Source organism: Dermacentor variabilis, chromosome 11 (genome assembly GCF_050947875.1).
Source record: "Dermacentor variabilis isolate Ectoservices chromosome 11, ASM5094787v1, whole genome shotgun sequence".
NCBI lineage: Eukaryota > Metazoa > Arthropoda > Arachnida > Ixodida > Ixodidae > Dermacentor > Dermacentor variabilis.
In genome coordinates this window covers 46,648,971-46,721,059 of record NC_134578.1, presented here as the reverse complement: position 1 = coordinate 46,721,059, position 72,089 = coordinate 46,648,971, and the positions used below count along the sequence as shown (strand labels likewise).

The 72,089-nt window shown below is 43.1% G+C and overlaps 2 protein-coding genes across 2 annotated transcripts; one reads left to right on the top strand and one right to left on the bottom strand.

The window, feature by feature from the left end:
• The first annotated feature begins 15,920 nt into the window (after window positions 1-15,920).
• Window positions 15,921-33,315, top strand: LOC142564197 (uncharacterized). Its single transcript, XM_075675101.1, has 4 exons — window positions 15,921-16,038; window positions 20,180-20,218; window positions 27,809-28,004; window positions 33,188-33,315. Exons 1-3 carry the CDS (start codon window positions 15,942-15,944, stop codon window positions 27,985-27,987), a joined length of 315 nt encoding a protein of 104 aa, XP_075531216.1. The 5' UTR covers window positions 15,921-15,941; the 3' UTR covers window positions 27,988-28,004; window positions 33,188-33,315.
• Window positions 33,316-51,773: 18,458 nt separating this feature from the next.
• On the bottom strand, window positions 51,774-59,383 carry LOC142563847 (uncharacterized). Its single transcript, XM_075674509.1, has 3 exons — window positions 59,231-59,383; window positions 58,101-58,145; window positions 51,774-52,051 (listed from the first exon to the last, which is right to left on the bottom strand). The coding sequence occupies exons 1-3, from the start codon at window positions 59,352-59,354 to the stop codon at window positions 51,822-51,824; spliced, it is 399 nt and encodes a 132-aa protein (XP_075530624.1). The 5' UTR covers window positions 59,355-59,383; the 3' UTR covers window positions 51,774-51,821.
• Between the last annotated feature and the right edge of the window lie 12,706 nt (window positions 59,384-72,089).

The window sequence follows — 72,089 nt, the reverse complement described above, 5'->3', positions numbered from 1 at the left end:
CCTCGTGTTGCCCTCGCTCGAGTTGGAATATAAGCAGGAAAATGACGGAGCCGCGTCTGTCATTATAAACTGTGGACGTACACATGAAAGGCAGCTCATGCGTGCCATGCCGTCAATCGCCATATTCGAGAAAGAAATAGAATATACTTTGCACGCGTGCAGAAACATTGGATATCAGAATTATCTGTATAGGTTGCCGGAATTTATATTGCTTCTTCCTTAATTTTTTATACATCACTGGATACGGTACAGCGTTCCTTTATTAAAATTGAAATGTTATTTAGGGGGTTTTTCCTTTCCTGCTATCCTTGTGAAACGTTGTGCATGCCCAATTAATCCAGTTGTCATTACGGTTGTAAGCTTAAAGATAAAGGTCCACGACGTATAGATAGGGAAAAAAAACTCATCATATGGTTAGGAGCGCGTGAGGCGAATGTTTAAGGGCTTTCAGCACTATCACGATTTCGCCCAGTCACTTGGGGTTCGAAGGACCCGCTTTTCCTCGAGCATCCATCATCATCAGCCTGGTTACGCCCACTGCAAGGCAAAGGCCTTTCCCATACCTCTGCAACTATCCCGGTCAAGTACTAATTGTGGCCTTGTTGTCCCTGCAATCTCCTTATCTCATCCGCCCACATAACCTTCTACCGCCACCCGTTACGCTTCCCTTCCCTTGGAATCCAGTCCGTAACCCTTAATTACCATCGGTTGTCCTCCCTCCTCAATACATGTCCTGCTCATGCCCACTTCCTTTTCTTGATTTCAACTAAGATGTCATTAACTCGCGTTTGTTCTATCACAGAATCTGCTCTTTTCTTCTCCCTTAACTTTACACCCTCTACTTTTCCTCGACATTTAGGTGTAAAGGATGTTTTCTAAATTTCTTCTTTAAACTATTATCTTCCGATTTCGTACGCTAGTGCTCAACGGATCTCCAAGCATGCACTGATGATGGCATGGTAAAGGGGATAAGTTTCTGAAATAATGAAGGTAGTATAGCGACGACAACGTGACAATGACGACACGAGCACAATTGTGTGACGACGGGTCTATGACGGCATTGGCGTGACGACGATTGTACAAGTTCGCCTTGCGACAATGACACGTAGAGAACGTGATGAAGAAAATCGGATAAAGAAGCTCAAATGAGAACGACGGAACAACCACGACGGCATCAAAACGATGGTGTGACAATGATTCGCATGGCAGTCAATGGATGGCGACGTGCTATGATTACGGCAGCATGAGAACGTCGGTAGGCTAGTGATTGAATGATAACATGATGATTGCGATAGGATGGTGCAGATACATCCCAAAGGCTACTTTCACGACTCCTCTCAGTTTCAGTTTCAGGTAGCTTGTTTAAAAGTTTTCATAATTAGGCATTCTAATTTTATCTTTTCTGAAGAGTACCATATTAGGCAGGGTGCAACGTATACGATCCTACTGATAACGAACGCCATTACCGTGTGATCATGTTTGCTTCCTTCATTCCACTTTTTCTATTCACTATCCTTTTCATCGGCCACATAACCTGGGATACTGTCCTTTCTAACTTCCTAACAGTATCTCCATTGTTGCCTTTTGCGTCAATGAGTTGTCCCAAAAATCTGCTTTTATCCGCCTTCGTCATGGGTTCATCATCGGCAGTCTTCAATTGTACGTCCCCGTTTCTTGATTGTCTGCCCATCTGTATAGCTGTTTGCTTTACCGCCCCTGCATGGTGGTCTGTAGAATAATGATATATATTTTTCCGCCGAGCAAACCAATCCACTTCCGTCTAGCCATTGTTCGACAGTGGTAATCGCACTTTGCAGTGCCTGTTTTATCTGGCAATCATTACACTCCTTTACCCATAGGGTAATATCATCGGTATACGCAGATTGTTTGAAACCCTCAATTTTTTGTAGTTTTGCTGGTATTCTGCATAATGCCATATTAAACAGCATGGGCGATATCACTGCCCCGTGTGGTGAGCCTGCGCTACAAATCTCCGTCTCTTCCGAGACGTGGTCCCCACGGTGACATTTGCCTTTCTGCCGGTTAGGAAGTCACGAACTTAATTGTATGTTCTCCTTCGTAATACTAGCTCTACTAGGCTGCTGAGTATTGTTGTATTTGTTACGCTACCAAGGAGCTTTCTTTGTATTAGGCCAACGATAGCTCTAGTGGATCTGCCTGGTTTGTGCTTGATTTGGTGCTTATGCTAGAGCATCGCATCCTGCGTGGAAAGATTCCTTCTGAAAGCCAGTATCATGGAGAGGAACAGGCCCCTGTGTACGTTGTAGTTGGTTAGTCTAACTAGGACTGCATGCCCTATGAGCTTTACAACTCAAGATGTCAGAGATATGGGTCTCAGATTCTCCACCTGCAAGCACTTGTCTAGCTAAAGTAATAAGATCACGTGTGCCGTCTTCCACTGTTGTGGCATTTGGCCAGTTTTCCAGTATTTATTGATTTATTTTTTCAATTTTGTTGTAGCTGTCGTAGAAGGTCATACTGTGAACCTCTAGCGGCATGGCATACCTTCTTAATATTTTGCTTGTATGCCACCTCGGTTTCATCTCGGTAAAGGTTCCATGTCTTTGCTAGCTCTAATTCATAGTCCATGTTAGTACACATTTCCTCCCATTGCTGCTTAGGTAGCTGTTGTGCATACTGCTCTACGTCTCTGTTTATTCTGGCTATCTTCCTTCTTATTGCCCGCTTTTGACTCCGGCTCTTCCGTCTCCTTTGCAAATATTCCTTAGCCTCGCATATGCGTAGGAGGCAACTATATATGACTTTTAACTGCGCTTTAGGTGGAACTATTTGTGTATCCAAGGTTACATCTGTGGTTAGCTGTTCAGTCCATTCTTGGATGGTTCTAATTTCCCGCTGGTATCCTCTCTGACTTTCCAGAACTTATACCAGCCTAAAATTTTGAGCTTCCGGCCTTCGTTTTTAAGTGGTTCAGCCCTGACTGTTATTTCTGTTACACTGCGGCCGCTGCCCAGATCTAGATGGGTATTTATCTACTGCGTGTCCGTTATGGTTTTGATGAACGTAAGGTCTGGCCTAGTGTCAACGCAAGCACTGGTGTCAATCCTGGTGGGAGCTGAAAGATCAGTTACGATGGTTAAGCTCTTCTATTGTGCGTCTAACCAGAGGTTTCTGCCTTTCGCACTCTCGAATTTGCAGCCCCGTGCTACATGTAAACATTAAACTCGGCCCAATTAGTACAACCCGCTGTGGCGAGGGTTTTACACAATAGCGTAAGGAATTTGTGTTTTTTATGCTGCGGGCTACTGTAGACGTTGAGGAGAAAGAGGCTGTCTGCTAATTTATATGTGGGTATAATTACTATTAAGATATTGTCGATATCCCTAATTCCTTGTCGTGTTGCACGATGGTACAGTTTCGCTTTACTAGATTGTTTATGGCCTTCGTCTCTCCTTCAGCGCCACTAAACGGTTTTTATCCTAAAAATTTGCTATTCCCTGCATTTCTTGTATCATTTGATATCTCGGCTTTCAGCAGTGAGGTGCTGCTGTTGAGGGAATCTTTCGCAATGGTCTCCCCTGAAATTCTATTTTCAGATCACATGTCTGTCACGTCTATACACACCACGCTACCGTTTTCCTTCTCCTCCTGTTAGTACGCGCGGTTTGATGCATGCCGTGGCTTCGTTGTTGTCTCTGTATTCATGTTTTCTTCTTATTATTTTCTATATTCGTGTTTCAATATCCGCGATGCAGTTCATTATCACATGAAGCTGCTGCTGTATTGGCTGCATGGTTTATATGCCCATTTCCTCGATTTTTACAGCGATTCTTTGCCAGCCTTCTTCCTGATATTCAGGGAGTGTACTAACCGGTTTCGTCTCTTTCTCACTTTTCCGCTTTATCCCCCATGGCTTTACGTTTAGCCGGCCTAGCTAAATCCTCCTCCATGTCTGTTTCCCTTTCCTCGGCTACAACTTGTGTCGCATCTCGGTTTTCTGCCGTTTCTTTCCTAATTCTGTTATTTTCATCTTTGAGGTTTGTGTTCTCCTTTCTTAATGTGGCGTAAATTTGACTATACTGTATCATCAACTCGCTAATGTGAGCTAATACTTTCTCTATCTTCTACAGTTTACTTTGACATGTCTGCGCCCCCGCCGGCGTCCCGGAAGCCGGATCCGCTCAGCACAAATGAAAGAGTCTACCAGGGCCGTTGCTGGAGGCTGTTTCTTCTTCGTCACTGTGGGATATGTTACCAGACATTGAGTGGCCCTCTTCTTTTCTCTTAAGTCTAGGGAAGGATCACGATCTGTCTCGTCTTCAAATATTTTCGCTTTTCTTCCTCTCGTAGTATTCTGACTGTTTCCCACCATATGTTTCTCCCGTCCCCAAGTATCTCGGCTCTTGTCCCTCTTCTATTCTTATTATTTGCCCTGTACGACCCTTGGATGTGTTGATATGAGCCCTTTACTTCTTTGGCGGGTATGTAAAGTACATGCTGCCTCCGCTTCTTCCTCCATTCTGGCATTCTCCCAGCGGCGTTTCTTGACCAGGTACGGTAGATTGTACTTGGCCGTACATTTGCAATCCGCCGTAGGGTATTTTCTTGCAGCAGAGCTGTCATATTTCCTCACATTCGTAGCATTGCGGGGGGCTTTCAATTCCGCACCTTCTGCACAACGTCTATTTAGAGATGGGCAGTCTTCAGCTCGGTGACTCAATCCTCCAGACGGGTAACATACGTCGAACCATTTATTATGACTTGAGTTACCGCACGTTATATTTACAGTATCATGGGAACACCGGCGCTGCGACGCAGCCAAGGCATCTCGCAATGCAAATGATAGCTAGTTGTTACCTTAGCCTTGGTAAGGAAGCATTTCTACTGCTATGTTTGGAAGAGTTGCACGTATACAAGAATGAACACAAGAAAAACAAACTAGGTACACGAAAAGAGCGCGAACTACAAACTAATTTTTTTTGTTTTTGAGCTCCATATATATGCAGATAATGGAGCGGAGGTGGAGGAGGGGTAGATGGCAAATCAAGGATGCCTCATGTAGTTGCCTAAAAACGAATAAAATCAGTTGTTCGCGCTCTTTTCGCCTACTTCATTTTTGTTTCTGCGTTCGTACTTTTATACGCACAACTCTTCCTAACATAGCCGAGCACCAACTCGCCCAACAGAACGTTCTAACTTGCAACTGCGCTACTGCTACTGTAGGTCTAGCTGCGCTGTCGATTGATGTCCAGCACGTGTTGTTTAAAAAACAACACATATCTAACCACCGATATGAAAAGGCGGTAGTGGCCATGAGTTGTAGATAGTGTGCACGAACACCAAATTTAGCACGAACATCTCATTGGCAGAGCAACATTCTACAAACTCTCAAAGCTCAGCTGTTTGGACGAGCTTTGACATAGAGGAAAAGAATTCATGCAGCAACTTCTTTGGGAGTTGCATAAGTATGCGTTAGCCTGGTGCCACTTGCTCATCAACAAACAGCCTGGTGCCATTATCAATGTTATGAAACATGATGTGACCAGTACAAACCCTTATCATCCCTTATCGGTCGTCATCAAGCTTATCGACTAGATCAGACCCTTACCAACTCTTATCAAAAAGAAACCTTGTCTGACTCTATCTGAGCCTTATCTCTCCTTATCAACCTTAACAAGCGTGATCCGACCCTTTTCAGCTCTCATCGGACCTTATCAACCTTATCGGTACATATTCCCCTTAACACAATTGCTCCGCCCTATATAAGTCGGTATCGCTCTGTAGCACTTGAAACATTCCTGTCGAACCATAAATCAAGGGTGATGAGACCCATCTAACTCCTCAGCATTCCTTATCAACTCATTACCGGCTTATCTGTTTCAGATGCGCGCTTGAAGCTCATAAGCCTTCAGAGATTGGTGACATTCCACTAGGTAAAGGAACGCCCCAACGGAAGGCGCATCCCGTGACCACCGAAACGCCTGGGGTATTTGGCGCGTTTAGCACCAATTTTCAGAAATTCCGAGTTTCCTGATGTCTACAATGCTCTAAGTCGGCTCCACATTTGATGCTAGACATAACTTTTATTCCACTACCACCAAATCTTTGAAAAAATTCGTCATAGAAACTTTTCTTTCATATTTGTATTGGACTGCCCGTATGACCCTTTTCATATGGGTCATATGTGTTCACCTTCTGAAAGCGTGGTTTGTTTTCTATAGTGGGTAAGGCACCCGGCTTCGAGCGTCGGTTTGAAGATGGGAAACTCGCCACTGTCAGCGTTTTTGCTTTCGAAAGTCTTTCTTTTCTACAATAATTTCTTCCTAACAAATTGTCTTACTTGACCGACGGATGAACACGTTTCCTCGCTGGGTAGGCATAGATGTGCTTACGCAATTAAATCTGGATTCCTATCTGTACATTTTATTGCAGATGACCTGTAAAGAGCTTTAGCGGATTGTTCGTTCGTCAGTACATTCCAGGCTAGAAAAATGTATTGCACATGTTTTACGTTGCTCCCGTGAAGAGGCAAACTTTATCGACTGTTTTATTTTGTAACGTGGGAGGTCCGGCGCAAAATTCTCTGCAATTTAAATAGAGTTACGTATCAATCTTATCACTTTATAGCCGTCCAAACGTGTTTGCATGGACTACAGAAATTGTACCAATGTGCTAGCGTATTCTGCAAATATTTATTTATTTATTTATTTATTTATTTATTTTCAATACTGCTGCTCTCCTTCGTGAGCGTGGCAGTTGGGCAGTACAATAATTCAGCTGTACAATGCAAGGAAATCAAAGTATTGATTATACAAAAAGTAAGAAAACGACATAAGCAGTGCAAGTTATACATAGTACTATACAAGTAAACCATGTTAAGATTAAACGGAATAGTAAATAATAAAAAAGATGTAAAAGAGCAAGATGCTTTATAACAATAGCACAGATATTACTAAGGGCAAGTAATAAAACAGAAATAACTAAAAGAAACTACGAATGTTAGGGAATCATTATGGCAAACGAATAAGCTGTCGAAAATTAGAGTGTTTATTAAAATTTCCTATCGAATAAAGCAATCTGTGCCGGTGTCCCTGCATGCATAATAGGTACTGTTATTCACCCACACTTTTTTTCTATTTGTGAGATAAATTCGGATAATCATTCAATGTTGGTAATAGTAGGATCAAGTTGGTTCCATTCTGCTATCGCGAGCGGGAAAAAAGAATACTTCAACGTGTCATTTTTGCATGTGTATTCTGTAAATGTGTGCGCATGCTTGTTACGTGTAGGTCGAGCCTCGGAGAATGAAATGTATCGGGAGGTATCTATTCTGTAGTTATTTTTAGTAGTTGAAACAAGAATTTTAAGCGAGCGTGTTTCGCTCTTGTGGATAGCGTTTGCAAACCGGACTGGGTTAAAAGATGTGTTGGCGAGTCTGTACGTCTATATTTGTTATGGATGAACCTCACAGCTTTCCTTTGTATTGATTCTAGCTTACTTATGTTAGTCTTTGTATGCGGAAACCAGACTGTGTTAGCGTATTCGAGAACAGGCCTTACAAATGATGTGTAGGCTAGCACCTTCGTTGACTTGGTTGCGAGTGCCAGGCTTCTTTTTAAGAAAAATAGTTTGCGCAGCGCCTTTGAGATTATATTACTGATATGTTTGTCCCATTTGAGCTCCGAGGTTAATGTAACGCCTAGATATTTGTGTTCTTCAACTTTGTTAAGGGGAGTGCCGTTAATTGTGTAAACAATAACTGATGATACCGTTTTCCTGCTTAAAGACATGATCACGGACTTTTGTATGTTTATTTGCATCTGCCATTTGGAGCACCAATCAGCTATGTCAGCTAGAGAATCATTTAATTTAATACGATCATTGTAATTGTTCATTTCTCTGTATATGACGCAGTCGTCTGCGAATAGTTTTATATTGCAATTGATGTTAGCTATGATATCGTTAATATAGAGTAAGAAAAGCAACGGTCCAAGCACCGACCCTTGGGGGACTCCGGATGTTACTGCGACTGTGTTAGAAAGCTTTTTTTCGTAAACCACAAATTGCGAGCAGTTACTCAAGAAACCTTTTATCCAAGCAGAAAGTTCTCCTATACCAAAAACCTTTTCAACTTTAGCTATTAATTTGCTGTGACACACACAGTCGAAAGCCTTGGACAAATCGAATAGAATCAAGTCAGTTTGACCGCGGTTGTTAACTGTAACAGCAAGATCGTGGACTAGTTCCGTTAGTTGGGTTACTGTCGATAGACAACTGCGAAAACCGTGTTGGTTGGGTGAGAAAAGATTAATGCGCTCTAGGAGTACGGTCATGTGCTTTAAGATCATGTGTTCTAGAAGTTTACATGACGTGCTAGTTAGTGAAATGGGTCTGAAATTTGAAGGTAATGTTGTGTCACCTCCCTTGTGGATCGGGATTACCTTTGCAATTTTCCAATCATGAGGTAGATGTGAAGTTTTAAGTGATTTTCGGAAAACTAGGCCAAGATATTTACTACAGCACTCTGCATATCTTTTGAGGAAAGTATTAGGTACGTCGTCGGGGCCACTACCTTTCTTGGGGTCAAGTTTAAGAAGTAGATTGAAAATGCCGGCATCCGTAATGTCTAGTTTAGCGATTTTCGCGTGATGTTGCGTTGCAAATGGCGGAATAATGTTGTCATCTATAGTAAACACTGACCGAAAAAAATCGTTATATGCGTTAGCCTTAGCGGTTTTTTCTTCGGGAAGAGAATGTGATGTAGCATTTTTATTAGTACGAAAGTAATTCCTGAACCTCTGAGGGTTGTTAACAAGAAAATTAGGTAGTGTAACATCAAAGTAGTGCTGTTTAGCACGTTTAGCTTTAAGCTTGAATTCCGCGATGGCATACGGTAATTTCTGAATTTTGGATTCTCCACCACCTTTTGTTTTTATTGCCCTTCGTAACCTTTTCAAACATCGCTTTGCTTGAATAACTTCTCGCGTGATCCATGGATTATTTTTTGGAGGACGCTTTGTTTTTGTAGGTACGTAGTGAGTGATGCAGTAAAGTACAACCGATTTGAAGTGAAACCAAAGGGAATTTACATCTACTGAAGCATCGGAGCGAATTTCTGAAAAATGCTGTAATTCATGAGCGAGGTGCATTAGTATGCTGTTATCATCAGAGTTTTCGAAGTCTGTTACTACAGATACAGAAGAATGAGTGGTTATGCTACCACCAAGAGGCACGATGCACACTGGTACGTCGTGGTCTGATATACCATGAATTAGATTAGTTTTTATGCGATTTATGTCGAAGTGGTTACTGAAAAAGATTAGATCTAGTATGTTCCGAGTATTTCCCTGTGAGCGGCTGGGGCATGAAACGATCTGATGAAGATTGAAGGTTAGCATGAGGTCAAACAATGCATGACTTGAAGCCGGAGAATCTGTTCTCACGCACGTATTCTGTAGAAGGACGAGGGCGTTTTTGAACTCCTGGTTCTAGAATAGAGACATTTATAAATTTCACCACTACATCCGATTTCTCAATGTACCGGTGCTGCGAATCGCTCCTTAAGTTATTTCTTCATTAAAATGGGGCTTTCTTCTGTCGTTTGGCAATATTTAGTCTTTAAGCCAATAAATGCTGCTCGAAGCCTACCGTCGTATACGTTATGTATTATTTAAAATTGAGCGCACTTTAAATATATCATAGAAATTTTACACGGCGTGAAAATAAAACACCAAATGAAAGGCAGCGATATTCGTTCGACAAAGATGAACTTTAAAATGTTAACACGCATGAGCGCTGCTCGGAATTTGAGATTATCAAGCGTAGGGCTCTCCAGCCTGCGAAAGGGTAGCACACGAGCCTGTTGTTTCAAAGGGCTTTTTTGCGCACCAAGTGATCTTTTGTGTTGATGGAGAGACGAATCCTTGTTTTCACAGCCTTACTAGTAACCAGAATACCCTTACCTTACTGACGGCCTTCTGATATCGCACGTCGTTCTCGTTAAAGCAATGATTTTAACCCTTGCACTAGCATTTTTAAACAGATTATTGTTAGACTGAAATTAAGAGAACTTCAAGACACTCTATTGTTGCTTTCTAAAATGTAGCTTTATCTCAGATGTGCACAGAAGTCACCGCTGACGTGAGCTAGACGATGAGTTTTGTTTGAGGTTTCAAATTTGTTCATCGTGGTTGTCCCTGCCTTCTGTTCCCGCATCAAAAAATGAAATTGACGTATAGCGCGTCTGTGACAAGATGCTTGTTCTTTACCTACCAACATTCATATTTTGTTCGTCTTGCTGTGTCAAGTGTTAGATGCATAAAGTTGGGCTGTGTGTTTCGTTAATTTTTCCGCCGTGATGAACAATATCAGTTCGCATCAGGCGACTCCTTCATCCTCCCACTCATCATGCCCAATTCACAGAAAGAGAACCAGATTTCCCGTGCCAGTACTGACGAAACGTGTGCACTTCAGGCGAGGGGCATTTGGGAACCGGACAGACCTACCAGTACATTTTTGCGGTACATTTGCACTTGTTCTTTATTTCGGCGTTTTGTGCCGTACACAAAGGCTCTCAAGGTGGAGACATGTTTATATCTATAACGTATGCCACAGCGTGCAATACCAATGCGAAAGAAGAATTTGTTGTGTACAGCACAATGGCCGAATTCCTGTTGAAATAAAGGCAATATCTGCTGTACACAATTCCAAGCAGCAATACCTTACTAAAGCTAGGTTTTTGCCTAATTATTTATGGAAAACCAGTTATTAAGAAATTGTCTCCTGAAGACATATCAAGGCTATGATCCTGTTTGGTATTTGCTTATTAAGTGTTTCACTTCTAAGGTTATGTTGTGGTCTTTATAATATCACCTTTAGTATATTGAATTCCATGCGGTACTTATCTTTGAAACATTAAACAACATTGATTTTTGCAGTGTGTTTAACCTGTGCATAAGACATTACCGTATTTGACATCGCTCGAGGATTTTTACTACTTCTTTCTTATAGGAAGTCTAAGCTCTTCAAAATTGTGATCTCTTAAGTGAACTTGTTGACGTACTGCTTTAGAAAGTGTCCTGGCTGTGTCTGTACGGTTACCACTGAGTATATGCTTCATTGCCCTCACTGCATTGGTAAGTTGTTTTTGTGACGGAATGATAATCCGAGCAAGAACACGCCTTTCGTTTTGAACTCTGCTTTTTAGAAGAAAAAGCAGCCTTTTCGTCCCAGTTCCTTGGCTATCAGAAATGCGCGGCTTCTCCTTCTCTAATGAAAATGTATCTTGTTTAGCCGAAGTTACTGCGTTCGTATATACTTCGGCCCTACAAGAAAGGACCAATAATGAGGTATGTAATACACTGTCATGAAAAGCAGTTGTTTCCCTGGGAATAAATAGTCATTTTGCCGAAATAATAGTTCAAGAGCCTAACCGTTCTCTACTACAGTGAATGCTTTCAAGTATTCATCCTCCTGTTACCCTCTTTTATGCTTGAATATCAGCAGGACAAGTGTAGGTCATCGTAAACTGTGGACGCTCCTGCGTGCCATGCCGTCCCGTTGCTGCGTGCCATGCCGTCAGTCACCGTATTAGAAAAAGAAATATAATATTTTTTTCACGCGCGTGAAGAACCATCGGTGATCAGAATTATCTAACTACGCTGCCATAAATTATATTGCTGTTCCCTTCATTTTTTTGTGCATCGCTAGATATGTTACCGCGTCCCTTAATTAAAATTGAAATATTACAAGGGTTTGCTCTTGCCTGCTGTCTCTGTGCAACCTTGCGCAGGCCAAACCAGTCAAGTTGTCGTTAAGATTGTTAGTTTACAGAGAAAGAGCCGCAACCTATGAATAGGGAAAATAACTCACCAAATGGCTAAGATTGCGCGAAGCGAATGTGTAGCGGTTTAGACGAAATCTAAATGTCTTCCAATACTTTGGCTTCGAAGGACCAGCTTTTTTACACTTAAATTAATATAATAATTCTTTTAGAGGGCCACAACCACATTCTGAATGTGGGGCATGCTGTAGCCAGGACTGCATAAAATTTGGACCTCGTGGGATTTTTTAAAAGTGCACCTAAATCAAGGGGCACCGGTGTTTTTGCATTTCGCCCTCATGAAAATACGGCTGCGGAGGCCGGGATGAAATCCCGCAACCCTGTGCTAGGCAGCCTAGCACCATAGTCACTAAGCAGCAACGGCGGCATCAACATTTAATTGTAAAGAATGTCTCGTTACTTCTAGATCAAACTATTCCGTTCCAATCTAATGGTCTAGTGCTCACGAGGTTCTCATGCATGAATTCGCACAGTCGAAGGTGCTGTGGTGATGCTGGCATGGTTATGGGAACACATTTCTGAAATAATGAAGATAGTGCAACGATGACAACGCGACCATGTAGGCACAAGGAGAACGGGATGGCCACGTGTCTATGACGACATTGCTTACACTACGACTGTGCGACAAGGACTGCATGGCGATAATGATGCAAAGAGGAGAACATGGCGAGAATCGGATGAAGAATCTCAAATGACTATTAGGGTGCCACGACGACGGTATACAATGATTTGCATGGCAGTGATTGAATGGCGATGCTGCAATGAATGCGGTGACCTGACATCATCGGTAGGCTACTAATTAAATGATGACAGCTTGATTCCTAAAGAATGATGCAAATAGATCACAAAAGCCGCTGTCATGATGCCTTTCAGTTTCAGTTTCACATATGGCGCTTAGCACAGTACACCTCACACTTACCGACCTGTCATAACTTAGGTATCGTTAGCCCATCATGTGAATTGCCACTAATAGACACTTGGTATTCACATACATCTAATACATCGTGACCGCTACCTCCCTTGCAAGGCAGCACGCGCGTTAATCGGTAAAGATTATGACCAGCTCGGACAACGCGTTCTTATTGTAGTTCCTCCGAATTATGTTTTCAAACCATCTGAGAAAGCAACCTCCTTCAGGACTACAGTGATTTGCTGGGTCCCGTAAAGCCGTCACATCGCTTTAGTCACTACTGCACAGCCAATCACAATCCATCAACAATTTGTCGAAGACGCCACGGTGATGGCCTTAACATTCTTGTAAAACACTTTCGTCTGCATGAGGTAGTCTTTCTTCAATACTGCTAAAGAAGCGGCCATCGGTGAAGCATATTTAGTGCAACCCAGGTTAGACGCACCATCTGAGTGATGAACGATGTCTGCAGCGTTCCCATTGGTGTGCCGGCGTAATTAGCTCTGCGTAGTACTTTGAGTTATTTCACTCTAAACCTGCAATATACCGGTGTAAGCTGCAGCGCGTTTCTTCGCAAGCTGCTAGGCATCTATGCGACCATTCAGAACTTTTGCCACATCCTCAGCTGTATCTTTTTCCACGTGGTGATCAATCATCACCAGTGCTGAATTGTCTTTTCTTATGTTTTTGTGATTTGTAAGTTTAAATAAACTACGCAGTGGAATTCATTTCTGTACTTCACTATGAGCTGGTTTCATGTGTTTATTTTTGACAAGGAATAAGTGCCAGGCTTTACAGCGAAGATGTTTACCTCTAGTCCCCATACGCATCCCCCGCATCCGTTTGCAGGTGGGTTAGCCTGGCCGGCTTACGTCCGTATCACGCCGCTTGGACAGGAATGCGTGCCTTTCTGTTTCCGTGAGGGATACGAGGAAGCCAGCCGGACTATGCTGCTGTTGAGCTCACCACAAAGCCTTCTGTCGTGACCTGGCCATTCCTGCAGCATCTGCTTAATTTTGGTGTTAACTTTATTCACGAGCTGATACCTGTCGACTTCGAGTTGTCAGCGTAACCATCAAATCGTTATCAGTGTTCCGTCTGCACATACCGGAAGATAGCTAACGATGGCAGGTCGTGTCATGCATGCTCGAAGCGACTGGATGCACAGAGTCGCGCATTGAGTTGAATATGTGAAAAATTATGCCATTTGGGCAAGTTCTCTGCGGTGACAAAGAATGTTCTTGGCGTCAAAGGTGAAGCTTTTTAATGTCTTGGCTGTGTCCGGCATGCTGCTGGTTACGTCTGCGGGGGGGTAGTAACTACGAAGACGTCAATATTCATTTAATTTAGTCCGGATTACTAACGAAAGTGGAAAAGCCTAATAACCTGCCGACAAAGGTTATAGGCATTGAGACGGCTATTGGCCTAAAGTCGAAAAAGTGGGATGTAGTACTGCGCACAACGGTTCGCCAGCAGACAGAGATAAAAGAACTCCGGAAACGTCTTAACGCTGTCGAGGCACGCAATGACAAAAAAGAAGTAAAACAAATAGCACTAGGCGTAGATAACCTGGAATGGAGAAGCAGAGGACATAATCTTGTAACTCACGGTGTATTGCCAACGGAGAACAAACAATTGTTGAGTAAGCTCAACGAAGTTCCACGACTGGCGAAACTTCCGAACCTGTGCGCAAACAATGTGAAGGCAGTGTATAGATTTCCTGCAAAGTCGGGGATGATCCCTCAGAATTATTGTCCGATTAAACGAACAGCAGCTTAGAGATGATTGGCTGCAGCAATGTAAGGTACTTAGAAGCTCTGATTCCAAAGTGTTAGTTACGAAAAACCTGACCAATTTAAGCAAGTTGTTGCTTCGCTTAGCTAAGGAATGGGCACTTGACGAGGGTTATCAGTATGCATGACGTCATAACGGAAAGCTGAATGTCCGTAGAGCGGTCGGGGAGCAAGCCCATGTCGTCTAAGGGTTACAGCTAGGGGCTACAGGATAGGGCAACGATGGTCAAAATTGTCGTTGTGTGCTGTCGATGATGACAACGGTCGGCGTCGGTATAAATAAATGAGCGGAACGGCAGAACGGGTTACGCAGACCAAATTTGTAGAGCTTAGTTGCTGCGCAGCCAAACGGCGCAAAACCTTTTTTGCGAAAACTGCGCAATAACGACTGTAAACACATGCCCTGTCGGTCCACCGCTTCCACTGAGGACGCACTGCTCACTCTCTTGTTCACATTGGCAGATGTAAGGAGCAAAGAAACGCGCAGAGCGAAATAATGAAGAAAAAAGAAAAAGCTGCGACGTCGGTTTGAAGCCATGAACTGCACCGGAGATTGTAGGGCAATGCCCACGTTGCCCTGCCCGTATGTACAGTGGCGAACCAGCAACGATCACTAAAGATGTTTCAACGCCAAGGAACGCTTGGTGATTTCGGCGTTTACCAAGGGAACCTATTTACGCACATTCCGCTCTAACAACTCTTCGATCACTTATTTATCTCATATAGTCACTTTCTTTCGTTAGGAAAACTAGCCTTCATCTGTTTTAGCCCTGAGCTGTATACAGATTAGCTATGACATTAGTATTGTGCCTCGTGTTTTGCAGCATACGATCTAGGACCAACAATGACGGCAAGATATCCTTCGGTAATGGACAGTTCTGCAAGTATTCTGACCATCCTGAAGGTAATGCGAAGTTTCACGGTATGCAGCCTTGCGGAAGAAGTCTTACATTGGTGCTCTGCTGTGTGATTTAAAATATCAACAGGAAGTGTAGGAAGCACCAGGAAAAAGGTATAAATGAATCCGTCGGATGTGCCTTTACTAAATGTTCGCTCGTACGTCAGACGCACTGTTAAGAAAACGGGCACGCAAACGGTCAAATAGTGCCCTTCGAATGTTTGGCTAGATAATGTAATTGATAATGTTGAGAACTCTTTTTAGAAAGTCAGTATTATTACTTCGACAGATTAGCTGAAGAGTGTAGTATAATTAATGAAAATATAACAGGCGTAGTAAATTTCACCAATATCGATGTCAAGACCTTTCTTTTTTTTCGTGCCATTCCTTTCAGTATGCTTACTGGGAGTCAAAGGTAAAAAAAATTGTTTTTGGTATCACTCACTGCTCGATTATATATAAGGCCACCCCCGCATCTCAGTCTTGATTACCCGTCAGGTTTGATGCTGCACAAACATGCACAAATCAAAGCTCTTAGCAGTTATGAGTTTCACGCTCACCGTACTGCCAGTCGTGATTGGCGCTACGTGGACAAATAAGACAGGAGATGATCGTAAGTCTCTTTTTTATTTGCGTACTATTGTTTATGGTATAAGTACAGAGGGCTAATAGAAGCTGTCATGGTCTTTTATTCTATTCCTTGAGAGAACAAAGCTAATAAATTGTAATAGCTGTTAAGCCGCACGCCCCAATTAACGTTTGCGGACCTTCGTGTGAATCAGACTACCATATATATCTTGTGTACACTTTCTAAAAAACGCATACGATAGGTAACGAAAATATTCCTTTTCGTTCAGGACAACATTCATTTGGGCTAGATGGCGCATACTTGACTTAGGAGGGAACAGCGCCAGCTAAGATGATCACGAGAGGGAGAACAACGCAGGACAAGCGCCATTCCGTGTCGTTCTCCCTCTGGTGATCGTCTTAGTTGGCGCTGTTTCTTCCTAATTCAGTTTCATTTTGTTGTGTGGAACTTTATATGGGCTCTTCATTTCATGAAAGTATTTTGGCGACAGAGGTTACTTCAGTAGATCTGCTTAACCTACCCAAAGTTTTACTACATACTGTGTATTTCCTTGTACAGCTCCGTGCCGCTGTTGCCCTCGAGTGTATTCACCCTATAAAACAGAGAGAGCACAAGGTCATTTAACTGAACAGTGTACGCGGTGCATAGCTGGTAGCCCACACCTATTAAAAATGTTAAATTAGCGGAAATAAAAGTGGACGAAAAACAACTTGCCGCAGGTGAGGAACGATCGCACGTCTTCACATTACGCATGGATGCTTGCGTAAGGGTGGGGATCGTTCTCCCCCTAAGGCAAGTTATTTTTTCGTCCCCTTTCACTTACAGTAATTTATCATTTCCGTTTTCAATTAGTAAGTGCAAGTAATTTCCCCTGAGTTGTCGTCGGTGTCCTTATTTGGTGTCCGTCTTATGTTATGATTACTAAATATCAGGTCGCTTGGTTAACCCCGTTTCTTCTCGTTCATTACATAACGAGGGTCTCTAATCCAGCAACATTGATGCCTTCAGGTAGCACGTGTGGGTTTATCGACTAGTTGCCTTCACCCAAGAAAAAAAAGATCACGTACAGTGGCGAGCAGCCTTGTCTAGAACGCGCCGACGGTGCTCTGCGGAGCAAGTCAGCGTTACCTAACGTTGCGCTCTGGGTTTGAGTTATGCGTCCCGCACGCATGCGCGGCAGAAACGGAGGCATGCCTGCTCATCGCTTCCTTATCCAGCCACCCCTTGCGAGTTCGTTTCGTGCCGCCAGGGACGCGCTGCCTGCAATTGTGACGCTGTGACGGCAGCGAGGGCGTCGCCATGCCGCCGTGTTTCACGAGTGTAAAGAGACGGCCAGGCAAGCAAGCGCGAGTGATAGCAGATCACCGCGCATTTCTGCACAAGCACCACTCGCCGCGGCCTTAATGTCTTTCGGCGTGTATCTGCACTGCGTATTTAGCTAAGGGCGACAGCGCATTTCGCGTCTTTTCAGACCGCGGTCAACTTGGCTGCCTCTGGGGATTTTTATGCCGCTGCAAGTGTAGCGGAGTACATACTGCATACCGACAAGACGAGAATAGACACCAAACAGCCATATAGGCCCAATTCTCGCACTGTTAGCCTGGTCTGCGCCTGAAACGCGCGATCACCCGATATCACTTGCACTTGCTTGCCTAGCCGCCCCGTGATTCGCGCGAAACGCGTTTGTTTTCCGGCCGTTGCTACATATCATTCAGCGCGGCCCTGGCGGACTGAAGCGCAAGCACTGTGGCCGACAACCCACGAGCAGGCACCGCTTTATTTTGGCCGCGCATGTGCACGAGACGCATAGCTCAAACCCAGAGCGTAACGTTAGGTGGCGCTGACTTGCTCCGCCGAGCACCGCCGCCGAGCTCTGGACAAGGCTGCTCACCACTGTACTCATAACACCTGCGGCAAAAAGGATGCTTCGCATCCGCCGCAAAGATTTGTGAGTGGTGGCGCTGGCTAACGCTCCCAGGTTTAGTTCTAGTGGTAACACATAAATAATCCAAAAATGGTTGGTGGAACAGCGCCGCGCTTGCTCAATTGGTAGAGCATCGCACGTGTAATGCGAAGACGTGGGATCGTTCCTCACCTGCGGCAAGTTGATTTTTAATCCGCTTTCATTTCCACTAATTCATCATTTCTTTAATTCACTAAGTAAGTACAAGTAATTTCCCCTGTGTTGTCCTCGGTGTCCTTCTTTGTTGACCTCTTAGGCTAACAAGGCATCTTTTGTGGTTTATGCGGCTTGTTTTACGGTAGATCGCCTCTACTCCGGTGACTGAACTACGGCAAAAGAGGGGGTATTTTTCTTCCATACTATGTTGACATGTGTTTGTAGGTGTTTTCTAAACGCATTGTCGCTGTTTGTACCTTTGTATAAAAAGCTTGCTTTGAGTGAAAAGAGTTATTCATTTATTGATGCTCGTGTGCAATGAACTTAGGATAGCCCTTCGACCATCCTAATCGCTAGGTAACATGCGCCATGGCGCCCAGTATCAGAAATCACTTTGAAGAAAAAAACATTCTGGAATAGATGCGGGTACCCAATTGAGGATACACTAATTGTAGGAGCACCTCTGTATCTCCAGGAGATGCTACAACCCCCTTGTCTTTTCCCTTGTACGATGCCGGCTTTTCGTAAGCAACTTGGACCCCCTGTACGAAAAGATTATTATACCGCTAAGAATAAGACTAGAAAACTAACTGCTTAGCATATGGAATATGTACGGAAGGTAACCCGTGGTCTCCCAGATGTACATAATGTTTGCTAAATGGAGGAAACCAGATTGAGAACGGTTTAGAATGAGGAGGCGTAGTGTTTTAAAAAAATTAAAGGTGTAGAACCAAAATAATCCGACATATGGCACAAGTCGACATCTGCAGGAGAGTCTTTGTTCAGCTATAGTTAAAGTAGTCTTATAATGTCGTTGGATGTCGTTACTAATACGCGCCTTTGTGCGTACAGACACTGTTATGTACTATAATAATGTAAAGCTAACCAAAAGCGACAAAGACGTGGAAGTATATAGACAGCACAATCACAAATCTACGGATATGCTTCATATATTTGCAGATTTTTGCGCACAGGTAAAAAGTATATGTAGGAATATTGTTTTCGAATTGGCGAAACACGTGTTTCCACTATGCTGGCAACAACATGCTATAGTTAATGCAGCAAATAAAAATGACTGAGCATTACATGAAGCCCATATCTTGTCTGCCAACTCATTTAACTCGGTTCATCTTGTGCTCGCTTCTGCGAGTGTAAAACTCTGGACAAGTGGCGCAAACATTGTCCACAAACGTCTCAGAATGCTTTCAGATAGTGTAGTAACATGATACAATAGCACTGTTTTCTTGAAGCAGGTGATTTTAACCTTATCCTACACATCACTTCGCCAGGTAAGCAACGGTGAAAAAGCCCCCATATCGTCTGCCCTTCTTTAAATTTCAATATTTAAATTACACTTTGAGTTAGAGCAGAAAGTCGTTACGACATTATATTATGTTATGCGAAGCTACATGCACATGCTCTTTATTAGGAGACCTTCAGGAGTCACATTTCAGGTTTCTTGAAGGAACCACTGCCATCGGAATATGTCATGTAAACATTATACTAAAAAGCCTTTTTTTGGATGTCGCTCCGTATCATTAATCAAATAGCTTTATTCACCAGATGTAAAGTGAAGAAAAGTGTGATACTAAAGCTATGCATCTGGTTACGGGAAAGTGTTTCAACTGATAGATTTTAGTTCGCTTGGTACAGATCGGGAATATAAACCTCGTAGAAAGAATGCTACCTAAACATGACATTCAAGCGAACGCAAAGTTATATTAAAGAAAAACATTCTTGAAAGCAATAGTTAATCAGAAAGAACGCTGTCTATAAGAACTGAGATAGACATTCAAGGAAACGGTTATATTGAAGAAAAGTATATTTGAAAGTAATGTGGACAAAAGCGTTAATCAATTCTTTCAGTTGCTCATCAAGCAATATAATGCATTTGCATGGAAATATACATGAGTGTCACCATTATATGGAAGTGCAAGAGAAAAAAAATCATAAGTTACGTCTTTCATCTATTAAAAGGAAAGAAAAATGTAGTCGGAATGGCAGCACAATATACTTGTAATTTCCTAATTATTTGTTTCATTTCAGCGTGTGACAGGAGGAACCATACATGTTGGTACCCAGAGAGTAAGTTATAATTATATTTACTATTGGTGGCTATAAAAATATGGTCATACAGCCGAATGAATCCCAAGCACATCTCTGCATTCACTCTGATCTGGGTCTCAGGCGCTGTCCATTGCTTTTAAGTTATCAATTTCGAGAGCCTGCCATATACCAGTGAAACTCTTCAGACTTTTTGTACAAACGCAGAACCTCTGGCTTTTTGATTCATGCTCAGGACATACCGGCTTTTCTAATGCCACTTTGCCTTATTTGTGAAAAATGATAAGTCCAATGGAAATGCCCAAATTCAAGGCTGCGTTTATGGCTTTTTGACCTTTTGTAAACAACAACAGTAAAAATACTAATATTAATAATAACTTTAGTTAGTTCATTCCTATCATCATGTGTATCTCAGTATGTAAGAGAAAAGCACATAAAGCGGTTATTATTTTGAGATTGGTTCACCGCATGCCCGCTGCAATGACTGCTTTATGAGCTGTTGAATATAAACAACCATACTCTGCACATTTTCAACCTCAAAATGCTCAGCATAAAAATAAGGGAACATAAATTTGACGTCGTACGGCCAGACCAATGCTAAAAGTGAAAGAAATGTTGTAGTATTTTATAAAATAATGTTGTTTTTACTTGAAGGTTTTGGGTCTAGATCTATGTGATCACCCTTTAGAAAGATTAAAATCCTAACTTGTAGTGACTTTAAGTAGCCGTAGCATTAAACTTGGGCAAATTGCGTGATTCAACATCTATTAGGAAGAACATTATGTTTATTACGGACCTGCTAAATAACGCGGAAATTCTCATTTATTTTTAGGTCCTATTTCAATAATAAAGCTTCAGTACTGAGATATCCACTACCCGAAGAGCAATAATCTTTTGCAATAGTGTTGACTTAAGGAACAAATTAGCTTATAAGTCTCTCTAGGCACTGAAAAATGTGCTTTTGCAGTACAGTACATCTAGGGTTGCTTTTTTGGGGAACCCTCAAACATGAAAACCCTAGTGAAATTTTCAGGAAAGTATCACATCGCAATAACCGCATATGTGCCAGTAGAACTGTGCGGTTCCAGAATGTAAGCCTCAGGACTTGGGATAACATTACGAATTACGCTTCCAGATGAATATGGCTTGATAAAGTTTTTTTGAGTTGCATTTTGGCTTTAAAATTAACAAGATTTCTCAATGCAGGCATGTAAAGTTGTTTATAGTATAGAAAGCTTGCAGTGACGTCATCATAGACACCATGTGTTTGACCCAGCACAACGAAAAGCTGGGCCTTTGACGTCATGTGCAAGCGATCTATATTTATGACTGGGATAATAATACAAGCAGCAACAATTTTCTTTCCTTTAAAGTAATTTGGACTAATTGTATTCGCCCTTTCCTGTCGCAATAGTGTGATAAAGTACCGCATTTTTAATGGCTTCAATATTTTTCTCAGTAAATAGAATGTTTTTTTTTTCAACATGCCCTAAAATTTTGTAGAGGAACGCACGTTACTAGAGTAATTTAAACATACATACACAGATGACAAAGGCTAATATGCTACCTTGTGGAACGCCACTACAGCAATCAGAAGGTGCGAGAGATAGCAATGTACGCCTAAATTTTGACTTTGGTTTAATGAATACTATATATTACCGGCGCACAGTTTCCGCGGTAACAGGAGGCACTCAGTTACTTATTAATATCTGATATCGGTTCTAAACTGCTTTCACTCAAACAATCATACATGAACAAACATATCTAATGTTTTTCCTCGTCCAGAAGCTTTAATTTCTTATAATTTTTGTGAACTAATAATGCATATATAAACTAAGGCCTTTATTTTAACTACTTAAATCGTATATATATTCAGTTTTTAATGCTGATGAGAAGTGCCCATCCGAAGATTCCATCGCACACCGTACCGTTGAAAATAAGAACACACCCAAATAATGCCGCAGGTTGTTGTACCGAAATGCAAATCGTTGGCAATGACAGCAACATAATTAAGTACAACACAAAGGTAGACTTCCAGTTAGTGGCAAACTTAATCATCTCAACAAATACACATTTAACGAATTGAATACTCCTCGTGTCACGATTCGAAAGATGCGTGAACGCTCTTCTGTAGATAATGGGAGCACTTTTGGTAAGAATGCGCTCGTGATGAGGGATGGCGGCAGCAGGAAGCGCGTGGGCATTTGCCAAAAGGAGAGTTGTGTGCCGCTACTCACTCCGACAGTGAGCGAACCACACGATCTTCAACAGTGAGAGCTCGAGAAGGGAGCAGGCAACAAAGCCTGGAGTTTCCTGCCTACCTGCTCGCCTTTGCTGACGCGCTCACCTCCTCTCCCTCTACCAAAACACATTGGCGGGCCAGTTGGTTAGAATTCAAGGTCGGGTGTGTAAGCATGAACGAGGACGTAAAAAGTGTGTTTCTCTGTGTCTGCTTTTTTACACCCTTTTTCAGTCGCGCTTACACATTCCATCATAAACTCTACATCGAACACGCAATAGAACGTTCCGCCTAAAACACCCAGAGCGAACGCTGCGCATGCGCCGTCCCACATGGAGGAACATGGTGGCTAGCCTACTGTGATTCGAGTGCCTCTTTAATTACTGCCACATTATTACAAAGGTTAACGATTCTGTTGGACAAAGTCTGAATTTAGAAACGGGACCAGATGGACAACTTGTACCTACATCTCACAATGAAGCAGCCTAGGAGCAGGTTATGACCTTTCACTGTGTCCTAGGATACTGTTCACTGTACAAAAGAGAAGCTGAGTACCATGAATTTTGTCATTTTCTCGTAATTGTTATTCCACTTGTTGAATGAATTTTGCACTTACTCATGAAGGGAATGGGCCAGCGTTTCAGCTGTGTGTTGTTGCTGTTGTGCGAGAATAATTTTTGTCAAGGTCTACAGGTAGAAACATAATTCTCACGCAATAATTTGCATTCCTTTCTGTTTCGTGAAGCCATCGAGCCACCTTCCTCATGTCTCTTGTTAAGCACTAGGTTTTAACACAAAATATGAGCATAGCAGTAGTCTCAATGACCCGCGCCAGGGAAAATGGGTAGTCGCGTTTCTTTATCTACCTCTTGGATGGGCAATCTTGGTAAACCATATTTGGTTATAGCGGTAGCTTGCAACTGACGTCGGCTGTACTCGTTGCACAAAAACTTTCCTGTGTCTTCATGTACAGCTTCATGGTTGATTATCGGTGCTGCTGATGAACATCTCTAAATATCTTTTGGGGGCCTATAAGAAAATGGCCTCGCATAAAATAATTACCCAAAGCACAGTTCGCATACTTCCACTTCCGCTAGGTCAGCCAATAAAATGAGTTCCTAGCGGTGCATAGTTCGTGCTGCATTTTTATCCATTTACTCAAGTTTTTCATTGAATACTTCAAACACGTGGGCCAAGCTGGAAGGGCCACAAATGGTACGTACAAAGGTAATGAGCGATACAATAAAGGATAACGCAGTATTGAAATCCCGAAAAATATTGTTTTAAAATCAGGGTCTGGATTAAATTAGACAATTTTGTGCTGATGTAATACTGGAGAAAAAGGAGTTCCTGTATGTGCTTGTTCGCGCAGAGTATGATGTTAACGCATGCATTTTCCAGTCTAGGTACAATAAGTAACAAGTAACGAAGCCTTTTTTTTTATTTTGCTGGGGCTTTCTTAAGCTTGTACCTCAGAAGACGTATATTTCGGAAGGCTGAAGAAAAAAATTCACTAGGGTTGAGAATTGGGCGAGACGGCTAGAAGAAGGACCAGCTCCTTCTTCTGACCGGCTCAGCTTGCTTCTAACTTTTCATGTTGCGCTGTACCTGTTTTATTATGAAGAAGAAAAGTTACAGTGGTAAATGTTGCCGGAAGGAGTGTTGTTTGGGGTGGTTCCTAAATATTAGTACCTACTTACTTCATGAAGAGGTGAACAATTCACATTATACGTATAAGTAGAGGGGATTATCTGCGTGTAATTTGAAGCAATACGCGTTTATCTGGCTTTGGTAGCATTGCCCAGCACCTGCATTATACAAAAATACTATTCAAGCTTCAACAGAAACTAGTTTTACCATCCATAGAAGTCGTATTCCTAAAAGCAAACAATCATCGAGAAATAAGCGGACCTATAAACCAAATTCAGAAGTGTTAACACCTTCGTTATTATATAAATTATGAAAAAGAAAGGTGAGAAAACACCCCCGCGGAACACCCGATGTGACTGGAAGGCATCGCTATTTTTTCCTCCTATTTTAACAAACTCTTTGGGGAGCCAGAGAAAAAAATTCTGCGATTCCTTAATTTCTAAACCTAAATATTTGTTTATCATGCGCGACCGTATCAAACGGTTTACGAAAGTGAAGAAAAATACTGGGAGTTTGTCCATTTTTATTAAGGGTTGGTGCAAATAAAATTATTAAGGCATCATATTGGAATAAAGTCGAATATCTCCAATAAAATATTCACTACGGGCTTGTCATAATAGAATGCTGCATGTTTGTCAACATTTCCTAGGCATTTCCAACATTTCATATTTTTCAACATTTCCTAAGCGTAACGGATGAACTAATTACTGTGTTCGAGAAGCAGTATATCGCCAAAGTACAAAATATTTGTTGCACTAAATAGAGCAAGCCCCCCTAAAACGTCATACTTACGTTTGCAAATAGCCTACTGCCCAGCTCACGTCATGCCTACGATATTTGAAAGTAATTCTCACTCCACTAATAATGAGCTCGAGACAATGTTTGAAATATCATAGATTTGGGCACTCATTACTATTACAAAAGGATGAAGCAACTTGCGCAAAGAGCAGGGCCAATGATCGCCTGCCGGACAGGTGTAATTGAGTTGTATCTGTCCTAGTCTTTTCTTTCGTCCATGTGAGGCCCTGCGCAGTAAGCACAGTTAAGGATTCCCGCCACATTGCGTAATCTGAAAAGATATCATCTAGCACAATCACGGTGTTCTACTTGCGGAGAGAAAGAAACATGAGTTACAGCTCTTACAATGCAGAAAAACGTAACTTACGAAGACAAGAAACTATTTTAATGCTGATTCATCTACTTCAATATGGCGTTGTGGAGCGCCGCGCCCACATGTGCCTGAAATATGCTGGGGCACATTTGTGCCCCACTGAATTTTTTCACTTCCTTTGTGGCATCAGCCAGTGCTGATCAATCTTCTTCAAAGAGTCTGTCGTCCCTGGTTTCCCATTGCCATAGCCTCAAATGAGCACCAACCATTAAACACGTGTCTCAGTATCTAGTTAATTGTCTATTATCTCTATTACATTTCTGCCATTAGCCTTCTGCCTTCCGAAATGATGAAGCATTTTGTGGCCACTGCTATTTCACCTTTTTTTATTCACTGTCACAACTTGATGACATATGTGTAGACAATAATTAGGATATTCTAGGCTGAACATTAAAAGAAATTAAGTTTAATTTCTAGGTGTTTTTACAAATACCACATTGCTATACGCAAAAAAAACTTTCAGGCTGCGCCAAATTTGCCTGTGTGCAACGCGATGTCGCAAAGGCAGCAAAACTCGCCCCCCGTCGAGTAGTTATTGCCACTAGGTGTCACGAAATAGAGAAAATAGTCAGGACTGGGACGTCCACTCTGCAAGATGCGGGTGCTCAGGAAGATAAAGTGGAGACTTAGTGAAGATGAAGTGGAGACGCAGGCTTTAGACAATCTGCGGCATCTCGTCCAACTTTCTCTGTTGCCGACGCTGTGCACATCTTCAAGTGCAATTTAGTCACAAAAGTGATGAAGGAGTGGGGTGGAAGAAACCTTGCGGGAAAACGCAAAACTAGCGACGGAACTTAGAAGAGTTATCCTGCCTTAGTCTGGGAAGCAAATGTTTACTGATGGCGGGCATATCGTAAAGCTGTGGGGCGTGTGCGTGGTCAGAGTGCCAATTTGTGATTCTACTTTTTTGTCCAGCGGCCTTATAATTGGCGATATTTCTCAGTACAACACACATCTATCCGAAATGCAACAAAGTAAATGCTTCAAATGCGAACGTCGTTCGATGCTAGTTACAAGGAATGGAGAAAAGGAGATGGGCTTGCGGCAATGACTTCCCAATTATGTCTTTCTATTCAGGCGGAAGACATAAGTGCTTGAGTACCGTGGTTTGCGTCCACGTAAAAGGAATAATTATAAAATAAAATGGAGCACCCAACTACGTTATCGGTCATATTCTGGAGCTTTTCTTAAGGCATTGAACTACCATTATTTCGACAACGTCACGATAAGAGGCTCAGTGACCGGAAATTTTCAACGCGTTAGTGATATCCTTGCGCTGGTATACCTGCCTACTCTCGCGATAACCGAACGCCCTACACTGAAATAAGTAGGGTAAGTTGTTGTCTATCTTTCATGACATATATTATCGGACTTTGTATTGTCATCGCATACCTTCGTTACAAGGCACACCGCTACGTGGTTACCATTTGTGAAAAATGATTTTAACTACGTTGTTTAGGTGCCGAATGTCTTCCAGCCGCAGTAAATCGTTCCTTTTTGTGGTCTGCTACAAAGAATTAAACAAAGCATGAACGACAGGTTTTTCTGAAATTCTTAAGGTATCACAACCCAAATGAATGCTTGTCCTTCGCTCGATAACCCCAATAGTCACGCTTCTGTGCCAGCTGCATTTCTAGCTTTTTTACATGCCTTCCACATAGCAGCATCTGGAGCCTTACCTTCAATAGGGAAAAGCATAGGCAAACTTGTTAGCACACTCATGGAAACTATTTCTGCACACCCATGTATTTTGTTTTCATAAGAACATGGGATTCAACAGAAGAAATCACTTGACCGTAGTTCTTTACGCCTTTATACAGCAAAAACTCATAAAGCAAAAATTTAGTTGATTCTCTTAAGTTTCTCTAGTTGCCCTTCTCGTCGTCGATAGGTCGCACCTTGTGATTTATTGTATGGTTTTAAGGTAGTGCAGTTACCCGCCACAGTATAGCGCTTTGACTATGGCGTTTATGTATGGCTACATGGCTACATTTCGACGCTCGCAAAATGCAAACGCTTGTGTACTTAAATGTATACTAAAGACGGACACTTTGGTGCGCGCTAAAGAATTCGAGGTTGTGAACGGCGCTCCGGAGCTCCCCACTACAGTGTTCCCCATAATGATATCTGGAATTTAAGGATTCATATTCATACCCCTTATGTATTTATATATCAATTGAAACTTATTTGGGGTAGCTGAAGACAGAAAAATCTTACGATACGGGTTTGCCACCTGTGTTTAATGTCTTGCACTGGGATCTATTTTCAGTAGTCTCACAGAATACCTAAACTCAGACAAACAGAAAGCGAAGTACGTTAATTTTGTGGAGCGATAATAGCATTTATCACTAGATGTGATCAAGATTACCAATGGCTGCGTAACTCAGTCTCATTAAAGTGCTTCTTGCACTATATTTCCGAGTGGGCGAAAAAAAAAGTGCACTTCTGGATTACAAGTTTGTTTCTTCATCTGCACAATGGCGTACAAATTGTCAGAGGAATTTGGACGCTGGTATTCTGACCTGGAGTTTCGGTGGTGTTCTGATTGCAGTGTGCAGAAAGTGTTCAAAAAATATTCAGCACGGCTTTATAAGGAAAGAAATATTTTACTTCAACAATGACACATTGGAGTGCGAGAAGGACGTTGGTTACAGTGACAGCTGCAACAGTTTCGACACTTACAGGGAATGCGCGTTCCTCTGCGGGTTGTCTGATTCAGATGAGGATTGAAGAACCAAACCGCACAGGTGAGTAACAACTTTCTTCACATAGCCTTGGCCTAGGTAAAAAACAGGCACTTTAACAAAATAAAAATTGTCTTCGTCTGCATTAGACGTTAATTGCGTGAACATTATTAACGTTAATGGCAGCCGAAGTGTTGGTCCTGACACGAGTGCGTCACATGAATGCCAATGTAACTAAATATAACAAAGATGCTGTTGGCCACAACAATAACAAGGACTTCTATGTGGGCCGAGTATCAATCGTGACATATTCCCATTGAAAAGCAACCGAATATAGTGGCGTAGTGGTGGGCCTGGCGTTACAGCTGCCTACAGTGGTGAAGAAGCCTGAGGTGGGGGCTGTGTTGCTGTCTCAATGTAGGTGGGAGGCGCATTTATCTCTCCATGGTTATTGGGGGAGGGTGCGGAGAGGTCGGCACTGTCTAAAGTTCACGGCAAGGACGTATTACTTCACTAACATTTTTCTCTATCACATGCTGACAGTGCAGATCCAATCCAAACACGAAGGCGGAGGCCATGCAGGAGGCAATGGAAAAAGTTTTCCAAGCATTTTCTGCATGCTCTATTTTATCTGAGGGAGCAGGGGGTCAAAGAAGACCCTGGTGGCGATGTTCGAGAAGTCTTTGTCGGACACATATGCGGGCTGCGTGAGAAGACGCTGCCTGTGGAGCTGGTCGATCGTTCAGCAAAGCTCGATGATGTGAATAACCATGCCTGAACTTGAATATTATTTTAGTTCTCGGGCAGAAACACACGAAATGCGTCATCGGAAATCTCCGTCCGTATACCTTGTCCGCCTTCATTACCGTTGTGTTAATGCATTTATAGAGGGCCACGCTGTCTGCTATGCTTTTATAATTGGTGATTGTATCACCAATTTGCTGGGAACGACTTCGTAGGCATTTTTCTGCGCGAGAAATGGCATAGCACGTCAGCCAAACTGTTCCTTAAGCGTGACATGAAACCAGCCCATGTGCGAGGATCAGCTTATAGGTTTATAAACCACGGATTGGCGACACCCTTTAAGCAAACGAAATCGCTGCTGGCCTTCGTGGCATCATCCTATTTAATGTAGGTGCTCTCTCCTTGTTTGGATGGCAACCCATCACAGACATTGGTGTCGTTGGGGCCGCTGAATATGGCCCGACTTGCAATCAAGGGCTGGCGAAGTCAGCATTGTTGTCTGTCTGGCGCCGTGAGGCAAGCTGGAAGGCAGAGAGCGTCACTGCGCCATACTAGAGTTTACGAAAACGACAGCTTCCTCCGCGAAACTGTAAGGCAATCGAAAAGCTGGGCACATCAGCAGCGACAGTGCTGTCAGAAAACTGGTCTAGGCTGCGGACCAGCGAACTCCACTCATAGTGCGGCATGAGACGTCTGCGCTAGAAGTCATGTGTATATATATATATGTATATATATATATATATATATATATATATATATATATATGTGTGTGTGTGTGTGCGTGTGTGTGTGTGTGTGTGTCTGTGTGTACGAACGAGAATAATGAAAAGTCAGGGGCCCGATTTTTATCAGTCATATCAGAAAAGCCAGTATAGCATAGGGAAAATTGTACTTATTATTTAACGTAATAATAAATTAATGACGATCAAAATGGTCGAAAAATAACAAGTGGCCGGCAAGTGGGATACGAACCAACGTCTTTCACATTACGCATGCGATGGGCTAACCAATGGAGCTGCCGCAGCGCTGTTTTAACCGCCGCTTTCTGAGATTTTCACCTTTATCAGCTAGAAGTAACCCTTGGGGTTATATATATATATATATATATATATATATATGTATATATAGATGTATATATATATATATATATATATATATATATATATATATATATATATATATATATATATGACCTTATAAAGCCAACAGACAATAAAGTTAAAGAAAGCATCCACGAAATTAACCGTGGTTGAAATAGAAATCTAGAAAACGCAAATGGAAGTGCACGAAAAGATAACTTTCCGCCGGTAGGGGCCGCAAGCACAACCTCCGCATTACACCTTCGCTGCACTACTAATTGTGCTACGACAACGACTATCGACCTGTTTACCAACTTGGGTATTTATGTTAATCTGATTTAGACCTGGGAATGTTAGCCAGTGCCACTCAGAGCCGTGGTGTGCTGTCGTGAACGTCGTTTTTTGCCCGATCGGATCACGTAACACGTGAGCTTAGGACAGCAGGCATGTGGCTAAAAAGCCACCGTCTGCTACCTAATGACATCAAGGCTGCCTGATTTAAGACCCTTGCTATGACCCTCGCGTAGGGCGGAAGTTGTGGGTGAAGCTCCCAACGGCGGTAAATTGTCTTTTCGGTAACTTTCATTTGCCTCTTTTTTGTTAGTTGCTACATCACAATTTCAACCCCAGCTAATTTCCCTGACGTTTTCCTTGGCTTCTTTGTCTGTTGACTTTACATGGTCGCGATAAACGAAAATCGAACCCCTCTTTTTCCCTTATTCTATTGGTAAATATATGACCTAAACACCCCAGAATGTGGATGGCAAGACGTGTTCATTGTAGCTTAATTGGTAAGAGTATCGCACGCATAATAAGAAGCCGTGGGCTTGTCTACCAGGTGCGAATAGTTGTTCTACCATCCACATCGATTTCCATTATTTATGATTTATTTGATTCAATACTATATACAAGTAATTCCCATTATTTTGTCCTTGGCGTCCTTGCCTTTTTTTTTTGACATCTTAACAGGTGATTAATAAAACTTCGGCCCCTCGGTTCGCTTTTTTTTCGTTCAAATCTTACACCCAATACTTGAACCATTAGGAGACGGATGTTTCACTCAGCGGTGGGGAAATTTACAACCGTAAGGCTTTCCTGCATGGAAGTGACGTTTCCAACAGGCCAGTGCGCTGTTCGTTCTACCTAGCACGAGTTGTCTTATGTGCTGCGTTCCGCCAGTCGGTAGCTCGGCGTGTAGTTGGGACCTCGTTTTAGTAATCATTGTTGTAGTTGTTACCCAACCCATTCGAGGATGATACCCCGCCATAAGAAGACTGGCCAAGAAATAGGCAATCAGTGGAGTCGTTGTTGTTTCCCACCTCTTGGCTCGAACTCAGTATGGAGCATTGGCCACGACACGAGTGGAAATTTTTGTTATAACCACGAAAGAACTTTCAGGACTGCGATAAAATGAGTGCCATTGAAAGCTTAAAGTAAATAGCAAAAGATAAGCAGTATAACATGGAAGAATCAATAACGTTTCAATATGAGACACAAGATAAGAAAAGACACGAGAGTATTCGGGTAGACCTCATAACAATAAGCTGCGGCTGAATTTCAGAATAGGGGCCCCAAATTAGAGTTATCGTTGTTATGGTTGTTATCGTTGGCGATGCCTCGCCGTGCCGGCGAAACTCTCTTTTATTTGTACGTGACAACAAGGCCAAGACAAGATGGACATTACCGCTTGGGCTGTTCCCGCCCCATCGAACGATAGGAGTGATACGGCAAACGGGTGCTATCGGATGCTCCGTCGGCCTGCCCTTGAGGGAAGGCTCCAACTATTGAAGAAATAACAAAAAATTGGGGCGGATTAGGTTTTTTTGTTTTCTTTAAATGGCATGGCAAACCCGCCGTGGTTGCGGAGTTCCTCTGGTGTTGGGCAGCAAAGCAGGACGTCGCGGGACGGATTCCCGCCACGACGGCCGCATTTCGATGGGAGTGAAATCCGAAAACGCCCGTGCACTTAGATTTAGGTGGCTGTTAAAGAACCCAAGGTGGTCGAAATTTTCAGAACCTCACACTGTGGTGCGCCTCACGATCAGGCAGTGGATTTCGTCCGGAAAACCTCACGACTAAAGAAACTCACGTCGGAAGGCGAGATAAACATCCCACAAAAAGACGTGGACTAAAAAGAGATAGCAGTGCCTGTTGCGTGGTTTGTTTTATTAGTCTGCCTTATTTTTTGTGTGCTGTTGATCCGCGACGAGATGCTCATGTAGAAGTACTGGTAGGCGCTACACAATACGGCGACATCAGTGCAATAGCAGCGCCACTATGTGCGCCATAGCGATACCATCGAAAAATGTCGACTGTTTGTTGCTAAAACACATTTGTTCTACACATAGTTAAGAGTGTTGTGGTACTAAGAACATTCGGTTTGCAAATAACTTTAACCTGTTAAGCCACTCTGGGTATGAATTGCAACAAATGATTGAGTGACTTAACCGAAATAAGTGTAGGATTGACGAATAGTTTGCAGACAACAGAAATATAAATTATCCTAGTAATTTAACAAGAATTCTTTATCGCCAGTCAGCCGCTAGGGTAAGTGCAGGAGTACGTTTATCTAGGCAATTACTCACAGGGACATTTCTCATGAGAAGAAAATTTATAGTAGAATAACAATAGATGAAAGTACATACGGCAGGTGTTGCCATATCGCGTGAGGATGCTTACCACTATCAACGAAACGAAAAGTGTATAATGGTTGCATTTTTAGGGTGCTAAGATATGGAGCAGGAACTTGGAGGATAACAAAGATGCTCGAGAAGATAAGGACCACGCACGGAGCAATCGAACTAAATATTTCAGGCGCAACATTACTAGAAGAAGCAGAAAGCGGTGTGCATCAGGAAGCAAATAGAGTTAGCCGATATTCTACTGCATATTAGAAGAAGAAAATGAAGCGCGGCAGGCTATGTGCGCCGTTGGCAAGATAACAGGTTGGCTATCAGAGTTTCTGAATGGGTGCCGAGTTAAGGGAGTCGAGTTGGAAGGTGGGCTGACTGTGCTCCTGACGGTAGAAATCTAAGCGCAATGATGAATATAGCAAATCTGCAACCGCAAGTTTGTGTCAGCTAGCGCTAAAGAGAGGTAATTGGAAAACCCCAGGAGAGCCCCTCCTGCTCTAGTGAACATAATACGACTAGGCTGATTACGACACTAGCACTACAATGATATCAATACTAGTGTGTTCTGCCAAGGAACGCTGTACACATTTGCAGACGCCCGCATGACATGCCCGCTAACACTGTATTCTATATCTAACGCGAAAACAAGTATATTCGATGAAACGAGAGCTGAACGAAATTGCGAAATGTACAAAACAGATTACAAAAAACCCTTATGAGAACCTGTATAGTGCCAGTGGAATTACATTAATTTTCTTACTCTAATGTGCTTGTTCACTATTGATTGCAGGTTCCTGTATGAAAACGTTCTGGATATCACATGTGAGCTACCATGTAGTACTTATTCAAAGTGCTTTTGGCTATCCTTTTGAAAATGTTGCTCAATAAAAGATGTCGCATTTCATTTTTGTGTTCCCATTCCGTACCCGTCATATTACATTATTGAAGTGATGGTATATTCTTGTCACAATTCACAACAATATTACAGCACGCATGATGCAAGAATTTTCCGTTTTCATCATTCATGTTAACCGTCTCGGCCCTGCGTTCCGTCGTTAAGGCAGATATTTCTTTTTTTTTTGCTTGACACACTCAGTGTGAAAGAGCCCTAAGAAGGTTGGTACAAGAAGCATTTTTTTTAACTTAGAATTGTTAACAATGTTACGGATATGGTGCCAAGTGACTCCATAGGCGCTAAAGGTGGTGAAGCAGCGTATGATGTATTCTTTGAAAAACGTACACCTTCAGTGCAATGAGTCTGCTTTGTCGTTAATGGACACTTTTCTATATACACCTCAATCTCCCATGGGGTTTGGCACAATTTCAGCTAAATCACAGTCCCGAACGAACTTATTTGCCCGAAAGCATCAAATTTCCCAAATATGCTTATAGAGAACGCGCTGCGAAACATATGAAAGAAATCAAATTGACTACACCCAATCTCAATTTTAGAATCCCTGCCGCCTGGTGCCGCCTAATTGTCGTACCGAATGATGGGCTGTTCTACGAGTCGCGAAAATAACCTTGCCTATAAATCAACATATCGTATTTCAATTCAGCAATAAAATTATGAAGCCAAATGCCCACGCTTTTAGGCGCTGGCAAATTCCTGAATTTAAATGAAGCGTGTTGCCACTTTTGATTTTCTTGCATTATTTCGCAGAACAGTAGTCGCCTTGCACTATTAGCCATAAACTTATGGCAATTGCCTGAAGGCTATGCTGGCATCACGACGAAAGCTGAACTATTTTCTTTTGATATTGTATTATGAATTGTGTGAGAAGTTTTATGTAATGCCGTCAAATAATAACTGGCATGGCTGGTAGGGTTAACGGCTGTCACGCGTGTGTAATTTTGAATGTAGGATATACGTAACAATTGCTTTTCAATACATGTATGCCTTAGCGGTGAGCCTGTTATGTGTGGTCATTTCTTACTGTTCTTTACTTTTCTATCCACACTTCCAAACATATGAGCTGCGCAGAATATATAATAAAACAATTTTTCTACCAACAGTAGTTTTCTACTGAAGGCTGAGTCCGGCTGTGCCTAGAAAAACATTCACAATTTTCCCCCAAAGCACTGTCAGCAATTTTGTCCCCCGAAAATTGAGGCACGCACAAAGAGAACTGAGCCTACACGGATGCATACGTAGACAAAAAAAGCAACAATAAAGGCCTCGTACTACTAAAGGTGAATGACGAGGTATCGGTGAGATGCGCAGTAGCAATCAGCAGGGAAACGCAAAATTATTTGCTTTTAGATATTCGGAAACGCTTTAAAGGCCGTGCAGAAGGCGCACATGTTCGCGTGCACCGGGTGCAATGACTAGCCTGTAAATTCTGTGTGACCCTTTACTATCGGATGTGAACACTGAATGAACGTTTGCTTTGGATCTTTCTGTTCGCAATTGCTATTATTATTCGCTTGTACTTGGTTCGCATTAAAACAGGACATACGGACTAGTTACAGTGAAATAATATGTCCTACACTCCTTTATTTATTCTATTACTGAATAAGAACCACTCACTTCTTCATGGTCGTTGAAAGAAAAAAATGCAGCACTGCAGCTGTGCATTGACACGAAGGGCAGCCGTCTCAAACTTACCGCGGGGAACAAAATCAATGCAGGAGATTGTGCGTCTTCCAAAATGTAGGGAAAAGAAATCATCACCCCTTCTTGTTCGTGAATATGGCCGAAAAGCGAAGCGGCGTCAGTTACACGGACTGTTACACTATGCAAGTCAAACTTCGCAAGAAGCCTAATCGTAAATCTTTTTTACACAATTTTTTTACCTCAATCTCGCTTTTCCTTGCTTCGCTTGGTGAGCGTGCTTTAGGAGCGCTTTCTTTTGCGAATATGGCAGTACCTTTCTCTTTTTAACGCTTGAGATTTCTGTCTGTGCTTTGTCGTCCTTTTTTGTGTGCAATTGCGTCCACACTTTTTTGGTTAAGCGTTATTTCATAGCTTGTAGTATACTTACAATAATCTAGAATGGTTATATTTTTGTTTTGACTTCAATTATAGAGTGGAGATCTAGCATAGCCGCAAATGTCTCGCTTTTTACTAAATACGTTTTTATCATGCAGCATTCTCGGAAAATTTATTTTTCGGTGCACAGAACATCTTGAAATTTCGTTCAAATTCACAGCTGTTTTTTACTGTACGGAGAGGAATAACGGCAACATCAATAGGATGGGAATCCAAAGGATGCTATTGCTCTGGCCACTTCAGTCATCCCCTGAAAACCCAGCCGAGATCATGCCGAAACATCCAGGGCTTTTTAACCTTGGCGGGACAAGCTTTCGCTTCGAATATTTTCAATCCAGCCAGCCATACCTCTGTCGGAGATGTTTACTTTTTGATATCTTACCGGGTACACCATTTTGGGTGGTCCTCTCAGCAAAAGTTACATCGATTGTCATAGCTGATGGGATCTAGTGAGTTTCTTCGCAATATGGCTCGTTTTCTAATTATTACGGTTGAATCAATGTTTATAGTTTTATTTGAGGTTAGAAACATGTGGCCCGGCATGTGACAAAATGGAGGACCATATTAAATACCACCATGTATTTGAATAGCCACGAACACTAACAACGAGAGGGTAGACTTTTTTTTCGGTAATCCATGCGTTGCACTAGAATTTTAATAACAAAGTGTCGGACGTACGTGCTAGCAATCCAGGTTGCCTTCCTCAAGATACGGTGGATTCGTAAGGAGAAGAGACAGAGAGAGATATATGAAGAGGAAAGTCAGAGAGGTTAACCATATGCTAGAATCCGGGTTGCTGCCGTACACTGGGGTCGGGAGACAGGCTTTAGAGAGAGAACAGACAGGAAATCCACACACAGACACACACACAAGGGGCGTTCCAGTTCGAGACGTTCACAAAGGCCGGTAGATCGTAAGAAGCGTAGTAGCGCTTGCACGGCCTTCTTCTGTCACGTTAGGTACTGTCGATGGTTTTGAATTCCTTCTTCCGATAGCGGTCGTAGTGCGAAGGTGGAGTTCGTGGCGAAGGGATTCCGAATGTGCTGCGGTAGTCGCCCAAAATATGGACAGTGGATTCTTCGTGACCGCAGTGGTGCCAGGTTACGGTGTCAGCCATCCCTATTTGGAACGCATAGGCTTTGATGAAAGCAACGCCCAACTATAGTCGATACAAAACCGTCCCGTCTCCACGGGGAAGCTTAGATGAGATGCGAAGGCTTCATGTGGGATCAAGGAAGTATAGTCGGGAATTCCCGAAATGTGGCCCATTCCATTGCGATGTGGTGCACTCATCAGCAGCCGCATTTGGCAAAGCCGCTAATTTCTGTGGTTAGAATACGTACATAGAATACGTAGGCAAAATCCCTTATACGCTTTAACATACGTAGCCTTTCCAAGAAATATGATAACATGATAGATTTCTTTTCTAATCTAAATAACCTTTTCGCTGTAATTTTTCTCTCCGAATTAAATATGGCTGACAAGCGCGGATGGTAAAATATTTGATATTCCCCGGTACACAATGGAATTATGTGTACGAAAGCATGTTCGGTGAGGTGGTTTAGAAATTCTGGCCCAAGACAACCAGCCATATTGTCGTCGCCATGATCTCTCTTTATCTTGCCCTAACGTTGAATCTTTTCTTTTTTGGAATTAGGTAAATGGTTTCTTACAGCTAGCAGTAAAAACATAATAATTGGGTCAGTGTATTCTTGCCCATCATATTGTTCCCTTAGTTTTTGAACCCAAGTATATGCTATCTTGAACATTATGGCAAGCGAAAAGAAAAATGTCATTATCTTCGGCGAATTAGACATAGATATTACTAACCTCTCCAGTAGTCATTGCTCCAATTACAGCAATTGATATGCAGGACGTGGCCTAGATTCATTATTGAGCCTACCCACAGGAGGTCGTAGGCACAGATCTCACTCAGTAATAGACCATGTATTATCAAACACACACCCAGAGCAATGCGCGGGCGTAGCCACTGATCGCATAACGGACTACTCTCTTGTATTCGCTCTATTATAATTCATTAACCCACCCTACCATCCAAACATAAAACGAGCAGCCTTTCACATCACTAAGTTCATTAATCAACTTGCAGAAACAAACTCCAACGCGAATATTTCTATGATAGACCCAATGCTGGCTTTCCAACAACATAATAACAAAGTTAGAAGAGTGTACTTAGTGTGTACGAGAATAACACAAATACTCACTGGTTCTAAGCACCTAGAAACCCCCGAATAAGAGGATACCACTAACGAAGTAAAAATAAACATGGTGACCTTTATAACAAATTAAAACGCCAACCCTTTGTTGCAACTTGAAAGACTCGGTAAATAACTTATTATAATGCACTTACCAGACTCTTGAATGAAGCCAAGCGCTCCTACTTTGAAAAATTGATCATTAAACACAAAAATAATGCCCGCAAGTCCTGGGATTCAATTACGCCTTTTCCTCGCCTCTGTTCACCAAACGACACACTTAACCAACATATTACAGGAATAAGGTAGAGTAACGGAAGCCACTGACACTGCAAATGAATTCAATACATTTTTGTTTCGTACGCATCAGCGTCCACCCGACACTACACCACAGCAAGCGCTCAGGCAAACTCCTGATTTATTTTACTTGTACCCTAAGTCACCCAAACAAATGCCTTATTCAATCGCTAGTTTACGAACTAACCCGGCTAAAAGCATTTCATGTTTTAAAATGCTGGGTCTGCCGTGATCGACAGCACACGTAAGCATGAGACGGCCACCGGCAAAGTAGATTGGTTGCAGATGGTACTAGCCGTAATCTTAAAGTTAAAGTGCATGTTCGCAACGGCACACAACAAAGCACCGCCCCATACTGGGCTTTGGTATATGTGAATGCTGCCCAGCCAGCAGAAGAAACCCGGCTCAAGGGTGCACAACCGGCAGCAAAAGACGCCAGGGAGATGGAGCGTACTGTCCAGCTAGAAGAAGAATGATCGAACTCTGCGGTTTTACGTGCAAAAGCACTATTTGATTATGACGCATACGGTAGAGGGGCACTGTGGTATGATTTCGACCACCAGAAGATCTTTAACGTACCCCAATGAACAGGACACGGGTGATTTCGCATTTCGCCTTCCTCAAAATGAGGCAGCCGCGGCCGGAATATGATCTCGCTACATCGTTCGCGGCGGGTAGAAGCGCCTGAAGAAAGTACCACTGAAACCCCTTGATAATTTGAAAGTAGTGACACCCTCCGCACAGCGGCACTTTCCTCCTCAATTCCCCTGGCGCGATAGCCGCGCGTGCGGCGCACGGCATGCTTTTTGTCGTTGGATCCCGCGGACGGGCTGCAGTATTCCATGAAAGCGCATAATTTTGGCCCAGTTGCGCGCCCCAGTGGTGTAGAAAATATTAAAAATGGCGATAACGGCATCGGGAATGCTGAAGGTAACGTTTATGAGGTGGACTGTTTCCAATTAAAAGTGCACCAGTGGCGCCTACCGATCTAAAGGAGTTTTGAGGCGAGTTCTACGCTCTATATATTTTTTATGCCATATAATAGGATGCTTTACTTTGTGCATCCGATCTATTATTGCTTCTGGCACATCCCTCGGAGTGTGCCTTTTTTTTTCTTGCCTGTGCGCCCATGCGCTGCGCAGGTAATATAAGAAGCGTGCCTACTTATGAATTAGTCGAGTCAGTTCATGGTGTTTGCCTTCTTAATAAGAAAGTAGCTTTTGCACTGTGGTGTCTACACTGAATAGGATGGTTGCGCAATTTAGGTGCGAGCAAGCGTGCACGATATTGTGAGCACCCACTGCACATTGCCTGGCCCCTCCAGAAAACCAAACTTTAATCGCCACCCCTTCATGCGTGCGCGGCAGCCCAGCTAAAAGCAAATTCAAGAACTGAAATTACGCAATATGGACTAGATAGCGTTCATTACGCGCTATATAACGGGTATACTAGTCCTTACTTTTGTTTCAGTGCCTGCATTCATCATATCTACAAACGCACACATCGAAGTGAACTGGCAAGGTATCTCCTTTACAAGCCGCTATTTCGATTTTCTGTAAAACAGGCAACAGGTTCTAACGATCCGGAAAAGTGCGAATTAGAGGCTGTATATTCGCACATAATTGTTCACAGCGGAGAGCAGAACCTATAGTGGTGGATTTCCGACTGAATAACAGTAGACGACGTCTGAAGTGATGGTGTTCAAGCAAAATATTCAGTTTACTGAGGACAACCCAATTTTTATGCAAAGTACAAATTGTAACAGCAAAACCGCTGATGAGCACGCATGCAGAATAAAAAAAAAATATGCAGAAGCTTCTTCACAGAGTGCAATGACTGATGAATTACATTTTTTAAATTGCTTGTGAGAAATGAAATAGTCTAGCCTCGTACGCAAAAAAAAGGAAATAGCTGGCCTTAACATAGCCGAGAAATAGTGATAACTCAGCTGAGCAATTGAAGATAATGTCATATATCATTTTATTTACAATAGTGCGCGCAATGCAATTTCAGAATGGAAGCCTAACAGAAAGGCAAATCTGGCCTTCTTAATAGTGATCTTAAGATTAGCACAACTTTCACTTATACAGTCTGAAAAGCTTGTGATATATATTGCCATTCCTGTAAACACTTCACCAAATACCTGCATCAAGTCATTCGAGGCGATTTTCACTGTAACGCCAATTCAATTTTGGCATATTTTTGAGAACGTTACTTCGAAAGTCATGTTTCTCTTAGTATTTTTACTAAGCTTACGTAAATTCACTACTCCTGGGATTCAAGTTGAAATTTGAACATGTGAATAATAGAATAGCCCGAAATTGAATAACTTAAAAGTTATTTGCTGGGTTATTGGAGCGAAGTACTTGGACATTCCGATATGTCAAACAAATACCACCCGCCTCTTCGTGCGATGCATGCTAAGAGGCAGAAATCTGCGTAAACTGCGCACGTTTTACCATTTTTTTTCGAAATAATAAAAAGACACGATATGCAGACTTTAACGAAAGGCACACCTTCACTTTCCCTCATGTGTACAACAAAGAGAAAAATATAAAAAATCTGAAGTGTTCTGTAATTTCAACCACTTAGAACTTTTCATCGATATTAGGAGAGCAAACGTATCTCAAAGTTCACTGAGCAAACCTGATTCTAACTTCCAAAGGTGAATATACATAATCCGGTGGTGATACCTATATTCACATTTAAAGCTTGACTGTCATCCAGAAAAGTATTATTAGCCACTGTCAGGTCTCTCCACATTCAATCTCTTGAGTGACTATGCTATGTAGTCTTAGATAAGTCTATGTATTATTGGTAAAGTCCTATTGGCATTTTATTTGGACGCCACCTTATTCTAATCGTAAACAAAGTGCGCATAACAGAAAGAGAGACAAAGCATTTATAATTTCGAACAATTTATTTCTATACCGGTTCCATATAACCGTAACCACTAATACATTTATTTGGACCATGCTTCTCTGAAAGTATAGCTCAGTTAGGATATGCGCGTAATGCCAATGCAAAAACAAGCCTACAAATAAAGGAACATCTCGATCAGTTTGAGCAGGGTAATCACAAGTGCACTCTACGTGCCTGCAACTTTATCACATAGCCTAAATAAAAACGGATTGAGCTAATTTCTACATTACGAACGTCTTATACGTTTAAAATCCCGCTTGATTATGGAGCAGAGACTTTGAGGCTGACAAAGAAGTTTGAGACCATGTTAAGGATTGCGCAAAGAGCGATGGAACGAAGAATGCTAGCTATAACGTTAAGCGACAGAAAGAGAGCGGTTTGGATTAGAGAGCAAACAGGTGTAGGCAATATTCTAATTGACATTAATAGAAAGAAATGCAGCTGGGCAGGTTATATAATGCGCTGGTTGAATAACCGTTTGACCATTAGGGTTGCAGAATGGGTACAAAATTCAGTGTTGCCTATGAACATCAATTGTTGTTGTCGTTAAGGTTAGAAATTCGTAGAAATAGCCTAAACATAAGAGGTTTAGCGCAATTACAGCCAAAAATTTCATTGCGTCTCATCTGAAATTCTGAACACTGGCACATTCCCCGAACACGAACGAACTACGGTCTCCAAATGTTAAAATTCACCATTCCACACGTACTCAATACGTTCAAGCTTACCGAAGGTCACTTGCGTGTCCTTTCAGGCAGGGAGCTATTCAACATGTTTACATAATCCGCTACAAGCCTAGAAAAATTAAGCCTAGAAAAATTCTAACTAAAGCCCTCCTTTCCGTTTACAGTACGTCTTACTGTTATGTTACCTTTCAATAATTTTCTTGTCGTTGGTTTTGGTTTTTTGTGCGTGAATGATTAATGTACTTTTAGGCACCTAAGGGCGCATGCAATTATGTATACTTGACAATTATTGTACACGTTTTATTTATTTATTTTTCTTTTTCTATCATACGTTAAGACTGCATGAAGGTTGCTGTGCTGTCGTTCTGCTGCCTTGTACGGATGGGAGGTGGGACTAGTCAAGCTGCATTAGCGCAGCTTTTTTCCCACTTTCCACGCCACAACTGTTCTGTGTAAAAACACACTGTACTGTTGGTGGTGAAAATAAACTTCAACTTCAACTTCAACTTCAACTTCAACATATCGGAATGTCCTAGTACTTCGTTCAAATATCTCAGTAAATAGCTTTTAAGTTATTCAATTTTAAGTTATTAAGTTATCCACAAGTTCGAATTTCAAAATTAAAGCCGAGGAATAGTGAATTCATGTCAGCTCAGTAGGAACACTGACACAAACATCAATTTCAAAGTAACGTTCACAAAAATATACCGAAATTGAATTTGTGCTACAATCAAAATCACCGTGAATGACTTGATGCAAGATGTGGGTGACCTGTTATCTGGAACGACAATGTTTATAACTATGTTTTCAGACTATATTACTCGAAGTTTTTCTAGTCTTATGATCACTACTACGAAAGCCGGATTTCCCTTTCTGTTAGGCTTCCGTTCTGCAATTGCATCGCGCACCCTACTGTAAGTAAAATGATATGACAATATTTTCAATTACTCAGCTTAGTTATCATTATTCCTCGGCTATGTAAAGTGCACCTGTGCATTTGTTTCGCTTGTCAGGCTGAACTATGTTATCTCTTACAAGAAATAAAAAAATGTAATTAATCGGCCCTTGCACTCAGTAAAGAAGTTTCTGTACATTTTTTTATTCTATGTGCCTGCTGATGAGCGGTTTCGCTGTTACAATTCTTACTTTGCATAAAATTGGGGTTGTCCTCAGTAAGCTGAATATTCTGGTTGGACACCATCGCTTCAGACGGTGTGTAACGTTATTCAATGGGAAATGCAGCACTATAGGTCCTGCTCTGCGTTGTGAACAATTATATTCGAATATACAGCCTCTACTTGGCACTTTTCCGGATCGTTAGAATCCGTTGCCTGTTTTACTGAAAATCTAAATAGCTGCTTGTAAAGGAGGTTTCTTGCCAGTTCACTTCGATGTACGCGTCAGTCGCCTAAATATAATGAATGCATGCCCTGAAACAAAAGTAAGGAGTAGTATACCCGTTCTATTGAGGGTAATGAGCGCTGGCTAGCCCACATTGCATTTTTTCAGTTTTTTGAATTTGCTTTGAGTTGGGCTCCTACACGCGCATGAGTGGGTAGCTATTATTAGTCAGTTTTATCGCGAATACCGGCAATGTGCAGGGGGTGGGGGGGGTCGCATAATCGCGCAGGCTTGCTCGCACTTAATATTGCACGCACTTAATATTGCACAACCATCCTATTCAGTGCAGACACCACAGCGCAAAGGATACTTTTATATTAAGAAGACAAACACATGAACGGACTGGACTAATTGATAATTAGGCACGCTTCATATATCACCTGCACTGCGCATGGGCACACGGGCAAGAAAAAAGAAAAGCGCTACCCCTCACCGAGATGGCAGTAGATAGGAATAAAACAAAATGGAAGAGCGAGAAAGAAGCAGTGTTTGAAGCGCTTAAAAACGTTTAGCCTTTGGAGTAATTGTAAGAACACGTTACTTAAGAAGGCTCTTTGTGTTCCAGTCTAGCGCTTAAGATTACAGTATAATACTTTTCTTCCCCAAGAGGATGAGGGTCCCGTCCACCCTGTGTGATGTGCCAGCCCATCAGGTTCCAACCTCGCCAAAAACCTCACCAGCTACGCGTTGCAGGAGAGTTGGCCCTTGTGGTGGCGCCTGGGCGGCCTATGCAGTGCCTACGCTGCCGTGGTACGGGCCACGTTCGACGTGAGTGCAAGGTGCCACGGTGCTCAAAATGCAGACGGTATGGTAACGTCGACAGCGAATGCGTCCGCACATATGCGGTGGCTACGGAGCCGGCATCGCAAGACAAGCGACGGAGCTGCTGATGGACGTCGACGAGGCGGAAGAGGCAGCGAAAGGAGCCGAAGAAGTGGTCAAGCCAGCAGGAATGACCAACCCGTCGGGACTTGCCAGTGGTGACACAAGCATGTCAAGCAACGGAGAGACGCACCCCGATGAGAAGGAATTGCCTGCCAGCGGTGACACAACCAAGTCAAGCAACGGGGAGACGCACTCCGAGGAGAAGAAATTGCCTGCGTCTCGGGCGAAGGCTTCGGAGAATGGGAAGAGCTTTCCGGCACCCAGGGTCGTCGAACCAGCGAACAGCTCGCCGAACGCGGACCCGAGCGGCGGCCGCGCAGTCAGCGTCTCCGCGCCAGCCAAGCGCCCTTATGGCCACACCGGCAACGAAGGGGATAAGGTGGCAGCCACCAGCGTCGAGGAGCCCCCTGCGAAAACAACTCAAGCCAGGCGGGCCAGTCTCCGGCAGCGACCTAACGTTTCGTCTGAGAGGCGAACCGGCGATACAGCACCTACGGTGCAAGGTTCGGAGCCTGCACAGGCTGGCTCCGGCATCAACGATGGCGTTTAGCCACGCGCTAGACGCGGAGGGTAAGCACCATGCTCTCGGCCTTTTCACTTCCTTGCGAAAATGGCTCCTGCATCTCCGTTGAAGGTAGCTACACTTAATGTCAGGGGCTTGGCAAGAAAGAAAAAGCAAAGTCAGGTGTATCGGCTGTTAACGGAGCATGACATTGATATATTGGCTGTGCAGGAAACAAAAGTTCACGGTGAGGAAGAGACCGGGAGCATGGTGCGACGTTTCACGTCTAGATTCTATGCTATTGCAAGCCATGCCATTGGCACATCTGCTGGTTGTGTCCTTTTTATTAAGAAGTTGCCGGCTCTCGTCGTGCATGCTGATTTCTCGTGCTTGTCAGGTCGGTGTGTTGCTGTTGATTTCACACTCAGCGATACAGAATGGCGTGTTTTATGTTTGTACGTACCAAATGTTGTGGATGAAAGGGTCGATTTCTTCAAAAGTGTTGAGCAGCGTCTCAGTTTCGATAAACAGCTGATTATCATGGGCGACTTCAACTGTGTCCTGAGTGCTTGCGATAAGACTAGTGATTGTGGGTTCAGGGACGCAAGCACTGAGGTACTGTCGCAAATCATAGACAAATGGAACCTTGAGGATGTGGCGGAGTGTATGCAAGGCGCGGGTGGTGTGAAGTACACGCATTTCCAGAGTGCAAGTCATGCCCGTCAAGACCGCATTTATGTAACGCTGGACGTGATTCCAAAATGCAACAGTTATCAAGTAGTGCCGGTGTCTTTCTCAGACCACTGTTTAGTAGAGTGCGGGATTGGGGCAAAAAAACGTGGCAGTGCTTTTAGCTGGGAACTGTGGAAGATAAATAACAAGCTGATTAAAGACGATGCTTTCAACCGTGCGGTAATTGAAGAAATCGGCAAAATAGAGCCGAATAAAGAACTGAAAACATGGCAACAGTGGGAGCTTTGTAAGGAACAACTTAAAATAAAAGCAATAGAGCAGTCTTGTTCCATGGCGTACGAGGAGAAACTAAATGAACGTAATCTAAGGTATATGCTTGCAAAACTGCTCGAGAAAGAATGCGAAGCGCCAGGTAAATGGATCGATGACATTAGGAAAACGAAACAAAAAGTTGAAGTGATATAAGAGGAGCGTTATCGTGGTGCGCTGGTCCGGGCGAGAGCGGAACATGTAGCTGCTGGGGAGACGCCGTCTAAACGAGCGCTCGGAATTGAAAAAGCCCACGCTCGTCGAAATCACATAGACAACATAGAATGGGGGGGCGTCTTATCGGATGATAACGAACATATTAAGCGTGCATTTTTTCAGTACTATCAGGCGTTGTTCGCTTTACATGTTGCCGACACGAACACGTTTAAGGATAAGTTCCTTGGGGCACTGCCGCGACTCAACGATGAGCAGAAGGATAGGTTAGAGCTGCCAATAACCGAATGAGAGGTAGAAACGGCGATAGACAATTTAAATCCTGGTAAATCGCCAGGGCCGGACGGGTTAAGTGCGGCGTTTTACAAAGCTTTTAAGCGTGGAATCGCGCCAATATTGACGTTAGTGTTTAATGAAGCTTACGAAATTAACGAATTGCCTCCGTCTTATGCAAGATCACACACTGTCTTAATCTCCAAAACTGACGAAGCAGAGAAGTTACGACAAGTAACAGCGTACCGGCCAATCGCACTCACGTATGTGGATTACAAAATTTATATGAAAGTTTTAGCGCGAAGATTACAGTCAGTAATCCAGGAAATCGTTGGACCGCATCAAACGTGCGGGATTAAGGGACGATCTATTACGACTAATATTCACACAGCAAGATGCGTGCTGGAGTGCTGCGATATTACAAATAGCCGCGTGGCCATCTTGCAACTAGACCTTGAAAAAGCTTTCGACTGTGTCGCACATGAAATTTTGCTTTGCATACTGGACCATGTCAACGTTGGTTCTGTTATTCGCGAGGGTGTCGCCCTGGCGTATCGGAACTGCACGACGAGATTGATCGTTAACCAGAGTCTGGGGGCACCCATTAGCGTGCAGCGGTCGGTACGCCAGGGTTGTCCACTCAGCCCTCTTTTGTTTTGCATCTACATAGAGGCGATGTGCTTAAACATCGTGAAAAAACAGACAATTCCTGGCTTTCAGTTGCAAGCAGCGGAAGTCAAGCTGTTGGCATATGCGGATGATGTGGCGGTTTTTTCAACAAGTAGGGATGGTGTAACTGAGGCTATTAAATGTGTAGAGAACTTCTGCCAAGTCACAGGCAACAGAGTGAACTTCGCAAAATCACTAGGGCTCTGACACGGAGAATGGCAATCGACGCCCGACCGCTTTGAAAACGTGTCCTGGGTTACGACCCCAACGAAGTACTTGGGAGTACCTCTAGGATGCTACCGTGATAGCGCGACATATTGGACAGCGCAGACGCATGATACACGTGGAAAGGCGGAAAGGTGGAAAGCAACGAACTTATCGATTTTTGCTAGAGCTACCGTGTGCAATCTGTTCTTTATTAGTAGGCTGTGGTATGTAATGCAGGTGTTACATTGTGCAAGGCTCAATGTACAGAAGCTGCATCGAATTTTCGCCATTTTCGTGTGGGATGCGCAATGGGAAAGGTGCAGCCGAACAAACTTGTTCAGAGGAGTCAAGAATGGTGGATTGGGCCTGGGACACCTTTTTTTGCGGCAGATTGTTAGCAGGTTTCTTTTCCTTCGCGACGTCAGCGATCCTTTTTTGCGCACCGCATGCCAAGTCAGGCTTGGGCGCGCGTTGCCAGACTTTGTTGTTTCAACCGAAACACTCACGGGAGGCATTTTTGGATATTTTAGAGAAGTTCTCGCAAGTGTACGATTCCTTGCAACGAGGTTTTCAAACGGATATTTATCTGCTGTCAAAAAGAAAACATTGTACAAGGATTTGTGTGACGTTGTTCTGCCGGAGCAAATGTACAGAGCCTTGTACAGTGGAGGCCCTGGTAGGGACGTGTTAAAGAGAGTAAAAAGAATGCAAGTTGCGCCAGGGGTTAAAACCTTTTTTTTAAGGTACACACTGGAACGTTGCCAGTAAAAATGTTTTTGCAGGAAAAGGGCTTATTTCTTCCATGGGGATCTCACTGCCTTATCTGCAAACAACCAGAAACAATAGATCACGTCTTTCTTCATTGTTGGGGAGGGGTATTTTTTTGGGACGTACTACAAAGAACGTTAAAGAAACAATTTCCACTCGACCCTCATGGGATACGGTATCTACCCATTACTAACGAGGATGGTTTTCCGTTTGATTTAATAATGTTAATTGGCCTCCACAGTATTTGGCGCTCTCGAATGGCAGGATACTACTGCGATCCCGACGCACGACCTACGCGAATTTATTTCCGTGAAACTGTCCATCGGTTTGTTGAGATTTTTAAGGCCGGTGGAGATACCCCCGAGTGGCTGTCAAGGATGGAGCCGTTGATGGCTCTAAATGAATTTTAATGTGGCGAAGCCAGCCCCCTACCAGGCTGTTTATTTCAATACGACGTGTTCATTGTATCTTTTATGTTTTGTTGTGTGTATTGCTATTGCTGTTCTTTCTTTGTCAAAGTCAGGCAATAAAGAAAAAAAACTCGTAGCACAGTGGTAACGTCTCCGTCTCACACTCCGGAGACCCTGGTTCGATTCCCACCCAGCCCATCTTGGAAGTTGCTTTTTATTTATGAAGTGCGTGCCGTGATGTATCGCTCACGGCCAACGCCGCGGACGCCGACACCGACACCGACGCCGACGACACCGGCTTTTCTGCGACACGAGCTCCTTAACGCTATCGCGTTAATAAGACAGTCCCTTGAATCCGAGACGTACGAACCAGAAAAAGCGAGGAAAAGAAGTGAGAAACAATGAACGTGGTGGTGGTGCTCGTAGGCCTCAGAGTACCACGTGACACCAACATCCACGGAGAGCGGGAAAGAGCCGCCAGGCGCTGGTGTTCAGCTTCGTGACCCAACCGGAACCAAGGTAGTTGTTCTTCCCAACTTCCAACTGTCTCTAAGTTACTTCAATTCTTTTCGGTCTTTACAACAGGAGCGACCACACAGCTACGCCGCAGCAGGGCCTCTGCAGTCGTCACTCCCGAGACAGGGACCCGACGTTTGGTGAGGCGTCCTCACGATTCCTTCCGCGTCGATTCAGCATCCACTGCAAGTTGGAATGTGGACGTTTAATGTGAAAGCGTTATGTGCCGCATTGCACAAAAATCCAACAGCGTCGGCATGACTGAAAAAATGATACCAAAAAAGGCCGACAGCACGAAGAGTAAAAACACGTGAAGAAATCCTTGGAAGAAAAGAAAACATGCTACATTTCGGTCAGGGAGGGCTTCCAATCATGCCCACAGGGCTGCCAACGAGCATGCTTAGCCGTCACCGTATTGGCTGCATGGATCTGGGTGACTAACGTTGTATCTATTCGTGACATTGGACACGTTAGGTCACAGCCTTCTATCTCACTGAAGGCGTGACCTACTGCGTGCTTCAATGGGCACGGGACGGCGCAGCCAATGGAGAGCAGGTGACACCCCTTCATTAGGGCATAAAGTGAGCGCATTCATGACGTTTGGAACTCTAGAAACGGCATAATCACACGTCAGCAGGCCTGAGTGTCTCTGCCGAATTGTTTCAGTCCACTTGGGTTTTCCTGTCAGCGTTTTATTTCCTCATCAGGTTAACACGGTGCCGCTGCTTTAATTGTGACCTGTGGTACTTTTTGCTCTATACCAAAAGGTTTCCTTTCTGTTTTCAAAATATAGTTTCAATGGCTTTGTTCTTAACAAAAGTAATGATTGCAATCAGTGTGCTAAGAATACCACTCACCTTCGTGAAAGCACTTTGGCAAAGAAACAAAATTTACAATTATGCTTATTGCAGTTCATATAGTGCATTTGCGAAAGTAAAGTGAAATTCTGCTCTTTGATTTTATTTGCGTAAAATTTTTCAGTTCCTGATAGTTTTATACATCTTCAACGGTTCTTGGGTTGATCGTTTAACACATATTTCCTTTTATTTATTTATTTATTTATTTCATACATACTGCTAGCCTCCATTTTGAGGCTGTTGCAGGACATGGGAGTATACATTGCATCAAAATAAGAATGACAAACTTATACACTTGTTAGTATTGTAGTTTACAAGTAGACGTAGAGGAGTAATACAACAAAGGGTGTGACCTTCCTGAGTCAGGCCTTAAAGGTTAATGAACAGAAATACAGAAGCATAAGATAAACAACAAAAAAGTACATCAAAACCAATTAGAGACAAAATGCGGGGTCAGCAGGCGATACTGGTAAATCAAGATGCGCATTCATAGATATATTTTTCCAGCATAGGAAGGAAATCGTCAGGTGAGCAAATTATGATATCACTAGGCAATGAATTCCAGTCTCTGATTGTCTGGGGAAAGAAAGAATACCTGAATGTGTCTGTGTGGAACCTGTATTCAATTAAATGTTTATGATGTTTAGTTCTAGTGTTTCGCTGTTCAGTGAAAGATACATATGCACCACTGTTTAATTTGTAGACCCCGTTAAGGAGGTGGAACAGAAACTTGAGGCGTAAGTATTTCGCACGCTTGTAAATAGTCGGGAGACAAGCTTTATCAAGGAGTTCTGTCGGAGAATCATTACGGTTGTACCTATTATAAATGAATCTGATGGCTTTTCTCTGTATTGTTTCTAGGCGTTTTATGCACTGTTTGGTATGTGGAGACCAGCAGGTAATACCATATTCTAGTATAGGACGAACGAATGAGGTGTAGGCTAGCATCTTAGTGTCTGGTGAGGCAGATTTTAAAGAGCGTTTAAGCGAACAAAGTGTTGTAAATGCCTTAGAAGATATGTGTGACACATGCTTGTCCCATTTCATATCAGATGATAGGACAATGCCCAAATATTTATAATCATCGACTATCTTTAATTTTTGCTGTTCGATCGTGTAGGTGAATTCTAGTGGGGTTCTTTTTCGGCTTACTCTCATAAAAACAGTCTTGTCTAAATTAATCTTCATTTGCCATGCCTGACACCAATTTGCTACTTGCGCAAGCTCGTGATTTAGTATTACTTGATCATTATGGTTCCTAATCTCCCTATATATAATGCAATCATCTGCAAACATGCGCATCGTTGATTTTATGTTATCTGCCATGTCATTGATGTATAGTAAAAAAAGAATTGGTGCTAAGACTGTTCCTTGTGGTACTCCGGATGACACTTCTACCCAATCAGATTGCTGACTTTCGATTTCTACGTACTGTTGCCGACCTGCAAGATAAGCTTTTATCCAGTTTATTATGCTGCCAGATCCGAGAATGTGTTGTAGTTTGCCCAGGAGTTTAGGATGGGATACCCGGTCGAAGGCCTTCGATAGATCTAAGAATATTATGTCAGTCTGCCCGCGGTTATCAATTGTTAGAGCGAGATCATGCACAGTTTGTGTCAGTTGCGTAACAGTAGACAGTCCTTTTCTGAAACCATGTTGGTTGATGCTAAGCAAGTTATTATCTTCCGCAAAGGTTACGATGTGTTTTAGTATGATGTGTTCGAGAATTTTGCAAGATGTGCAGGTTAGCGAAATCGGTCTATAATTTGATGGGCTTGTTGCGTCACCTGATTTGAGAATCGGGACAATCTTTGCTATTTTCCAGTCTTTGGGCACGTCAGACGATTCTAGAGATTTTTTAAAGATAAGTAAGAGGTATTTAGAGACCCATTCTGCGTATCTCTTGAGGAAAGTATTGGGGATCCCATCTTGGCCACAAGATTTTTTAATGTCGATGTTAAGCAGGTTTAACAGTTTAATGTTTAATTGCCTCAGTTTACGTTCTTTATATTCATGTTCAATGTTTCTTGCCTTCAGAAATTGATCCCGTCTTTATCCTGAATGAGAGACTGACGGACTTCATTCTTTACACGCTGAGTCCTACCATGCAGTACTAGAACACTTCTTAATCTCCCTTGTTGCTCTAACACTGTTCTTGGAGACAGCCATGATTTCAGCCTTCGTTTTTTGTAAATAGGAATCTGAGCTTGAAATTTTTTGCCATTGTGACGCCCCTTTCGGGCCTATATTACGCACATTCAATTTAACTATGCTCAGCAACTGCGTGTAGGTGTTATAGTCAAGTTTATTTATATCTGAGAGAAGCATATGTGACTTTAAGCCTAGAGATTATTGACGGCAGGGATATGTAGCAATTCATTTTCGCACAAGCTTTTAAATTGTGTATCCCGAATAATGGCTATTGAAGAATATTAACACAATGACTGCCATTACAATTGAATTGTAGCTTGTCAAGGCAAAACAATTGGGTTGGCTCTTGCATGACGTTCTACTTTATAATCTTACACAAAAGATAAAATCAATATCATTCAGAGCACGGAGCACTTCATTATAATTTTGAAAGGCTGCAACTTTGAAAAAGTGTGTCACAGAAATAGGCTTTTATTCACCCGCGTTCTGTAGAGTTCTATTCTTCATCATGATCGTCCTTCTCAAACTCGCCATTCGATGCCGGTGTCTCGTCGTCAGGATATTCCTCACCACCAGCACAGTGGTAATTGCATTGTTTTAGGGAATCAAAAAGATTGCAGCTGGTCGTGTTCAATGTTCTGATTGGAATGCATGAGTTTGTGCTCTTGTTGTAGGTAAAATATTCTTGTCCGTGAGGGTCATACAGAGGCATGGAACAATTGCAGGCTGAAAGAAAGACAGGACAAGTGTTTTCTTCCTGCAGAACTTTAGAAGCCCCTCAAAATATAGTTTTAGCGTGATGGCTCTTGCGCCCTAATGAGTGAACGAAATTGTTTGGAGTCGCAAAGAACAGTTTTATTATGTCGCTTAGAAGAACATGTTGCATGGTAAGATGGCTCACACTTACAGGCTCCACAAACCCCTACTTTCGACAAGCCGAAATAGGGTAGACACGTGAAACAAGTTTCGTCTACGCGATCTTTTTTCGTCTAAGATAAGCGCTCTTTAGCCCTGCGACTCAAAATCAACAATTCAGGTATATGACCCCGATTCAGAACCGCAGTCGCATCACATCACAGGTCGCTTTGCGGTGTATGTAATAAATATGCTAAAGCACTGCTATTATGTGTGAGCCAAGTGTGAACACGTAGGGTTACTATAAAGGAGGACTGAACCAATGAAGTCCCATTAAAGTTTATTCAGATAATGCTAAATAAGCGTACGTTATTCAACACGCATCAACCTAGTCGCTCTGAGGGCCTATAATAACGCAGCCGGTCTCACACGAACTATCACATCTCAAGGGATGCTGCATTTGTGACTCGTGAATGAGATATGTGTCTAGATTCAGGAAAACATATGCACTTTTCATATAGGGTTGCCAGTATGAAATATATCCGAAGTACAAGCTGTCATCTGCTGCTGCTGCTTCTTGCACCAGGAGGAAACACGCAGAAGTGTCTCTACGTGAGAATATTCCCCTGTAAAATCTCTTGTTGCAATTGGAGTGGCACGGCTTGAGTAAGGTATGCGCGACATCACTGAGTAGATGGTTTTTAAACTACACCGTTGATGTCGGGGAGAGATAGAATAAGCATGAAAATACTCAATAATTGCTCTGGGCTTCATCAGTGTGGCACATCGGCCATGATAGAGTGTATGCTTCGGGTATTACGTTCGTCATCACTCGAAATACTACAGGGTATATAAACCGCTATGGTGTTGCACTAGTTTCTCTCAAGCCTTGACGTGTAAAGCCCCTTTAAACAGTGAAGGTAGTGAAAATAAATTATTATTGCAAGGCTGATAAGCGTGTGCGCGCAAATGAGGGAGTTTTCCGCATGCCCAATGTGACTTGTAGCATTTCCAAGGCCAACTGCCTTGATTTAAATATGCTCATTGTGAAAGCCCCAAAGGTCGGTATAAGGTGCCCTTACACCAACTCAGAACTTTATTAAAAGAAACTGCGCAGTAGAAGAATGTCTGGTTCTCTAATACACTTCAGCAAATTTTTCGTTCTAAAGGAGTTATGAAAATTTGAAGGACAATCTTCCATACGTGTGCCAATACTTGTGTGCCAAACGCAACAATTACTGCATCACCAACTGTAAAGCTCGCCATGCAAAAGTCTATTGCTAAAACATTCTTGCTTACCAATAAGCAGTTGTAAACGTTATGCAGAAATTTGTACCCATGTTATTACCCAGTTATCTGCGGGTTACCAGTGGTCTTTGTAGAAGTACGGAATACGATCAACCATAGGAGTTCTTCAAGTTCAATCTTCATATGAATTCTGGCCAAGTTCAAGCTTTGTCCTAATAGAAATGCGGCAGCCACAGTCGATAACCCAACAAGCGGCCTTGTTTTCAGCAGCGAAAAGCAATAATCACTTAGCTTCCGTGACTGCAGAGCATGACGCCATGCATAAGAGTTAAAGTACCAATTGAAGTATGGTGCGCTTCGCCTCTCCAAGTGCACAACCAATTCAATCGTGTACTTCTCCTTCTCCGCGCGCTCATTTTACGACTTGAAAGCATTAAAGCCACTGTCGAAAATTTTCTAAGTGTCTTAAATAGCCAAAATGTCAGGCCGCCTGAGCATGTATAGGTAACATGTCGTCACACAAACGTTAATTCAGCTAAATTTTACGACTTTCACGAAGAGATTGTGTCCAACGTTTAGAATCCTAGCAAAGTGTGGCTGTGGACCAGATGGTGTTTCTTGTTTTGGGAAGCTACCACTAACACACGAGGCGATGAAAGGGACAACCTAATTAAATCTATTCACAGGTCCATTAACGTCTTCTTACTGGGTCATTCCACGCCAACTGTCCTAACCGTGGCGCTAAAGAAAAATCATTTCTCTCAAAAATTATGAAAAATTACAAGTATATAAGCATCACTTGTACAGTGTCTTCGTAAAGTATATTGAACGGAAAGAAAATTGGCCACGTGAACGTCGTTTGAATTTCACGAAATGATGGAAAACCACATGCAAAAGTGAAATTCGCCAAAAACGACCGCATTGCACATTATCTCAAAGTTTGGGATTTTGCTTGTTCTGAACAGTGTTCTTTTATTATAAAACAGTCTCGCAAAATAACTTCCTCTATTTTACTCCTTAGCACCGAGATGAATATATGCCAATTCTAGCGTTCTTGCGAAATGTTTCCCAAACAACAGTCAGGGGAGAAAACTTGGGATTACTTTTGTAGAAATTGCCCTAATACGTGATATCTTCTCAAATATTATTTTCCGGCTATGTGCTGCTCACCGGCTCCAAAATAAAGGCCTAAATTTGGCAAAAACGCTACTTTGTCCAATGTTTGGACGATAAAATTAAACTAAGGTTGTGCACAAAAAAAGAATCAGAAAAACGGATATCATTGAAAAAAAAACAACTACTATGTCCACGGAAACTTTCTTTACCATAATTTGTGTTTTCATTAAGAAAAAAATATTTACTTTAAATCCAACCACTGCATTATTTTGGTTCGCGCTTCCACTTCACTTGATAGCCTGTTGGCGGCAAATACAAACCACGCTGGTAAGCATGGTGGTCTGTATTCAGGAATAAAAGCCGATATCACTAGGAGTTCGTGAGAATTTCAATCTTGAAAGTGTGCCTACTTAAGGTGGATCGACATTGCACAGGTCCATGCTACCAAAAGTACACATATGCGGCCTCCTCTAAGGAAGCCGGACATTTAGAGTGAAATGTGTTCTGGTTTCTCCGATGCAGCACAGTCATCACTTTCTGAATTTTAAAATAGCGTACTTTTTTTTTGTAAACACGACATCGTCTGTGGTTATAACAAAGCCTCTACACTTGCTGCATCGATACAATATAAAACAAAGTCTTACCCGCAAATAACTAGGCCCTATATTTCTCTATGTACTGGTATGAATCTCGACACAAACAAAAACAGGTTTTTATGCGAAACATTTGTACGCGAACCATTCTTAACTTTCCTGACCATGGCCACCACCGTATGCGGCTGGTGCGTTATCACCGAAAAACTCCCAATCGGCTGAGGGACGGCAGCGGCATCTTGGAGCAATGACTCACACTACTAAAAGAGAAAAGCGGCCTGCGCATGCGCATCATTGACTACTAGTGCGAAGGGCGAGAGAGCCGAGAGTCGGGGAGCCGCGATGAGACAAGTGAGAGGGGACCAGAGGAAATAGCCTCACGTTGCGCATGCGTTGCGCCACCTGGCAACCGCTTCAACGGTCACATCAGCGCCTCCAAGGGAGGCAGGGTGCCTGAAACGAAATGGCGCGGAAAGGCAGCTTGACCCTTCAAACACTTATAACGCTGGTTGGGCCGAAAGGTGAAGTGCATTGCAGAGCTTCTCGTTCGGGGCATCCCAGGACATGGTGAAAAGTTGAGCATGAACAATGCCTCATAATCTTAGCTATAACTAGATTCTAAAAAGGCACGTGCGATCTGGTAGATTTTCTTTAGTCAAGCTAGATGACTGGAGAAGCTCACTTTAGTGAGTGCTACAAACACAACAAAATTGTTCGCTAAGAGGGGGCAAAGTAGCACGTGGTTGGGGATTTCAACCTGCACGACAAACGCGGTCTTAGCGTTACTTCCCCGTTCAGAGAGCTGAGCGCCTGACTCGTCCCCAAGTGGTATTACTTAACTCTGTTAATTTTGCTCTTTTGCCATTCATGCACCATTTCTTGGAGCAGGACCATAGTGTTTTGTCATGACTCAGCTCGAAGAAATGGTGCATCAATGGCAAAAGAGCACATTAACTGCCCTGTGTTGTCATGACACAGCTCTATACCAGGACCATATAAAGTCAACAAGAAACAAAACCAAGGTAAAGATCCCGCAAATTAGCTGTGGTTGAACTTCAAATGTTGAAAAAGGCAGAGAAATGTATAATAATGCGGCCGAAAAGATAACGTGTCGTCGGGGAGAGCCGAACCCACAATCTTCTAATTATGCGTGCGTCGCACTAGCATTTGTACTCTGCGACGGCTATCAAACCGTCAGCTAACTTGGGTATGTATGTTTTACTAGATCTAGCCCTAGGAGCGTTAGCCAGCACTACGCAGAGCCAAGGAAGCCGGACATGCAACATCCCTTTTTAGTCCAATGACGTCACGTAACACGTAAACTGAGGCCACAAAAATGATGTTCCGAATCCACCCACGTTGGCTTTTGGGGGCGCTGACTATCAGTGCACAAACTAGATTTAGCAAAGCATGAATACCTAAGTTGGGGGACAGTTTGATAGCCGTCACAGTAGTATGCACGATTGGTAGTGCAATGCACATTTAATATCTAGGTTGTGGGTTCGGCTGCCACCGGTGACACGATGTCTTTTCGTCAACTTTCATGCACATTTCTTGATTATTTTCTGCATTTCCATTTCAGCCATAGCTACTTTGCCGAGTGCCTACCTTGGCTTCCTTCTCTGTCGTCACTATATGGCCATAATTACCACAATTGAGCCCCTGGGTTCCTCTTCTCACGTGCAAACCTGGTACCACCCTTATGTCATTGGAAACAGAAATCAAGACTATGTTATTTAGGCGCTGAAAAATTTTGTTTATGCTTTCTACGTTGACCCATTGTTTACAAAAGTTCTGACATCTTTGCTTCCTGCAAATAGCATTGCTTTATCAAAAATTAGTCATCCTACCTTGTTCGTGTGTTTTTTTGTTTCAATGAGTCTTTTTATTGTTTTTAGGCCCCCTGATTAAGGCTAACTAAAAAGATTGTATGATATATGATGCTTTTCTGACTCAAGCCAGTGATAAGATCAACCGCTCCCGTGTTAAATGAGCCGCTCTCATGATAAAATGAGCCCCGCGTGGTGGAGGAAAGACTAAATATAGAAATCATCTACACCACAATTCTTTTTGCTATGGAAGAGATAAATCCCCTGAAAGGACAATCAATTCGTGCATAAGCTGACTGATGTGACGCCATCATATTTGGTCATATATAAGTTTTCTTTCCACTCTAGTCAAGGACAGAACTAACACAAACCGCTTGTGCGATAAAAAGGTTACGCAGGTTACACTTAAGACTGCCTACAAGGGGGAATTCGAAAGCAATGTGCCGTTTGTAGACCTCGGTACGCCATGAACGCGCTCACATTAATCAGTCATGACAAGGCGCCGCCTCCTTCTAATTTGCTGCGCAATTATGTGCCCAATGTAGCGCGGAATAGGGCGACACTTTTAGTCAGTCAGATGGCTATGACGTGACCTGTGTCAGGAAGCACGCATTGGACACGCTTTCAGTCTACAAGAACCGTGACGCCACCGTGAGGTCGGGTAATCTCGCTCGTAAACCAACCCAGATTCTAGATGTCGCGTCCCATTCAGACCGAAATTTACCAAATTGTCTTTGGAAAGCCATTAATTTACATTGTTTTGAGGAACTTCCGTTAAAGATGAGACGCCAATTTGAGCATATTTTGCCGCGTTTTTACACTTTCCGTCAGCAATCACTCTTGGTACGATCTTTCAATGATGGCCACGTGAAGGGATTTTCGCGCAATGCGACATATTATTTGTTCGCCTCAAAAACACAATTTTTGTTGTAGTTTGAAAACCTTACGTACGTACTCGTGAAAAGGCTGTTTTGAAGTGCTCACTGCCTGTTGCTGCTAGGCTGATTTCGCAAACACGGATTTTTCAAAGATATCAATACACTTACAGGCACCAACGTGAAAAAGTAGGTACTTCGTAATTTAGTTTGTAAACACTCGTTAAATAAGAAACATGCACAAGGAATGTCGACTTACCGTCTGGCACATAGCAGAGCCCTCCTTTATTTCGCGGTGTGCAATCTTAAATAGGAAAGATAGGAATATAAGAGCAAACGCTAATTTAGTGAGTATTTTTCTAAGACTCTTAAAGCAAAATTGATAAAAATGGTCACGCCATTGGTACAGTATATTTTAAATACATTGCTTTGTTCTGTTTACCTTCGTAATCTTCTCTTTTTGCTGCTGTAGGTGTCGGAATAAATGAAGGGTCACCTTTATTTTTAAAAAATTGCTCAACAATCGCTCTTTTTTTCTTACTGTAAGAAGTCCTTTTATATTTGAATCTAAAACGCAGGCTCAAGGTCTAGCTCCTGACGCGAAATTTCGCATTAGGATTCTTTTTCTTCCTAGTTTTAATTTTAATTATGGGGTTTTACGTGCCAAAACCACTTTCTGATTGTGAGGCACGCCGTAGTGGGGGACTCCAGAAATTTGGACCACCTGGGGTTCTTTAACGTGCACCTAAATCTAAGTACACGGGCGTTGTCTTCCTAGTTGATTTTGTATACCGTCACATATGTTGGTGTTGACACGAAGATGATAAAGTAGTATATTTTGCCAACGGTGCATCCTTTCCTATGCATATGTATTTCAATGGTATATTTCAATTGAACATATGTGGCGGTTGAGAGGAAGGTTATTTATTTAATTAGCCACTGTTGAATTTGATATTGCGAGATTTGTGGCCAGTTATGAACAATAACTAGCACCAGCAATGAATGTGCCTAAATGACGTGTATTTCGACACCTGGTAAATATATATGGGAAGGGCGCCTGCGTGAACAATTGTTATTCCAGGTTCCTCTGGCGCATGATATCTTAACGGAATGCACATTAGCATGGACACCAACAACAACTGCACACTAACACTTTTCAGACCCAGTCCATGTCTCGTCCGACCTATTCGCACCGCAGTTACATGGTTTCCAATAGGCATCCCTGAATTATACAAAAAGAAAGCTCATTTGAATCACCAAGTGCTGGCTGTGGACTGGTAATGGAAGCATTGCCACTTCGCAAAAATAATCATTGCACAACCAACAATGATAAGACGAAATACATTGCTTTAAAGAAAATTCTAAATAGTGATCGAGCTGGAAACTTACCTGGTCCCGTAAAGTTGGCCATTCCGACTAGAAGTAGGCTCAGCGTGACAGCCGAGAGCGCTAGGAAGTACAAGTTCTGCATGTTCGTCCTGAGGTGAACGTGAGATGTGGTTTGTGTGGACATACTGGCCCTTCTTAAACACCTTGCTTATAACAAATTGTAAAGAAAATACTAGAATAAAATAAGTTTGACATGCCAGATAAATAGTCATTAGCATTTGATTTGCTTATATATCTGAGTAAATGGCTATACACTGGTAAAATGTCGACGGTTTCTTTTTTTATTGTTGTGTAGTTCTGTTGTATAAAGGGCGTGGAATATAGTAATTGGCGGCATTAAAAACCTCATAAATTTTAATCAGTGCACGTGATGGGGATAGACTGGAATATTTTCTCTTAAATTTCTTTGCGGGCAATTTTCTGCGAAGCGGAAGCACAGCATGGTCTTAGCAATCCTGTAAACGCACGTTAAACAGTGTATTGAACTACTTATTGAATCTCTAGCTTGCCGTACGCATATTATAGTGGCGTCAAAGCAGAAGTGTGATTTTGCATTCTTTGTATAGAGGAACACTTCTTTGGTTACAGATGTCATTGAATCGAAATGCTGAAAGAGTTGTCGGAAACTCCTTCTTTGAAACTTGCTCTGATTTCTTTCTTAGAAAATGTGCGCTAGCGCAAGTCACGTGCCAGTGTTTTCATGAACTTGAAGTACAAGATATGCCCCGGAAGATCAGTGCCTTGGTCGTTTCGTACAGACGTCTGGCGTACCTGCTACTCGAATGTGCATTAACCATTTAGAAAAATAATTTCATTGGCGGATGCCTACAGAACGAGAATTCGTGGTCAGCAGTTAGCTAACAAGGTATGTGCTTGGGGCGCGTTTACCTAGGTCAATTTCTTGCCAGGGGCCCTAATCAGTTGAACGAAGCTTCCTTTAGCGAGAAAATGGGCAGCAGCAAAAAGCGCAGGCGATAGGAAATCAGGAGCGAGAGCTAACCATTTTCCTTGGAGAGACAAATCTACAATCATTGCCCACGGCCAATACTATATGTAGGGCCGAAACGTAGACTATAACAAACAAAGTTGTGAACAAGCGAAGAACGACGCTGCGAGCGATGGTACGGGAAATGTTAGGAGCAACGTTGAAAGCTGGGAAGAGTTGTGCAATCAGGGATAAAACCTGGATGGTTGATTTTCTAGTTGACATTAGGAGAAAATATGGAGCTGGGCAAGTGATGTAATGGAGGTGGATGTGGAATGCTAAGAGTTAGAAGTGATTGTATTGGGATATCAACTATGTGGACACTCCGAAGGCATATCTGTGGTCGACGTAGCGGTCGCCGTGCAGTTTCGCATAAATTCCAACGACGATAAAATCGTCGCCACGAACCGTATGCTGCATGTCTGACTGAAAGCACGCGAGGGTGAGATTGCGATCGCGGCTTAATTTCGCTCACAAAAGAGAATCAATGAATGAAAAACTTTGTTTTCACAAAGGATGTATACCGGCGACGGTGGAGCCCTCAGTCCAGGGCACCTGTGGCCTTTGCCATCTTGCCAGCTGTGTCGATCAGCTTGAGCTGTTTTTCAGGCTTCCAGCACGACAGGGCAGCCTCCCACTGCTCCGGTGTTGGTGTTTTGTGTAGTGGCGCTACCTTTGGCTTCTGGCAGGCCCATGTAACGGGGTAAAACGTTGCGTGTTCCCCGCATAGCGGGCATTTATGGTCATTTTTTGACGGATAGATTTTGCTGAGCAGACTCAGATTGGGATAAGTTTTAGTCTGCAGTTGTCTCGAGCCAACCGACTTCTCTTTACTAAGGTCTTTTTGGGGAGGGGGGCAGATCATCCTTAGGGCTCTTTGGTTTTCTAAAATTGCTCCATAGCGTCTGGTGACTGTCCGGTTCCACGTGGTGTTGCGCCCTCCTGTTGCCGTAATCTCAGGCGTTGGCGTCGGCACGCTGGTTCCCTGTCACAGTCTCATGACCTTGTGTCCACGTAATGAAGCTTCTCGATCTCGAAAAGGTAATTTTTCTCGTCTTGACTATGCGGACGGCCGCAGTGGATATGCGCCCACTGCTGTACTTTCTGCACGCTTCTTGCGAGCCCGTAAGTATTGCTGTAGTGGCCTCTTTGCCATGGTGGGTGATGGCATGTGCGATTGCCACTTTCTCAGCCTCCAGGATTTTGTTGCCTTTGATCGAAGCGCGATTGATTTCTCTAAGCTGGTGATCAACAACGCAGACTACCGCCCCGGAGTGCTCCTTGTATGTGGTCGCGTCGACGTATAATACGTCTTTTCTCGCCGCGAAATATCTATTGTGTGCTTCTGATCTTGCCTTTCTTCTGGCCTTGTGTATTTTGGGGTGCATGTTTGTCGGTATCGGGCAGACCTCAATAATCTCTCGAATCTCTTTAGGTATGCTTTCCATGCTGTTAATTTCTCTGCAAGCATCCCTCATACCCAATATCTTCACCGTGTTCCTGCCAATTGGAGTCAGCATTTTCTACGCGAGAAGGTGAGCTTCGATGTCTTCTTACATTGTGTTGTTTATGCCCAATTGAAAGAATTTCTCCGTCGAGGTGTTGACCGGCAGTCCGAGAGCGCATTTGTAAGCTTTGCTAAGGATTGCCTATAATGGTTATTTTTCTTGCTCGTGCGGTGTGTGGTAGGGGACACTGTATACAATCCTACTGACCACGAGGGTCTTTATTAGCCTATATGTGTCCTCTTCCTTCATACCTCGTAGTCTGTTTGAGATTCTTGTGATCATCCTCGTGACCTGAGGTTCCGGAGAGAGGTAGGTGGGGGGGGGGCGCATCTTCTTCAGGAGCGGCCCGGGCGGGCGTGCGCCGACCCGGGCCGCTGTAACTTGCAAGCCATATTTGACACGGGACACGTGTGCGGTGGGTAGGGAAGGGGCGGGGGAGGCGCGCTATACTCGAGGCAGCGCGGTGTATCGGGCGCAAATGCGTCAACCACTGGCACGCTTCGGCAAGCTTCGGCGCGCGCCGACAAGCGAACGCATCGCTTCGCGTTGGTCGGAGGAAGAGCGCACGCAACCACTGAACAAAATCTATGACACGCGCCGAAGCTCGCTCCTCAGTTGCAGCGCACTCTGTTGCTGGACTATTTTGTCTTCATCCGTCAAAGTCCGGCCTAAAACAGCCGACTGTAAACTAAGCTTTAAAGAATAAATTAGTCATCTGTATGCGCTTTTAAGTATAAAAAACATGTTTGAATAATGTATATACACCTGCCGCAATAGCTTGTTTTTATTTTTGAAGTAACAATAGTGCTCAAAATAACGACATCAGCGCTCGCGCGTCGTCTGTCTGCAAGATCGCTTTGCAAACACCTGCCTGACGATGCCATATCATATCAAAACCTGTTCTACCATTTCATTTTTTGGTAGCTCATTGCACAGCCAAGTATGTAAGAATTAGGCGTGCAAAGTATCACTGAAAAAATCTCTGTTGGAAATATTGTCCCGTAGTAGTGAATGGAAATAAAAAGTGCACACTCAATCACAACGATAGCGGCGAGCAATGTCGGCAATCATCGTAAATCTCACCTCCGGGTCAAGCGCGTCGGTGTGCATAGATCAGTCGTCGAAATTTACAGCCTATTCGGTATATAGCCGCTATGTATTCGCTATATTATAGCCGCTCGCCTTCCAGAAGCTACTACACAATTCCTGTCGCGTATGCAATCAGATTAACAAAGTTGTCGACAACAGACAGAACCATCGATAACATCCGCGAAACTTCCGATGCGTTCAGGCGCATCCTGCACCGAGCGATAACGTTTAAAATTTTTTAGACGGTGAAATACGGTAGCCGGATACAGATAAAGCATCCGTGTCAATATAATTATGCTTGTTGTTGCATGAAAGAAACGTGAAAAAGTGGCTTCTGAGAAAATCAGCAAAAAAGAATTGAAACACCTGTAGCACTCACAAAAAAATCTTGCATATCTAAAATTTATGTAATTCGTAGCTTGTGTCCCCCCGATTGTTGATTCTATCAAATCTAGCCCATGGAGCACCTATATTATTCTAGGTTGATTTGAGGCATCAACACCGCATCCGGAGGCCTTCACATATATTGCTACAAAACATTTTCACAGTGTAAGGGCCACGTTCTGTTGTAACTGGTTTCCACTAGTCCAGTTTGTCTTTCTTTACAATATTGAAATGACATACCCTCATACAATACAAGCTTGAGAATTGGAGGGTTTTATTAGGGGTGTTTCGTTGCCCTTTACCAAGTCGCACTATTGAAGCGCTCATTTGCATAGTATAAGAAATATATAAGCAGGTTATTTTCACAATTGATACACTTCGTCGCCAAAAAAAAAGATTGAAGTTTATTGTTTTCTGCCTGCTATGATGTTTCGACTGAGAAAGATATATTCAATTGGTTCTGCGAGGCACGCAATAATTGCTGTGGCATATTATTTTATTTCACAACACTGGATACAGTAACCACCCATTTTTAAAACTCAGAAGTAATGGATAGCACAATGCAAATAATCATGCACATAGCATATTATTAAGGCACTTTCTTAATTCATGCCCTTTCTTTATTGCACAGAAGCTACTGCACTGAAATAGTATACTAGTAAATACTTAAAAAGCGCGATTTATACTGAAATACTAATCAATCATTCAAATGTTTATTGTAGTGCCCAGGAACAGCTAGAGAGCCTTTGTACTGGTGCACTTAATGAGCACTATTTGAGACAAAATGCACAGAAAACATGGATGTGGTAGACAAAAAAATGCAAGTTTGAGAAACAAATAGGGAAACAAGGAAACGAGGAAAAGTAAAAGGGAGTTGATCCTTCGTGATTATATATAGATACAGAATACACAGGAAACGAACTCTGAAGTATGTTTTGTAGTCGAGTCTTATATAGCACAACCTTGCAACAAGGCCAGGCAACGAATGTGGAATGCTACCTGGTATACTGTTGCGGCACGAACAAATGCATATGATCAAGAAACTTTAGAGAATGTATAATGTCATGGACCACCTTATGCAGGAGCAAAAGGTGTGATTAATTAAGGCTTGAATCTACAGGTGCGAGTTGAGGTATACTTGAGAAGGCTCAACTGTGGTCGCCAGAATGGCAGAAGTGGTGCTTTAAGGTAGATATCAATTCATTCTGGATGCGTTCAATGAGGTCCGAATTAGATTTGCTCGTTGCACCCCATCCTGTAGAGGCATACTCTAGTAGCTGGAGGCACACAGCAGAATGCCGTGTGAGGGGCAACAGCACAATCGCTTGTCGCTTTTTAACAGCCACATTCTGGCTTTTTTACTTGCACATTGGCTGGAACATGTGCACTACATGGTGCTACGAACACTTTCCCCATTGATAATGGCCCTACTGAGAATCTTTTAAAGAAAGACTTGTAAAGGTTTAAGTAGAATCCCAAACAAAGCAATAGAAGTCATTTGTAAGGCAGCCCTTTGTATTGAGCAGCGTAAAAATACAATGCCATATGTGATATTTTTTCGCTCTAAAGGCAAACACGAATCGGAACCAGGAACTTATACTAAAGGTAGCATTTTGACTAAAATAAACATGTAGGTATATCTACCAACATATAAAGAATAATTATATACGCTACAGAACCAATTTTCCGAGACTACAATTGTTCTCACTCACAGATTTCTAAAAAAATTTTGAAGCAAAAGCCACGGCTATTAGAAGCATCAAGATACATCTTGAACCAAAGAAATACTGAACACTTCAATTTTAACAGATAACAGTTGCACAATGCAAGCACTAAAAGAACACCCAAACGAAAATTTGTTTGATGAAAGACATACAATCAAATTACTAAAATATACGTATAATACAACATTACGTTACCATTTGTCAAAGTACAGTCAGAAAACTTGAAAAACGAAATGGGATATGAAATGAAAACATATTTTTCAATATATGGTACTCAAATCGATGTACAAATAGCTGCATCATTTAACAAAATGCTAACTGAAATAAAAATTGAAAAATGAAATTCGAATTGCAAAAGACATATGCTGCCATACGGAGTAAGGATGTGAAATCACTACGACAACGTACTCGTCTGGATCATTATAGCCGATAAGTCATTCCTTGGCATTATTTCACATTACATCACAAGCTATATAGTTCCAGAGAAAGAACATTGTTTCTTAATATATAATAGGCGCAAAATCTTATTGAACATTTATTGACTTGTCAATCACAACAGACGAAACAAAATAGTTGAGCGGAATTTTGAAAATAAAATATTTAACGAACGAATTCTCCCTAACGCAAAAGCAATAAACATTATTAGATAGATAACAAAAGAATTGCAGTTTCGCCCGAACGGTGCAGCATAAATTGCGATTGAAAAGTGTACACAGCTATACAAATTAAGGATAGTAGTTACGTCATTCGTATGCACATTTAAACATTCGCTTATTAACTAAATTACCAAGCGTGGTGTCAGCGCCCACTAGCAAACATGAGCACGTCGCACTGTATGACCGCGGTCACTCGATAACAAAGCGCGGGTGGAGGAAGCGCGGCTGCAAAAGCCAGCGAAGTGACCTTCGTGCTGTCCATCACTTCGACGCAAACTGGGCGGCAAGAACACAGCGTATACAACGGTATGAACCATCGTCGCACCGAGACACTCCATCCAACAAAGATCGCATTCAAGATACGGCACGCACTAGCGCGCGTGGCTATGCAATACGCCGTTGCTGGCAGCGAACAATGCCGCCTCGCCTCCTTACTTACCCCCCCCCCCCCCCCCCCCGCCCACACAGTGCCTCACGCGGTCGACGGAAGGTGGCACACTCCCTCCCTGCTTTCCTCCCTTGCAAGCGAGAGATTGAGCAGCGATCTCAGCCTCTCCTCGCACGCCTTCCCTCGCACTTAAACCATGCGGCCCATGGCGACGGTGATATCGCCCTTGGACTTTGCACTGAAAATCACGGTAACACCGATGGTGACGATGGCGGGAAAAATTCCCCTTGAGTGTGCAGGTATTTGCTATCGCAATAGAATACCATTTTTGTTTTGCATGCCATAATATAGACTAGAGTGCAATCGCTGTCACTGCAATACTAACTCTCCCCCTTGCCTGAAAATATATTTCCTTTGCTGCTGTTTCCAATACAATTTATTTGTCACAAAACGAAAGTGTGGTTAAGGGAGTCTGCACTATGTGCCATTATTAGCTTGTCCTGCTTGGCGAATAATTTAAGAATTGCGACTTTCCGATTTAAAAACACAGTTTGTAGTTATATATATTGCACAAAAATTAATTAGTTCCAGGCAATGTATTGGCCACTGATTCCATGAAATTTTATGTTCTGGTACTCAATTGGCTTGGAGCATTATAATCCCTTTACTTTACACCGTGATTTAAATTTGTTTTAAATCACTTACGGTGTTGTATCAGCTGTGATAAAACACAGAAATGCATCAGCTTTCCAAAAGACTTTCAAGGGAAAAGAGTTTATCAACGTATTAAAGAGAGTTCATCGACCTATTATTCGCAAATGTTTATTACAATGACATCAAACTTGAAAATCTGTTTTCTTGCTTTTAATTCATAGGTGAAAGCTGTTCCTTCGCAGTCGTCCACATTCCACGTTTACTATAGTTCATGATCTGCTCCACGTTTTTCTCATTTATCACGTACAAGCCACATGACACTCGACATTTACAATGGGAGTGATGTGCAAGAAATTTATTGGAATGTCAGTGTCATGCGCATTTTCTACAAATTAACTCCTCAGATAACGAAGATATTAGCCCTATCCAATGCACACTTAAGGCAAGAATGGCTTTCCGATATTGTAATATAGCACAGGTAGTTGATAGTAAACTAATTAGGGCGGGTTCATCAAAACGGTCAAGTGGTAAAGTGTGCTCACCGATGATATAATCGTTTATTGAATGTGACTACTGTGCTATTAAGGCAAATAGTTTTTCTGTGGAGGCCCGCCGATCCAGTGTCCCACACTGGGATCGGCTGGTGCCAAGTGGGCCAGCACATAACAGCCCCGGGAGGGAGGGCTCCGCCACTGGCCAGTCAAGGCCTAAAACAAGGGACCACTTCAAGAAAAGTGACCGTATCGACATTATGGGAAGCGAGGATGCCAGATGTGCTGCCGAGAGAGGACACCAAATTTATCGGCAGGCCGCGGGGAGGCCTAAACATCGCAAGAACGTAGACTGGGATTGTTGCCTCGGCCATCATAGCGGCGGCGAGGATGTCGAGAGAAGGCGGTGCGGCAGATATCTTCTGGCTCCAACCTACACCAGAATATCATGGTGGTGAGTACCACGATAAGAGGCGTGCTTTGTCCTATGCCAAGATTCAGGCCATCCGCATCGGGGACAAGATACACGAAGTGGGCGCGTACCAAACCACGCCATATGGTACGGTTAAGGGGATCATTCGACGCATTCCCATTGAACATAGTCCGGCTGAGATTGACCGGAACGTTGTTAACTCAAGAAATCAATTAGCAAGAGGGGCGCAAAGAATTGGCAATACAACTAACGTAATTGTAGGTTTCGAAGGCCATAAGGTTCCAAATTATGTATGGTATGGTCCTGTGTTAATGAGTTGCAGTCTTTACCGCAAGCATTTCGATGTCTGCAAACAGAGCGGCAAAGTAGGCCAAAGAAGAGACGTTTGTTCTAACTCCAATATGAAAGTGTGCTTCGTCTGTTGGGCCTATAACCCTTACGACGGCCACGAGTTTAACCCTAAATGCAAGTTCTGTTGGGGACACCACCCAACGGCCGATAGAGAATGCAAGAACAGATACAACTCCCTACGTAGTAACGAAAAGGCAGTGGGAGCTGAAGATGGCGGAACAGCGCGTACAGCAACAACTAACACCCGGAGAGTTTCCACCGTTGCTGACGTCAGCAGGAATGAGCGGCACAGCTGGTCGCCATAGGTCACGCTCGTGTGATGGCAGCAGCGAAAATCGAAACAGGAACATGAGCCGCCAGCAGCGATGCCAATCCAAAGAGAGAATCGGCTGGGCAGACGCAGTAAAGTCGGGGGTAGTCAAGAGACAGCAGCAGCAACTACAGTAGCAGCAGCAGCAGTCACCGACATTGCAAAGTGGCGGAGAGAAATTTAAAGACGAAGTTCAGGCGATGAGGGTTCTTAGAGAAGCAAATGAGGCGTTGTGGAAGAACACTCAACCAGAGCCGACAGACAATAAGATGACTAAGGAAATGGCAGAGATCAAGAGAATGATGGCGGCCCAGCTACAGCAGCAGCAAGCACAGCGGTTATCGCCACCGCCACAGCAGATGGCAATGACCGAAGATGAACCAAAAGTAGCGGTGAACCCGAGGACAGAGAACGCAGCCGCGGCGTGTCGGGCACACACTAGAAGGGCAATTAAAAATCTTAAAGAGCGAAGACTCAGCGATAGGGTAGGCAACCTTGAAGATAGGCTCAACCGCTTTGAAGAGATTATTCGCATGACATTCACCAAGACAATCACCGACCGTTTTATAGCAATTGAACTGACTTGCCAGCAATCGGCTGCGACAGTACAGAATCATCATCATCATCTTCTTCTTCTTCTTCTTCATCACCATCATCATCATCATCATCATCATCAGCCTAGTTACGCCCACTGCAGGGCAAAGGCCTCTCCCTTACTTCTCCAACTACCCCGGTCATGTACTAATTGTGGCCATGTTGTCCCTGCAAACGTCTTAATGTCATGCGCCCACCTAACTTTCTGCCGCCCCCTGCTACGCATCCCTTCCCTTGGAATCCAGTCCATAACCCTTAATGACCATCGGTTGTCTTCCCTCCTGATTACATGTCCGGCCCATGCCCATTTCTTTTTCTTGATTTCAACTAAGATGTCGTTTACCCGCGTTTGTTGCCTCACCCAATCTGCTCTTTTCTTATCCCTTAACGTTACACCCATCAATCTTCTTTCCATAGCTCGTTGCGTCGCCCTCAATTTCAGCAGAACCCTTTTCGTAAGCCTCCAGGTTTCTGCCCCATATGTGAGTACTGGTAAGACACAGCTGTTATACACTTTCCTTTTGAGGGATAGTGGCAACCTGCTGTTCATGATTTGAGAATGCCTGCCAAACGCACCCCAGCCCATTCTTATTCTTCTGGTTATTTCAGTCTCATGATCCGGATCCGTGGTCACTACCTGCCCTAAGTAGATGTATTCCCTTACCACTTCCAGTGGCTCGCTACCTATCGTAAACTGCAGTTCTCTTCCGAGACTGTTAAACAATACTTTAGTTTTCTGCAGATTAATTTTCAGACCCACCCTTCTGCTTTGCCTCTCCAGGTCAGTGAGCATGCATTGCAATTGGTCTCCTGAGTTACTAAGCAAGGCAATATCATCAGCGAATCGCAAGTTGCTAAGGTATTCTCCATCAACTTTTATCCCCAATTCTTCCCATTCCAGGCCTCTGAATACCTCCTGTAAACATGCTGTGAATAGCATTGGAGATATCGTATCTCCCTGTCTGACGCCTTTCTTTATAGGAATTTTGTTGCTTTCTTTGTGGAGGACTACGGTGGCTGTGGAGCTGCTATAGATATCTTCCAGTATCTTTACATATAGCTCATCTACACCCTGATTCCGTAATGCCCTAATGACTGCTGAGGTTTCGACTAAATCAAACGCTTTCTCGTAATCAATGAAAGCTATATATAATGGTTGTTTATATTCTGCACATTTCTCTATCACTTGATTGATAGTGTGAATATGGTCTATTGTAGAGTAGCCTTTACGGAATCCTGCCTGGTCCTTTGGTTGACAGATGTCTAAGGTGTTCCTGATTCTATTTGCGATTACCTTAGTAAATACTTTGTAGGCAACGGACAGTAAGCTGATCGGTCTATAATTTTTCAAGTCTTTGGCGTCCCCTTTCTTATGGATTAGGATTATGTTAGCGTTCTTCCAAGATTCCGGTACGCTCGAGGTTATGAGGCATTGCGTATACAGGGTGGCCAGTTTCTCTAGAACAATCTGACCACCATCCTTCAACAAATCTGCTGTTACCTGATCCTCCCCAGCTGCCTTCCCCCTTTGCATAGCTCCTAAGGCTTTCTTTACTTCTTCTGGCGTTACCTGTGGGATTTCGAATTCCTCTAGGCTATTCTCTCTTCCACTATCGTCGTGGGTGCCACTGGCACTGTATAAATCTCTATAGAACTCCTCAGCCACTTGAACTATCTCATCCATATTAGTAACGATATTGCCGGCTTTGTCTCTTAACGCACACATCTGATTCTTGCCTATTCCTAGTTTCTTCTTCACTGTTTTAGGCTTCCTCCGTTCCTGAGAGCCTGCTCAATTCTATCCATATTATAGTTCCTGATGTCTGCTGTCTTACGCTTGTTGATTAACTTAGAAAGTTCTGCCAGTTCTATTCTAGCTGTAGGGTTAGAGGCTTTCATACATTGGCGTTTCTTGATCAGATCTTTCGTCTCCTGCGATAGCTTACTGGTTTCCTGTCTAACGGCGTTACCACCGACTTCTATTGCGCACTCCTTAATGATGCCCATGAGATAGTCGTTCATTGCTTCAACACTAAGGTTCTCTTCCTGAGTTAAAGCCGAATACCTGTTCTGTAGCTTGATCCGGTATTCCTCTAGTTTCCCTCTTACCGCTAACTCATTGATTGGCTTCTTGTGTACCAGTTTCTTCCGTTCCCTCCTCAAGTCTAGGCTAATTCGAGTTCTTACCATCCTATCGTCACTGCAGCGTACCTTGCCGAGCACGTCTACATCTTGTATGATGCCAGGGTTCGCGCAGAGTATGAAGTCGATTTCATTTCTAATCTCACCATTCGGGCTCCTCCACGTCCACTTTCGACTAACCCGCTTGCGGAAAAAGGTGTTCATTATCCGCATATTATTCTGTTCTGCAAACTCTACTAATAATTCTCCTCTGCTATTCCTAGAGCCTATGCCATATGCCCCCACTGACTTGTCTCCAGCCTGCTTCTTGCCTACCCTGGCATTGAAGTCGCCCATCAGTATAGTGTATTTTGTTTTGACTTTACCCATCGCCGATTCCACGTCTTCATAAAAGCTTTCGACTTCCTGGTCATCATGACTGGATGTAGGGGTGTAGACCTGTACAACTTTCATTTTGTACCTCTTATTAAGTTACACAACATGACTTGACACCCTCTCGTTAATGCTATGAAATTCCTGTATGTTACCAGCTATTTCCTTATTAATCAGGAATCCGACTCCTAGTTCTCGTCTCTCCGCTAAGCCCCGGTAACACAGTACATGCCCGCTTTTTAGCACTGTATATGCGTCTTTTGTCCTCCTAACCTCACTGAGTCCTATTATATCCCATTTACTACCCTCTAATTCCTCCAATAACACTGCTAGACTCGCCTCACTAGATAGCGTTCTAACGTTAAACGTTGCCAGGTTCAGATTCCAATGGCGGCCTGTCCGGAGCCAGGTATTCTTAGCACCCTCTGCAGCGTCACAGATCTGACCGCCGCCGTGGTCAGTTGCTTCGCGGCTGCTGGGGACTGAGGGCCGGGGTTTGATTGTTGTATTCATATAGGAGGTTGTGGCCAAGTACTGCACCAGGGTGGCCAATCCTGCTCTGGGGAGAGAGTGCGTTACCGGTTCTGGTCACCGGGATCAGGCCGCACTTCAGGCCTGTTTGTGCAATTTTCTCAACACACGGTCTTTTTTTGTATTTTCCGGTGGAGAATTGCGCAGCACCGGGATTTGAATCACGGTCCTCTTGCAACAGTACAGAATATGGTGGCCCAACTGGCAAACTTTCAGCAAACATGGAAAGGACATCAACCACCGCAAC

What these genes read in the sequence shown, in the direction of transcription:
- LOC142563847 (XM_075674509.1), bottom strand. Translation starts at nt 59,354, where the DNA reads ATGTCCACACAAACCACATCTCACGTTCACCTCAGGACGAACATGCAG. An exon ending in GGCCAACTTTACGGGACCAG is followed by an intron (nt 58,146 to 59,230) that starts GTAAGTTTCCAG and finishes TTCCTATTTAAG; the next exon opens with ATTGCACACCGCGAAATAAA. An exon ending in GCTCTGCTATGTGCCAGACG is followed by an intron (nt 52,052 to 58,100) that starts GTAAGTCGACAT and finishes TCTTTCTTTCAG; the next exon opens with CCTGCAATTGTTCCATGCCT.
- LOC142564197 (XM_075675101.1), top strand. Translation starts at nt 15,942, where the DNA reads ATGCACAAATCAAAGCTCTTAGCAGTTATGAGTTTCACGCTCACCGTA. An exon ending in AAATAAGACAGGAGATGATC is followed by an intron (nt 16,039 to 20,179) that starts GTAAGTCTCTTT and finishes GTTTCATTTCAG; the next exon opens with CGTGTGACAGGAGGAACCAT. An exon ending in TACATGTTGGTACCCAGAGA is followed by an intron (nt 20,219 to 27,808) that starts GTAAGTTATAAT and finishes TTCTGATTGCAG; the next exon opens with TGTGCAGAAAGTGTTCAAAA.